Below are 72,089 nucleotides of genomic sequence, written 5' to 3'. Positions count from 1 at the left end.
CTGGAAAAGCCATAGCTTTGACTATATGGACCATTATTGGCAAAGTAATTTCTCTGCTTTTTAATATGCTGTCTAGGTTGGTCATAGCTTTTCTTCCAAGGAGCAAGTGTATTTTAATTTCATGGCTGCAGTCAACATCTTCAGTGATTTTGGATCCCAAGAAAATTAAGTCTCTCACTGTTTCCATCGTTTCCCCGTCTACTTGCCACAAAGTGGTGGGACCAAATGCCATGATCTTAGTTTTCGGAATGTTGAGCTTTAAGCCAACTTTTTCACTCTCCTCTTTCACCTTCATCAAGAGGCTCTTTGGTTCTTCTTTGCTTTCTGCCATAAGGGTGATGTCATCTGCATATCTGAGGCTATTGATATTTCTGCGAGCAATCTTGATTCCAGCTTGTGCTTCATCCAGCCCAGCATTTCATGAGATGTAGAATACTTTGGCCACCTGATGTGAAGAACTGACTCATTTGAAAAGACCTTGATGTCGGAAAGATTGAAGACAGGAGGAGAAGGGGATGGCAGAAGTTGAGATGGTTGGAGAGCATCACTGACTCAATGGACATGAGTTTGTGTAAACTCTGAAAACTGGTGATGGACAGGGAGGCCTGGCAGTGCTGCAGTCCATGGGATAACAAAGAGTCGGACATGACTGAATGACTGAGCTGAACTGAACTCTGCATATAAGTTAAATAAGCAAGGTGACAATATACAGCTTTGATGTACTCCTTTCCTAATTTGGAACCAGTCTGTTGTTCCATGTTCAGTTCCTACTGTTGCTTCTTGACCTGCATACAGATTTCTCAGGAGGCAGGTCAGGTGGTCTGGTATTCCCATCTCTTGAAGAATTTTCCAGTTTGTTGTGATCCACACAGTCAAAGTCTTTGGCATAGTCAATAAAGCAAAGTAGATGTTTTTCTGAAACTCTCTTGCTTTTTTGATGATCCAGTGGATGTTGGCAATTTGATCTCTGGTTCCTCTGCTTTTTCTAAATCCAGCTTGAACATCTGGAAGTTCACGGTTCACATATTGTTGAAACCAGGCTTGGAGAATTTTGAGCATTACTTTGCTAGTGTGTGGGATGAGTGCAATTGTGCAATAGTTTGAGGATTCTTTGGCATTGCCTTTCTTTGGGATGGGAATGAAAACTGAGCTTTTCCAGTCCTGTGTCCACTGCTGAGATTTCCAGATTTGCTGGCATATAGAGTGCAGCACTTTCACAGGATCATCTTTTAGGATTTGAAATAGCTCAACTGAAATTCCAACACCTCCACTAGCTTTGTTCGTAGTGATGTTTCCTAAGGCCCACTTGACTTCGCATTCCAGGATGTCTGGCTCTAGGTGAGTTATCACACCATCGTGGTTATCTGGGTCATGAAGATCTTTTTTGTACAGTTCTTCTGTGTATTCTTGCCACCTCTTCTTAATATCTTCTGCTTCTGTTTGGTCCATTCCATTTCTGTCCTTTATTGTGCTCATCTTTGTGAGATATGTGCCCTTGGTATCTCTAATTTTCTTGAAGAAATCTCCAGTCTTTCCTATTCTATTTTTTCCTCTATTTGTTTGCTTTGATCGCTGAGGAAGGCTTATCTTCTTATCTCTCTGCTACTCTTCAGAACTCTGCATTTAAGTGGTTATAACTTTCATTTTCTCCTTTGCCTTTTGCTTCTCTTCTTTTCTCAGCTGTTTGTAAAGCCTGATCAGACAACCATTTTGCTTTTTTGCATTTCTTTTTCTTGGGGATGGTCTTGATCACTGCTTTCTCTACAATGTCATGAACCTCATTAGCTATCAAGGCATTATTCTCCAAAATATACAAACAGGTCATGTAGTCCAGTATAAAAAAAAAAATTCAATCAAGAAATGGGCAGATCTAAATAGACATTGTTCCAAAGAAGACATACAAATGGCCAAGAAACACATGAAAAGATGCTCAACATCACTAATTATCAGAGAAATGCACATCAGAACTACAATGAGGTATTACTTCACACCAGTCCGAAGAGCCATCATCAAAAATTATACAAACAATGATTTCTGGAGAGGGTTTGGAGGAAAAGGGACCGTCTTTCACTGTCAGTGGACATGTAAATTGGTACAGCCACTATGGTGAACAGTATGGCAGCTCCTTAAAAACTATAAATAAAATTACCATATGACCCAGCAATTCCACTCCTGGGCACATTCCTGGAGAAAAACCTGAATTCCAAAAGATTCATGCACTCCAATGTTCATTGCAGCATTATGTACTGTAGACAAGACATGCAGCATTTTTTAATAAAAGCAGAAATGGCAAAAAAAAATAAATAAATAAAAAATAAAACACCTTGAAGCCAACAATCTCTAAACAGGGGATCAAATTACTAGGTATTTGTAACAGTAAAGGCTTAAAGATAAGCAAACAAAGCAAGAATCAACTATCAAAACCAAGTTCTATGTTAGCATACAAATAGCTGAAATGATGATTTTATACTAAAAGAAGTAGCACACCATCATCGCCCCGAGCCAGGAACTCAGAATTCTGAGCCAATGGTAAAGTGAAATCATGGGTGATTTTTTTGTTTCTTTTTATTTTTTGGCAACTTTATCTCTTCTGTTATGAGTATATATCATTTAATAAAGCAATACAGTATCTTTTCCAACATGTGAAGAATACATCTGGATTTTATAAATTGCATTCATAAGCTTTCTTCTACTTCTCCACCAGAGGGCAGCAAAAGCACAGTAAATATTTATTCATACACACATATATACGAGAGTATACATCTGAATTTTATAAATTACATTCATAAGCACAACAAATACTTATTCATATCCACATATACTCTGGAGAGTCCCAAGGAGATCAAACCAGTCAATCCTGAATGAAATCGGTCCTGAATATTCATTGGAAGGAATGATGCTGAAGCTGAAACTGCAATACTTTGGCCACCTGATGTGAAGAACTGACTCATTGGAAAAGACCCTGATGCTGGCAAAGACTGAAGGCAGGAGGAGAAGTGGACAACAGAGGATGAGGTGGTTGGATGGCATCACCCACTCAATGGACCTGAGTTTGAGCAGGCTCCGGTAGTTGGTAATGGACATGGAAACCTGGCATGCTACAGTCCATGGGGTCGCAAAGAGTCAGACACGACTGAGCGACTGAACATATACATATAAAATGCCAATACAGCCTCAAAATGGATGTACTATGCCCAGAGTGGTGTACTACAGATGTTTTCATAATATATACATGAAAATAACTGCAGATGAATACCTGTATGTATGATTAAAAGGATACAAGAGTCTGTACAGCTACAACAGTAAGGCCATTTGAGGCAACATGCATGGACCGAGAGATGATCATACTAAGTGAAGTGAGTCAGAGAAAGACAACTACCAAATGATATTACTAAAATGTGAAATCTAAAATATGACACAAATGAACACATGCGTGAAACAGAAACACACGGACATAGAGAACAGACTTGTATCTTCCAAGGCAGAGAGAACTGGGGGAGGGATGGAGTAAGAGACTGGGGTTAAGAGCTATAAACTCGAGTACATGGAATGGGTAGACAAGTTCCTACTGTAGAGCACAGAGAACTATATCCAGTATCCTATGATAAATCATAATGGAAAAGAATATATAATGGGACTTCCCTGGCAGTGCAGTGGTTAAGACTCCACACCTCCACACACTTCCAGCTTCAATCCCCGGTCAGGGAACTAATCCCACATGCTGCACAGTGTAGCCAAGAAAGAAAGATTAAATATAAGAATGCACACACACACAATGCATATATACACATATATGTGTATAACTGAAACAATAATTCCTATAGAGGTTGTGGAGAAAAGGGAACCCTCTTGCACTGTCAGTGGGCATGTAGATTGGTACTGCCACTGTGGTGAACAGTATGGCAGTTCCTTAAAGAACGTAAACTAGTATTACCATATGACACAGTCATGCTACTCCTGGCCATATTCCTGGGGAAAACCTTAATTCCAAAAGATACATGCACCCCAATGTTCATTGCAGCACTATTTACCATAGTCAAGACATGAAATTTTTAAAAATCTTACCAAAAGCAGAAGAAAAAAAAAAAAAAGAAAGAAAACAACTTGAAGCAAACAGCCTCTAAACAGGGGCTCAAATTCCTAGGTATTTTAAAAAGTAGAGGCTTAATGATAAGTAAACAAAGCAAGAGTCAAGTATCAAATCCAAGTTCTATGTTAGCATTCTAACAGCAGAAAAGGTGATTTTATTTTAAAAGAACTAACGCACCCTCGTCTTTTTATCTCCCTGTCCCAGGAACTCAGAATTCTGAGCCAACAGTAAAGTGATTTAATGGTTTTTTTTTTTTCTTTCTTTGTATTATTCTGTCAATTTTACATTTTCTCTTATGAGCATGTATTAATTTCTAAAAAGTTACGCAGTATCTTTTTCAACATGTAAAGAATGCATCTGGATTTTATAAATTACATTCATAATCATTCTTCTATTTCTCCACAAGAGGGCAATAAATGCACAGTGAATATTGATTCATACACACATATACATATAAGAGAATACATCTGAGTTTTATATATTACATTCATAAGTATTCTATTTCTCCACAAGAGTGAAGCATATGCACAAAAAATATTTATTCATACCCACATTTACTCTGGAGAGTCCCTTGGACTGCAATGAGATCAAACCCATCAATCCTAAAGGAAATCAGTCCAGAATATTTCACAGTACCCCACGCCCAGGGACAGAGAAGCCCCAGCAAGACAGCAGGATGGGCAAACTGCATTTAGAATCAAACTCCATATCTGCCAGAGACACTCAGGGGGCTCAAACAAACCTTGTGTGCACTGGAACCCAGACACCCCACAGAGACTGAGACAGAAGTGTGTTTGAGTGTCTTCTGTGGAGGTATGGGTCAGCAGTGGACTACTGCGGGTGCAGGGGCTCTGCTGCAACAGAGTTGCATATGGCATAAGCCCTCTTGGAGGAGGTCACCATTAACCCCACCATAGAGCTGCCAGAACTTACACAGGACTGGGAAACAGACTCTTGGAGGGCACAAACAGAACCTTGTGCACACTAGGACCCAGGAGAAAGGAGCAGTGACCCCACAAGAGTCTGACTCAGACTTGTCTGTGAGTGTCCAGGAGTCTCTGGCAGAGGTGTGGGTCGGCGGTGGCCTGCTGTAGGGTTGGGGACGCTGAGTGTACCACTGTGTGCATGGGACCTTTGAATGAGATTGCCATTATCTTCATTACCTCCACCATAGTTTGGCCTCAGGTCAAATGACAGGGAGGGAACACAGCCCCATCCATAAACAGAAAGGTGGATTAAAGATTTACTGAGCATGGCCCTGGCCATCCGAACAACACCCAGTTTCCCCCCCTCAGTCAGTCTCTCCCATTAGGAAGCTTCCATAAGCCTGTTATCATTCTCCATCAGCTGGCAGACAGATGGAAAACCACAATCACAGAAAACTAACCAATCTGATCACAAGGACCACAGTCTTGTCTAACTCAATGAAACTATGAGCCATGCCCTGCAGGGCCTCCCAAGATGGAGTGGTCATGGTGGAGAGTTCTGACAAAGCGTGTTCCACTTGAGAAGGGAATAGCAAATCCCTTTGGTATTCTTGCTTTGAGAACCCCAGGAACAGTATGAAAAGGCATAAAGATAGGACACGGAGAGATGAACTCCCCAGGTCTGTAGGTGCCCAATATGCTACTGGAGATCAGTGGAGAAATAACTCCATAAAGAATGAAGAGATGGAGCCAAAGCAAAAACAGCACTCAGTTGTGGATGTTACTGGTGATAGAAGTAAATCTGATGCTGTAAAGAGCAATAACGCATAGGAACATTTGATGTTAGGTCCATAATCAAGGCAAATTGGAAGTGGTCAAACAGGAGATGGCAAGAGTGAACATTGATATTTTAGGAATCAGGGAACTAAAATGGACTGGAATGAGTGAATTTAACTCAGATAAACATTATATCTACTACTGTGGGCAAGAATCCCTTAGAAGAAATGGAGTAACCATCATAGTTAACAAAAGAGTCTGAAATGCAGTACTTGGATGCAATCTCAGAAATGACAGAATGATCTCTGTACGTTTCCAAGGCAAACGGTTTAATATCACAGTAATCCAAGTCTATGCCCCGACCAGTAATGCTGAAGAAGCTCAAGCTGAATGGTTTTATGAAGACCTACAAGACATTGTAGAACTAACACCCAAAAAAGATATCCTTTTCATTATAGGGGGCTGGAATGCAAAAGTAGAAAGACAAGAAACACCTGGAGTAACAGGCAAATTTGACCTTGCAGTACACAATGAAGCAGGGCAAAGACTAATAGAGTTTTGCCAAGAGAACACACTGGTCACAGCAAACACCCTCTTCCAACAACACGAGAAGACTCTACAAATGGACATCACCAGGTAGTCAATACTGAAATCAGATTGATTATACTCTTTGCAGCCAAAGACAGAATCTCCATACAGTCAACAAAAAGAAGACCAGGAGCTGACTGTGGATCAGATCATGAACTCCCTGTTGCCAAACTGAGACATAAATTGAAGTAGGGAAAACTCCTAGACAATTCAGGTATGACCTAAATCAAATCCCTTATGATTATACCGTGGAAGTGAGAAATAGATTCAAGGGCTTAGATCTGATAGACAGAATGTCTGAAGAACTGTGGACAGAGGTTTATGACATTGTACAGGAGGCAGTGATCAAGACCATCCCCAAGAAAAAGAAATGCAAAAAGGCAAAATGGTTGTCTGAGGAGGCCTTATCAATAGCCGTAAAATGAAGAGAAGTGAAAGGCAAAGGAGAAAAGAAAAGATATACACATTTGAATGCAGAGTTTCAAAGAATAGCAAGGAGAGATAAGAAAGACTTCCTCAGTGATCAATGCATAGAAATAGAGGAAAACAATATAATAAGAAAGACTAGAGATCTCTTCAAGAAAATAGCGATACTAAGGGACATTTCATGCAAAGATGGGCATAATAAAAGACATAAATTGTATGGACTTAACAGAATCAGAAGATATCAATAGTGGCCTTTTTGATTTCTCAGTAGTGATATCCCCTTGCAGTTTAATTTTTCATATCACTGACAAAAAAAAAACAAATGAGGCACATTTCCAGACGCATCTTTCTTCATTGAATTGCCGTTACCTGTTGATGTTTCCTTCCTGATCGTGTGGTTTGTTCTCGTTTTTATTTCGGTGTGCAAACCCTGGCCATTTTGTAAGGGTAGGTGTCATTTATTGCCCGGCCACCTCGTGAATAGGCAGTGTCCATCAGCCCAAGGTTTAAGGTTGCCATTCCCGAATACGGCCACAAGGTAGCAGCATTTCTTTGGATTCTCCTCTTGTTACCATGGGAATTGCATCTTTAGAGGTATTCGCCATTTCTGATTGTAAATGAGAGTAGAATGAGTTAGAGGAAGCCCCCAAAAGCTTGTGTCTCCTTCCTTCTCAGTTTTATTGTAGTTGATATTTCTTGTTTGACAAAGCTGATGTACAGAATTGCCTTTGTTGTAGCTATACCTATTCTTGCTCCCTTACATGGATGAACAGAGGCATTCAGGAGCAGTTTATTTCCTCTGACCTGCTCTCAGAAAGTGTGTAGTACATCATTCTTGCTAAGTCGATCCCTGTGGATTATGTATTTGACAGGTATTTCTGGGAATCCATGATTTTCAGACTTCCAATGTAAGCCTTCTTCTCACCCATCCCCTTTGTTAAACATCAGTGTGTTCCCAGCACTGGGTGTCCATTTCACTTTGGATAGAGAAAAATTCAGAGATCATCACACTGAGTGAAGGAGGGTCGATTCAAGTTACATCATGGGATGTAATGGAGAGGTGGGATACAAAAATCCACAGCAGTGAGCACCCAGACAAAGGTTAAATGGATATCCAACCTGACAAGAAACTTATGGGAAGCAGAGGACCCTGGTGGATGGAGGGGGTATATATGGAGCCTGGAGTTAATTTCTTCCCAAAGATACATATAAAATATGGAATCCACGTTAAACCTACTTCAACAAGAGGAGCAGTTGAAATACTTTCTAATCTCATGCAGGTGAAAACAAGCACAGCTGAATAGATCTGGTACTCTCAGTGCCATGGAACAAGAATCTGTACACATAAGACAAAAGCATCCTTGCCAGTCAACTTAAATAGAATAGAAACTTTAAGTTAAAATAAAATCCAAGAGTGAGGAGACACCAGGTTTGGTGGCATTCTCTGGCTCATTCTATTCTAATGTATAACAAGGCTTGACAAAAGCTCCAAGGTGGCAGAGGCCAACCTAAAAGAGGACGGAATAAGGAAACTGCAACATGGAGGCTGTTCTCTGTAACCACAGCCTGAAACTTATCACTGATGGACATCTGATATTCACAAGGATGCTGGACTGGACATGACACCTATCCTTGAACATGTCAGGAGTCACACATCCAAAAGTGAATAAGTAAATAAAAACAAACAAACAAAAAAAAACAAACAAAAACAAAACCCAAAATCTCTCAGAAGAAAACATCAACAGGTAAATACAACTCAAAATGCTTTCCAAAAGCCAAAAGCCCATCAACAGTGCTCCATAGGATTTCTTATCAGAGATACAAAAGCTAAACGGCCATGAGCCATCAACTCTTAGCACTGGAAAAGGCCACCATGGACAACACTCCAGACCAGAAATGGTAGGTTGACATTGGTCAGGGGGATCATTTTATAGTAGTGGGGGGAATATCAGTGGGAGGAGCCAGTATAAGAATCACTGTCCAAGTGCCTTTATAGATAAAAAGAGACAGAAAGTATGACATGGCCTCTCCATTCCAAAGACATCTCAGAAATACACAGATTTTTAAAACCACACGCCCCAGAACATGCACTGCAGGGGCATTCCCATTGATAAGAGATTAAAGTAAAGAAAATACACAGGGACAGAGAGATCAGTGGATCAAGAAATGGGACACAGGTTCACGATGGAATATGACTCAGGTATTGAAACAAGGAAATAATGTCATTGTCAGAGGTACAGACAAGTGTAGTGATAATCAGAGTCAGTGAAGAAGGGCAGATTAGAGCTATGTCATAGGATTTACCGTTCAAATGGGAAAGACAATACTGCTGGCAGTGAGTACCCTGACAGAGGTGAGATGGACACCCAGTGCTGGGAACGCCCTGATGCTTAGCAAAGGGGATGGGTGAGAGGAAGGCTTACATTGGAAGGCTGAAATTCACGGATTCCCACAAATGCCTGTCAAATACATAATCCACAGGGACTGACATAGCAAGAATGATGTACTACACACTTTCTGAGAGCAGGTCGGAGGAAATAAACACTGCTGAATGCCTCTGTGTATCCATGTAAGGGAGCAAGAATCGGTAGAGCTACAACAAAGGCAACTCTGTACATCAGCTTCGTCAAACAAGAAATATGAACTACAATAAAACTGAGAAGGAAGGAGACTCAAGCTTCCATGGGCTTCCCCTAGCTCATTCTACTCTCATTTTCAAGCGGAAATGTCACATGCCTCTAAAGATGCAGTTACCATGGTAACAGGAGGAGAGCCTAAAGAAGTGCTGCCACCTGTTGGTCGCTCTCGGGAACAGCAACATTAAACCTTGTGCTGATGGACACTGAAGATTCACAAGGCGGGCAGGCTCTAAATGACACCTACCTTTATAAAATGGCCAGGGGTCATACACTGAAATAAAAACGAGAACAAACTACACGATCAGGAAGGAAACTTCCACAGGTAAATGCAATTTAATGCTCAGAAAGAAAGCTCTGGAAATGTGACTCATTTACTTTCTTATCAGTGATATGAAATTTTAAACAGCAAGGCGATATCAATACTGAAACCAAAAAGGCCACTATCCAAAACTATACAGACCAAGTTTTAAGGAGTAGGGCAGTATTAGTAAATGGGACCCTTATATTCTACTGGTGGGAGGTAAGCAGTCCGAGTCTTTATGAGCATGACTGTCAAAGGGCCTGGGAATCAAAAATGAGACAGATGATGTCATATGTCAATTCTATTCCTAGATTATTTGAGAAATCAACAGATCATGGAAAACACAGGCCACCCCCACAAACATGCACTGCAGCAGCATTCACATCGCCTAAGAGATGAAAGGAAAGAGAATTGTTGAGTGCAGACAAAAAGAGAAAGAAATGAGACAGAGATACCCAATGAAATATGACTCCAACCTTATGAAAATGCAAAAAACTTCCATTTTTTCCTAAATGAAATTTAGAGCGAAGCCCAGTAAGCAAAGAAGTGTGGATTAAAGAGATATCACATCATGTACATTCCAGGGGGGATTAAAAAAAAAAACAAAACATTGATGGCGATGAATACCTAAACAAAAGTGAAATGTACTTACACTCCTGGTAGGAAAATTACGGTTAGCAAAGGGAGTCCATGGGTGAGAGGCCTAGAGGTGAAAGCTGGAATAAAGGTATACCCACAGATACCTGTGCCACAAATTCATAATCCAGAGGACCTCCTGTATCAAGAGGCATGTGCTTAACAGATTCTGGAACCATTGCTGTGACGGTAACAACAGCTGAATACCTCCAGTTATGTGTGGAACGGAAGGAGAAACTGTCTCCCTGCAAAAACTACAACAGTGTAAATAGTCTTAAATAAAAAACAAAATATCATTTGTAGACTTAAGGAAGCAACCTAGATGTCCATTGGCAGACAACTGGATAAGAAAGCTGTGGTACATGCACACAGTGGAATATTACTCAGCTATTAAAAAGAGTGCATGTGAAGCAGTTCTAATGAGGTGGATGAAACTGGAGCCTATTATACAGAGCAAATTAAGTCAGAAAGAAAAATACCAATACAGTATCTTAACGCATATATATGGAATTTAGAAAGATGGTAACGATGACCCTATGTGCGAGACCGCAAAAGAGACACAGATGTACAGAACAGTCTTTTGGACTCTGTAGGAGAAGGCGAGGGTGGGATCATCTGAGAGAATAGCATTGAAACATGTATATTATCATATGTGAAACAGATCACCAGTCCAGGTTACATGCATGAGACAGGGTGCTCAGGGCTGGTGCAGTGGGATGACCCTGAGGGATGGGATGGGGAGGGAGATGGGAGGGAGGGTCAGGATGGGGACACATGTACACCCATGGCTGATTCATGTCAATGGATGGCAAAACCACTACAATATTGTAAAGTAATTTGCCTCCAATTAAAATAAATTTTAAAAAATAAAAGAATATATATCACTTAAAGAAAAGTCTCAAAGAATACAGAGACAAAAGTTTTTGGTGACTTCTTGTGTATCATTTTACTCTCATTTACAACCAGGCCCTGGATAATCACCCAGGTTGCTTTTACCATAGCCACAAGAGGAGGGAATGAAGAAATGCTGCCGCCCTGTGGACATTTTCTCTAACAGCAACCTTAAAATGCCTGCTGATGGACACACTATTCACAGAGGTGCTGTGAATAGTGTGAACCCTTAACGAATTGCCAGGGCTCATATAGGGGGAAAAAACACAAGTAAACACAGGGGAAGCTAACAGGAAGAGGATATGAACAGGTAAACACAATTACGTGTTTCTTTAAAAAAAACACATGACAATTTACACATAGGGTGAATTTGAAGATACAAACATGCAAGCTGCAAGGACATTATCACCTCTGCCTGAGCATGAAAAAGGCCACTGTTGAAAGCTGGACCTGGCATCAATGGTAGAGTAACGTTAGTACAGTGGACGCATTAGGGTACTGATGGGATGGACCTGGTAAGAGCCACTATGAGCATGACTAGAAAAGTGCACTCCCATGAGAGATAAATAAATAAATAATTGAAGAGGTAGAGACAGTATGATAAATCAGGTCCTCTCCTGGAATATTTCAGAAATGAACAGATTTCAAACACCACACACCCCAAACCGGGTCCCACAGCAAAGTTCAGAACATCGAAGAGATGAAAGTAAAGACAGCGTACCTAGACAGAGGAATGGATAGAGAAATGTGATACAGGTCTAGAATGAATTATGAATCAAGGGTTGAAATATGAAAGTGGCAGTCTTCAGAGATAGAGATAAATGTACTGGTCATCATACTGAGTGAAGGAGGGTCAACTCAAGAAGTATCATGGGATGAAACCAAGAGGTGGGATACAAAAACCCACAGCAGTGAGCACCCACACAAAGGTGAAGTGGACATCCAACCTGGCAAGAAACTTATGGGTAGAAGAAGACCCTGATGGATGGGATGGAAGTATTGTAAAATAGTTACAGTAGAATCTAGGTGGGAAGTCTTTGTGTATTAGGTAGAAAACATGTTCAACCTCGTTGTATGTTTGGAAAATTTTATAATAAAGTGTTGCGGAATGTACAGAGCAGAGAACAATGAAAACCAAAATGCACATGAAGCATAATTTCATATTTAAAAATATGAGCTGAAAAAAGATGCCGAGGAGATAGGGTAAAATATTGTGTGCTCAGTCACTCAGTCATGTCTGATTTTTTTGCAACCCCATAGACTGTAGTCCACCAGGTTCCTATGTCCATGGGATACTCCAGGCAAGAATACTGGAGTGGGTTACCAATCCCTTCTCCAGGGGATCTTTCTGACCCAGGTTTCTAATTCCTGACTCCTGCATTGGCAGGCGGGTTCTTTACCAGTGAGCCACCAAGGAAGCCCCAAAATATGAACCGTAGTGAGAGTAAACATGGTTTTTATTTACTTTTTCACACTCCATGCCCTGACCAAGTTCTTTTCCCAATATCCACAGACTACATTTTCAATAATAAAAGTAGCATCACTTTGCCTCTGGCCCAATGGTGACAGGCCTCCTGGGCAGCATCATCGCTCTGCTTGTGCTCCCCTCCTGGTGATCTTGGCTTTGAGCACCTGTTGGGGATCACAGGGTCCTCCAATCACAGCTCTAGAGACGTGTCCCCACTGGCTTCACAGGTCTGACCAAACCTATGGCTGACTCCTATGTTTGGGACACCAAGGTGCGGCCCCACCCGTCCTGGCTTCATCTTGGCCCATCATGGCGCTACCCACCTTCACTTCATTTTTTCTCTTTATATATGTATGTGTGTGTGTGTGTGTGTGTGTGTGTGTGTTTCACGGTAAAGCAAATAGTGCATTGAAAAGTACATATGGAAAGGCATACAGATAAACCCAGAGAGAGTTGCCCCACCTCCCTGCAATCTTTCAACATACACCTTCTAGTTCCCTGGAGTTTTTCTCAGTTATTTAAATTTCTTAATTCAACTGATCTTTGTCCAATAGCTAAAAAGGGAAAATTAACACTTTGCAGAAAAATTCCTGCATGGGTAAATAATTAATAAACAAGGAATTATAAAATGGCAATTGAGAAATATTTGGAAGAGAGCTGACAAAGGGCACATTTACCTAATTTATGCAGAGTTCAAAAGTTAAAATAAGAAAAGAAGATGAAAAACCCAATAGAAGACAAACACGAAGTAAACAAAGGGAAGAAAGAAATGCAAATTACTCAGAAGAAAAATAAAGATTACCAGAAAACAGGAGAAAATGTTGAACCTAATTGGTAAAAAGAAATGCAAACCAAAACAATAATGGAATATGACTTCTCACCATGAAAACTGACAAAAGTTCAATGAAAGCATTGAGTAATACCAAATGTTTCCTCTAAATTGAGGATGAGAGGTTGGAATATCAGTGCTCATGTGTTGTTGTGAAAGCATAAAGTGATGCAACTTTCTGAAGGACAATTTGACAGTATCTAGTAAATTTATCCGGAGAAGGCAATGGCACCCCACTCCAGTACTTTTGCCTAGAAAATCCCACAGACGGTAGGCTGCAGTTCATGGGGTCGCTAGAGTCAGACACGACTGAGCGACTTCACTTTCACTTTTCACTTGCATGCATTGGAGAAGGAAATGGCAACCCACTCCAGTGTTCTTGCCTGGAGAATCCCAGGGACAGGGAAGCCTGGTTGGCTGCCATCTATGGGGTCGCACAGTCGGACACGATTGAAGCGACTAAGCAGCAGCAGCAGCAGCAGCAATACTTTTATCAACCCATGGAGCCAACTAGCAATACCTTGTTTGGAATTTACATTGCAGAAGTATTTATGCAATTTCACGAAGATTACATATATGATGTTCACTGCAATATTTTTTCCCACCATTCCAGAAAAACTCTTGGGCCCCTTCCCCACACTCCCCTTCCCTGATGCAACCCCTGTTCTCAGTTCTATCAGTAAACATGAGCTTTGCCTCGTCTAGAACTTTCTATAAATGGGGCCTACAGTATGTACACATGTAGTTGCTTTACAGTGTTGTGTTACTTACTGCTGTACAGCAAAGTAAATCAGTTGCATGTATGTGTGTGTTTGTATATATATGTATGCACCGTTCTTTTTTCAGTTTCCTTCCCATTTAGGTCACCACATAGCACTGAGGACAGTTACCTGTGCTATACAGAGAGTTCTCATTAGTTATCATGGCATTACTCTCCAAAATATACAAACAGCACATGTAGCCCAGGATTAAAAAAAAAAAAAAAACACTCAATAAATGGGCAGATCTAAATAGACATTTTTCCAAAGAAGACATACAGATGGCCAACAAACACTTGAAAAGATGCTCAACATCACTAGTTATCAGAGAAATGCAAATCAAAACTACAATGAGGTATTACTTCACACTAGTCCAAATAGCCCTCATCAAAAACTCTACAAACAATAATTTGGAGAGGGCGTTGAGAACAGGGAACCCTCTTGCATTGTCAGAGGGCATGTAAATTGGTACCACCGATATAGTGAACTCTATGGCAGCTCCTTAGAAAACAAAAAATACGGTGACCATATGGCCTACTCCGGGGCATTTTCCTGGAGAAAACCTTAATTCAAAAAGATGCAATGCGGAGGAGGAGCCAAGATGGCGGAGGAGTAGGACGGGGAACACTTTCTCCCCCACAAATTCATCAAAGAGCATTTAAACGTCGAGTAAATTCCACAAAACAACTTCTGAATGCCGGCAGAGGACATCAGGCACCCAGAAAAGCAACCCAACTCTTCGAAAGGAGGTAGGAAAAAATGTAAAAGACAAAAAAAGAGACAAAAGAGGGAGGGACGGAGTTCCTTCCTGGGAAGGGTGTCTTAAAAAGAGAGAAGTTTCCAAACACCAGGAAACCTTCTCACTGCCGAATCTGTGCCGAGCTTTGGAAGCACAGAGGGCAACATAACAGGGAGAAAAAAATAAATAAACAATTAAAAATCACAGATTGCGAGCCCTACGGTAACTCCCCCAGTGGAGAAGCAGCACAGACGCCTGCACACGCCATTAGCAAGCAGGGGCTGGGCAGGGAAGCACGGCGCGGGCTGCATCACTTAGAGTAAGAATCTGGCCCGAATGTCCTGAGCGCTATCTGAGCGAAATAATTTGGGCTAGCAAACCAGACTGTGGGATATCTACCACGTGAAAAGCCAGCCCTAACCTAAGACACCGCCAAGCCTGCGCACGGAACAAAGGACTGAACAGAGATAGCCGGCTGCAGAACTTCCCCCTCCGGTGACAGGCAGCCAGAGCCAGAAGGGGGCAATCGCAGCCCCAGAGAGACACTATCTATAAAACTGTAAGCAGGCTTCTTTGCTAACTAAAACTTCTTGGGGGTCTGGACGGTCAACATCTGCCTGAGAAGGTGCGCCGGTTTTACACCCAGATAACCGAGTGGCGGGGAGGCGATAAGTCGCAGCATTGGCGCTCGCCAAACACCTCATCACCTGAGCTGCTTGGACCTGGGAAGAGCACAAAACGCAGGCCCAACCGAGTCTGCGCCTCTGAGGACTACCTGAGTGCCTGAACCTGAGCAGCTTGGACCTGGGAGGTCAGCCCAGGGCCGGCCTCTGATTGTTCCCGGTGGAACAACCTAGAGCCCGAGCAGTGTGGGCAGGGAGGCTACACGTGCCGTGAGCGGGGGCAGACCCAGTGTGGCTGAGGCACTGCGAGCGCACGCCAGTGTTATTTGTTTGCAGCATCACTTCCTCCCTCCCCACAGTGCGACTGAACAAGTGAGCCTAAAAAAAAAAAAAAAAAAAAAAAGTGTCCTCCACCGTCCCCTTTGTGTCAGGGTGGAAATCAGACACTGAAGAGACCAGCAAACAGAAGAAGCTATAACAGAGGGAAACACCTTGGAAGCTACAGGCCATAGATTAAAACCCTGTGGTTACTATGGACTACATAGGAAGGGGCCTATAGATCTTGAGAAATATAAGTCGGACCAAGGAACTAGCCAAAAATGACCTGAACCCACAATACTCACAACAAAACCAGAGAAAGACCTAGATATATTTTTACTATTTTTACGATCAATCTTTCTTTTTTTTTAATTAAAAAAAAATTTAAGTCCTCTATTGTCCTTTAATTTTCACTTTTATAACCTATTACTTTGCAAAAAAAAAGACCCTATTTTTTTCTTCTTCAGCAAACTTCATATATATATTTTATAATTTTTTGACCGTGTTTTTTTTTTTTCTTTTTCTTCTTTTCTTTAACATTGTATTTTTGAAATTACAAACTCTACTCTAGATTTTTAATTTTAGCCTTTTGGTATACATTATCAATTTTGTACCTATAGTTTTTTTTTTTATAATTTCTGTGACTTTTTTTTTCCCTCTGTTTCTTTCTCTTCTTCTTTTATATAACATCGTATATCTGCAATTCCAAACTCTACTCAAGATTTTTAATTTATGCTTTTTGGTATTTGATATCAATTTTGTACCTGTATTTTCTTTATAATTTTTGCGACATTGTTTTGGTTGGTTTGTTTGTTTTCGCTCTTTATTTTTCTTCTTCTTTTTTTTTAACATTGTATTTTTGAAATTCTAAACTCTACTCTAGATTTTTAATTTTTGCTTTTTGGTATTAGTTATCAATTTTGTACCTGTAGTTTCTTTATAATTTTTGCGACCTTGTTTGTTTTTCTTTGTTCGTTTTTTCTCTCTTTCTTTTCCTTCTTCTTTTCTTTAACATCGTATTTTTGAAATTCCAAACTCTACTCTAGATTTTTAATTTTTGCTTTTATGTATTCGTTACCAATTTTGTACCTTTAAGAACCCAATCTTCAGGACCCATTTTTCACTAGGGAGCGAGATTACTGGCTTGACTGCTCTCTCCCTTTGGACTCTCCGTTTTCTCCACCAGGTCGCCTGTATCTCCTCCCTAACTCCTCTCTACTCTACCCAACTCTGTGAATTTCTGTGTGTTCCAGACGGTGGAGAACACTTAGGGAACTGATTACTGGCTGGATCTGTCTCCCTCCTTTTCATTTCCCCCTTTTATCCTTCTGGCCACCTCTGCCTCCTTCCTCTTTCTTCTCTTCTCTGTATAACTCCATGAACATCTCTGAGTGGTCCAGTTGTGGAGTGCACATAAGGAAGTGACTACTGGCTAGCCCACTCTCTCCACTATTGATTCCACCTCATCTCATTTGGGTCACCTCTAACTCCCTCCTCCCTCTTCTCTTCTCCATGTAATGCTGTGAACCTCTCTGAGTGACCCTCACAGTAGAGAAACTTCTCATCTTTAACGTAGATGTTTTATCAATGGTGCTGTATAGAAGGAGAAGTTTTGGAACTACTGTAAAAATAAAACCGATAACTGGAAGTAGGAGGCTTAAGTCCAAACCCTGACTCCAGGGAACTCCTGACTCCAAGGAACATTAATTGACAGGAGCTCATCAAACGCCTCCATACCGACACTGAAACCAAGCACCACACAAGGGCCAACAAGTTCCAGGGCAAGACCTACCAAGCAAATTCTCCAGCAACAAAGGAACACAGCCCTGAGCTTCAAGATAGAGGCTGCCCAAAGTCAACCAAAAACCATAGACATCTCATAACTCATTACTGGACATTTCATTACACTCCAGAGAGAAGAAATACAGCTCCATCCACCAGAACATCGACACAAGCTTCCCTAACCAGGAAACCTTGACAAGCCACCTGTACAAACCCACACACAGCGAGGAAAAGCCACAATAAAGAGAACTCCACAAACTGCCAGAATACAGAAAGGACACCCCAAACTCAGCAATTTAAACAAGATGAAGAGACAGAGGAATACCCGGCAGATAAAGGAACAGGATAAATGCCCACCAAACCAAACAAAAGAGGAAGAGATAGGGAATCTACCTGATAAAGAATTCCGAATAATGATAGTGAAATTGATCCAAAATCTTGAAATTAAAATGGAATCACAGATAAATAGCCTGGAGGCAAGGATTGAGAAGATGCAAGAAAGGCTTAACAAGGACTTAGAAGAAATAAAAAAGAGTCAATATATAATGAATAATGCAATAAGTGAAATTAAAAACACTCTGGAGGCAACAAATAGTAGAATAACAGAGGCAGAAGATAGGATTAGTGAATTAGAAGATAGAATGGTAGAAATAAATGAATCAGAGAGGATAAAAGAAAAACGAATTAAAAGAAATGAGGACAATCTCAGAGACCTCCAGGACAATATTAAACGCTACAACATTCGAATCATAGGGGTCCCAGAAGAAGAAGACAAAAAGAAAGACCATGAGAAAATACTTGAGGAGATAATAGTTGAAAACTTCCCTAAAATGGGGAAGGGAATAATCACCCAAGTCCAAGAAACCCAGAGAGTCCCAAACAGGATAAACCCAAGGCGAAACACCCCAAGACACATATTAATCAAATTAACAAAGATCAAACACAAAGAACAAATATTAAAAGCAGCAAGGGAAAAACAACAAATAACACACAAGGGAATACCCATAAGTATAACAGCTGATCTTTCAATAGAACCTCTTCAAGCCAGGAGGGAATGGCAAGACATACTTAAAATGATGAAAGAAAATAACCTACAGCCCAGATTATTGTACCCAGCAAGGATCTCACTCAAGTATGAAGGAGAAATCAAAAGCTTTTCAGACAAGCAAAAGCTGAGAGAATTCTGCACCACCAAACCAGCTCTCCAACAAATACTAAAGGATATTCTCTAAACAGGAAACACAAAAACGGTGTGTAAATTCAAACCCAAAACAATAAAGTAAATGGCAACGGGATCATACTTATCAGTAATTACCTTAAACGTAAATGGGCTGAATGCCCCAACCAAAAGACAAAGACTGGCTGAATGGATACAAAAACAAGACCCCTACATATGTTGTCTACAAGAGACCCACCTCAAAACAGGGGACACATACAGACTGAAAGTGAAGGGCTGGAAAAAGATTTTCCATGCAAATAGGGACCAAAAGAAAGCAGGAGTAGCAATACTCATATCAGATAAAATAGACTTTAAAACAAAGGCTGTGAAAAGAGACAAAGAAGGTCACTACATAATGCTCAAAGGATCAATCCAAGAAGAAGATATAACAATTATAAATATATATGCACCCAACACGGGAGCACCGCAGTATGTAAGACAAATGCTAACAAGTATGAAAGGAGAAATTAACAATAACACAATAATAGTGGGAGACTTTAATACCCCACTCACACCTATGGATAGATCAACTAAACAGAAAATTAACAAGGAAACACAAACTTTAAACGATACAATAGACCAGTTAGACCTAATTGATATCTATAGGTCATTTCATCCCAAAACAATGAATTTCACCTTCTTCTCAAGCGCACATGGAACCTTCTCCAGGATAGATCACATCCTGGGCCATAAAGCTAGCCTTGGTAAATTCAAAAAAATAGAAATCATTTCAAGCATCTTTTCTGACCACAATGCAGGAAGATTAGATCTCAATTACAGGAGAAAAACTATTAAAAATTCCAACATATGGAGGCTGAACAACACGCTGCTGAATAACCAACAAATCACAGAAGAAATCAAAAAAGAAATCAAAATGTGCATAGAAACGAATGAAAATGAAAACACAACAACCCAAAACCTGTGGGACACGGTAAAAGCAGTCCTAAGGGGAAAGTTCATAGCAATACAGGCACACCTCAAGAAACAAGAAAAAAGTCAAATAAATAACCTAACTCTACACCCAAAGCAACTAGAAAAGGAAGAAATGAAGAACCCCAGGGTTAGTAGAAGGAAAGAAATCTTAAAACTTAGAGCAGAAATAAATGCAAAAGAAACAAAAGAGATCATAGCAAAAATCAACAAAACCAAAAGCTGGTTTTTTGAAAGGATAAATAAAATTGACAAACCATTAGCCAGACTCATCAAGAAACAAAGGGAGAAAAATCAAATCAATAAAATTAGAAATGAAAATGGAGAGATCACAACAGACAACACAGAAATACAAAGGATCATAAGAGAGTACTATCAACAATTATATGCCAATAAAATGGACAACGTGGAAGAAATGGACAAATTCTTAGAAAAGTACAACTTTCCAAAACTCGACCAGGAAGAAATAGAAAATCTTAACAGACCCATCACAAGCACGGAAATTGAAACTGTAATCAAAAATCTTCCAGCAAACAAAAGCCCAGGTCCAGACGGCTTCACAGCTGAATTCTACCAAAAATTTAGAGAAGAGCTAACACCTATCCTGCTCAAACTCTTCCAGAAAATTGCAGAGGATGGTAAACTTCCAAACTCATTCTATGAGGCCACCATCACCCTAATACCAAAACCTGACAAAGATCCCACAAAAAAAGAAAACTACAGGCCAATATCACTGATGAACATAGATGCAAAAATCCTTAACAAAATTCTAGCAATCAGAATCCAACAACACATTAAAAAGATCATACACCATGACCAAGTGGGCTTTATCCCAGGGATGCAAGGATTCTTCAATATCCGCAAATCAATCAATGTAATACACCACATTAACAAATTGAAAAATAAAAACCATATGATTATCTCAATAGATGCAGAGAAAGCCTTTGACAAAATTCAACATCCATTTATGATAAAAACTCTCCAGAAAGCAGGAATAGAAGGAACATACCTCAACATAATCAAAGCTATATATGACAAACCCACAGCAAACATTATCCTCAATGGTGAAAAATTGAAAGCATTTCCTCTAAAGTCAGGAACAAGACAAGGGTGCCCACTTTCACCATTACTATTCAACATAGTTTTGGAAGTTTTGGCCACAGCAATCAGAGCAGAAAAAGAAATAAAAGGAATCCAAATTGGAAAAGAAGAAGTAAAGCTCTCACTGTTTGCAGATGACATGATCCTCTACATAGAAAACCCTAAAGACTCCACCAGAAAATTACTAGAACTAATCAATGACTATAGTAAAGTTGCAGGATATAAAATCAACACCCAGAAATCCCTTGCATTCCTATACACTAATAATGAGAAAACAGAAAGAGAAATTAAGGAAACAATTCCATTCACCATTGCAATGGAAAGAATAAAATACTTAGGAATATATCTACCTAAAGAAACTAAAGACCTATATATAGAAAACTATAAAACACTGGTGAAAGAAATCAAAGAGGACACTAACAGATGGAGAAATATACCATGTTCATGGATTGGAAGAATCAACATAGTGAAAATGAGTATACTACCCAAAGCAATTTATAGATTCAATGCAATCCCTATCAAGCTACCAACAGTATTCTTCACAGAGCTAGAACAAATAATTTCACAATTTGTATGGAAATACAAAAAACCTCGAATAGCCAAAGCAATCTTGAGAAAGAAGAATGGAACTGGAGGAATCAACCTACCTGACTTCAGGCTCTACTACAAAGCCACAGTTATCAAGACAGTATGGTACTGGCACAAAGACAGAAATATAGATCAATGGAACAAAATAGAAAGCCCAGAGATAAATCCACGCACATATGGACACCTTATCTTTGACAAAGGAGGCAAGAATATACAATGGATTAAAGACAATGTCTTTAACAAGTGGTGCTGGGAAATCTGGTCAACCACTTGTAAAAGAATGAAACTAGAACACTTTCTAACACCATACACAAAAATAAACTCAAAATGGATTAAAGATCTAAACGTAAGACCAGAAACTATAAAACTCCTAGAGGAGAACATAGGCAAAACACTCTGACATACATCACAGCAGGATCCTCTATGACCCACCTCCCAGAATATTGGAAATAAAAGCAAAAATAAACAAATGGGACCTAATTAACCTTAAAAGCTTCTGCACATCAAAGGAAAACTATTAGCAAGGTGAAAAGACAGCCTTCAGAATGGGAGAAGATAATAGCAAATGAAGCAACTGACAAACAACTAATCTCAAAAATATACAAGCCACTCCTACAGCTCAACTCCAGAAAAATAAATAACCCAATCAAAAAATGGGCCAAAGAACTAAATTGACATTTCTCCAAAGAAGACATACAGATGGCTAACAAACACATGAAAAGATGCTCAACATCAATCATTATCAGAGAAATGCAAATCAAAACCACTGTGAGGTATCATTTCACACCAGTCAGAATGGCTGCGATCCAAAAGTCTACAAGTAATAAATGCTGGAGAGGGTGTGGAGAAAAGGGAACCCTCTTATACTGTTGGTGGGAATGCAAACTAGTACAGCCACTATGGAGAACAGTGTGGAGATTCCTTAAAAAACTGGAAATAGAACTGCCTTATGATCCAGCAATCCCACTGCTGGGCATATACACTGAGGAAACCAGAAGGGAAAGAGACACGTGTACCCCAATGTTCATTGCACCACTGTTTATAATAGCCAGGACATGAAAGCAACCTAGATGTCCATCAGCAGATGAATGGATAAGAAAGCAGTGGTACATATACACAATGGAGTATTACTCAGCCATTAAAAAGAATACATTTGAATCAGTTCTAATGAGGTGGATGAAACTGGAGCCTATTATACAGAGTGAAGTAAGCCAGAAAGAAAACACCAATACAGTATACTAACGCATATATATATATATATATATATATATGGAATTTAGAAAGATGGTAACAATAACCCTGTGTACGAGACAGCAAAAGAGACACTGATGTATAGAACAGTCTTATGGACTCTGTGGGAGAGGGAGAGGGTGGGAAGATTTGGGAGAATGGCATTGAAACATGTAAAATATCATGTATGAAACGAGTTGCCAGTCCAGGTTCGATGCACGATACTGGATGCTTGGGGCTGGTGCACTGGGACGACCCAGAGGGATGGTATGGGGAGGGAGGAGGGAGGAGGGTTCAGGATGGGGAACACATGTATACCTGTGGCGGATTCATTTTGATATTTGGCAAAACTAATACAATTATGTAAAATTAAAAAAAAAAAGATGCATGCACCCCAATGTTCACTGCATCACTATTTACCATAGCCATGACATGCAACATTTTTTTAATTATAGCAAAAATGGGAAAAACAAAACAACCTTGAAGCAAACAGTCTCTAAACAGGGAGTCAAATTACTAGGTCTTTGTAAAAGCAGAGACTTAAAGATAATAAACAAAGCAAGAATCACGTATCAAAACCAAGTTCTATGTTAACATTCTAATAGCAGAAAAGATGATTTTATAATAAAAGAACTAGCACACCCTCATCTTTTTATCTCCTTGTCCCAGGAACTCAGAATTCTGAGCCAATGTTAAATGAGATCATGGGTGATTTTGTTCTTTCTTTGTACTTTTCTACCAACTTTATATTTTCTGTTATGAGCATATATTAATTTTTAACAAAGTTATACAGTATCATTTTCAACATGTAAAGAAGACATATGGATTTTATACATTCACAATCATTCTTCTATTTCTCCACTAGATGGCAGCATAATCACAATAAATATTTATTCATACACACAGAGAAGACAATGGCAACTCATTCCAGTACTCTTGCCTGGAAAATCCCATGGACGGAGGAGCCTGGTAGGCTGCAGTCCATGGGGTCACGAAGAGTCGGACATGGCTGAGCAACTTCACTTTCATGCATTGGAGAAGGAAATGGCAACCCACTCCAGTGTTCTTGCCTGGAGAATTCCAGGGATGGGGGAGCCTGGTGGGCTGCCGTCTATGGAGTCACACAGAGTCGGAGACGACTGAAGTGACACAGCAGCAGCAGCAGCATACATACATACACATATGAGTGACTACATTTGGATTTTATAAATTACATTCATTAGCATATATCTGTTTCTCCTCAAGAGGTCATCATATGCACAATAAATATTTATTTATACCCACATATACATCAGAGAAGGCGATGGCACCCCACTCCAGTGCTCTTGCCTGGAAAACCCAAGGACGGAGGAGCCTGGTGGGCTACAGTCCATGGGGTCGTGAAGAGTCGGACACGACTGAGCGACTTCACTTTCATTTTTCACTTTCCTGCATTGGAGAAGGAAATGGCAACCAACTCCAGTGTTCTTGCCTGGAAAATCCCAGGGACGGGGGAGCCTGGTGGGCTGCCATCTATGGGGTCGCACAGAGTCAGACATGACTGAAGTGACTTAGCAGCAGCATACATATGACCTATTTCAAATCCTGAAAGATGATGCCGTGAAAGTGCTGCAGTCAATATGCCTGCAAATTTGGAAAACTCAGCAGTGGCCACAGGACTGGAAAAGGTCAGTTTTCATTCCAATCCCAAAGAAAGGCAATGCTAAAGAATGCTCAGACTACCACACAATTGCACTCATCTCACATGCTAGTAAAGTTATGCTCAAACTTCTCCAAGCCAGATTTCAGCAATACATGAACCATGAACTTCCTGATGTTCAAGCTGGATTTAGAAAAGGCAGAGGAATCAAAGATCAAATTGCTAACATCCACTGGATCATGGGAAAAACAAAAGAGTTCCAGAAAAACATCTATTTCTGCTTTATTGACTATGCCAAAGCCTTTGACTGTGTGGATCACAATAAACTGTGGAACATTCTGAGAGATGGGAATACCAGACCACCTGATCTGCCTCTTGAGAAATCTGTATGCAGGTCAGGAAGCAACAGTTAGAACTGGACATGGAACAACAGACTGGTTCCAAATAGCAAAAGGAGTACGTCAAGGCTGTATACCATCACCCTGCTTATTTAACTTCTATGCAGAGTACATCATGAGAAACGCTGGACTGGAAGAAGCACAAGCTGGAATCAAGATTGCCGGGAGAAATATCAATAACCTCAGATATGCAGATGACACAACCCTTATGGCAGAAAGTGAAGAGGAACTAAAAAGCCTCTTGATGAAAGTGAAAGTGGAGAGTGAAAAAGTTGGCTTAAAGCTCAACATTCAGAAAACAAAGATCATGCCATCCAGGCCCATCACTTCATGGGAAATAGATGGGGAAACAGTGGAAACAGTGTCAGACTTTATTTTTTTGGGCTCCAAAATCACTGCAGATGGTGACTGCAGCCATGAATTTAAAAGACACTTACTCCTTGGAAGGAAAGTTGTGACCAACCTAGATAGCATATTCAAAAGCAGAGACATTACGTTGCCAACAAAGGTCCGTCTAGTCAAGGCTGTGGTTTTTCCTGTGGTCATATATGGATGTGAGAGTTGGACTGTGAAGAAGGCTGAGCGCCGAAGAATTGATGCTTTTGAACTGTGGTGTTGGAGAAGACTCTTGAGAGTCCCTTGGACTGCAAGGAGATCCAACCAGCCCATTCTGAAGGAGATCAGCCCTGGGATTTCTTTGGAAGGAATGATGCTAAAGCTGAAATTCCAGTACTTTTGCCACCTCATGCAAAGAGTTGACTCATTGGAAAAGACTCTGATGCTGGGAGGGATTGGGGGCAGGAGGAGAAGGGGACGACAGAGGATGAGATGGCTGGATGGCATCACTGACTCTATGGACGTGAGTCTGAGTGAACTCTGGGAGTTGGTGATGGACAGGGAGGCCTGGCGTGCTGCAATTCATGGGGTCGCAGAGTCAAACACGACTAAGCGACTGAACTGAACTGATACATAGGGGAGAATACATTCAGATTTTATGAAGTAAATTCATAAGCATCCTTCTATTTCTCAATGAGAGGGCAGCTAAAGTACAGTAAATATTTATTCATACCCACACACTTTCGCCACCTGATGTGAAGAACTGACTCATTGGAAAAGTCCCTGATGCTGGGAAAGATTGAACACCGGAGGAGAAGGGGATGACAGATGATGAGGTGGTTGGATGCCATCATGGACTCGATGGACATGAGTTTGACTAAGCTCTGGGAGTTGGTGATGGACAGGGAAGCCTGGTGTGCTGCAGTCCATGGGGTCACAAAGAGACAGACACGACTGAGCAACTAACATATACATATGAACTGACATACACATATGAGAGAACACATCTGGATTTTATAAATTACATTCATAAGCATTCTTCACGAAAGGGCAGCATAAACACCGTAAATATTTATTCTTACACACATATACATATGAGAGAATACATCTGGATTTTATAAGTTACATTCATTAGCATTCTTCTATTTCTCCATGAGAGGGCAGCATAAGCACAACAAATATTGATTCATACACATATATACTCTGCAGAGTCCCTAGATCTGCAAGGAAATCAAACCAGTCAATCCTAAGGGAAATCAGTCCTGAATATACATGGAAGGATTGATGCTGAAGCTGAAAATCCAATGCTTTGGCCACCTGATGCAAAGAACTGACTAGTTCTTTGACTGAATGCAAACTAGTACAGCCACTCCAGAGAACAGTGTGGAGATTCCTAAAAAAAAACTGGAAATAGAATTGCCATATGACATAAACACCGAGGAAACTAGAATTGAAACAGACATGTGCACCTCATTGTTAATCGAAGCACTGTTTACAATAGTCAGGACATGGAAGCAACCTAGATGTCCTTTGGCAGACAAATGGATAAGAAAGCTGAGGTAAATATACACAATAAAATATTACTCAGCAAATAAAAAGAATGCATTTGAATTAGTTCTAATGAGGTGGATGAAACTGGAGCCTATTTTACAGAGTGAAGTAAGTCAGAAAGAAAAACACCAATAGAGTATATTAACGCATATATATGGGGAAAATGGCAACGATGACCATATATGCGAGACAGCAAAACAGACACATAGAAACAGACTTTTGGACTCTGTGGGAGAAGGCCAGGGTGAGATGACTTGAGAGACTAGCACTGAAACATGCATATTACAATATGTGAAATAGATCACCCATCCAACTTTGATACATGACATAGGGCACACAAAGCTGGTGCACTGGGAAAACCCTGAGGGATCAGATGGGGAGAGAAGTGGTCGGGGTTCCAGGATGGGGAAGATATGAACACCCATGGCTGATTCAACTCAATATATGGCAAAACCCACCACAATGCTGCAAAGTAAGTAGCCTCCAATTAAAATAAATACATTAATTTAAAAGAAAAAGACCCATGTACATGCTGTCTACAAGAAACCCACTTCAGACCTAAAGACACATATAGACTGAAAGTGACAGGATGGAAAAATATATGCCATGCAAATGGGAATCAAAAGATAGATGGAATAGCAATCCTCATATCATACCTTAAACTAAAGAAGATTACAATAGTTAAAGGACACTACATCGTGATGAAGGGATCAATACAAGATGAAGACATAGCAATTGTAAACATCTATGCCCCCAACACAGGAGCACCTCAATACATAAGACAAAAACTAACAGACATTAAAAGAGAAACTGACAGTAAAACAATCATAGTCGACTTTAACACCCCATTCATACCAATGGACAGGTCATCGAAACAGAAAATTAATACAGAAACACATCTCTTAAATGACACATGAGATGAGATGAATCTCATTGATATCTTGAGGACATGCCATCCAAATGGAGAAGAATACACCTTCTTCTCAAGTGCACATGGAACATTCTCCAGGATAGACCACATCTTGGGTCCCAAATCAAACCTCAGTAAAATTAACAAAATTGAACTTGTATCAAGCATCTTCTCTGACCACAACACTATGAGACTAGATATCAAGTAGAAGAAAAAAACTGTAAGACACACAAACACGTGGAGATTAAACAACTTGTTTCTAAATAACCAACAGGTTACTGAAGAAATAAAAATGGAAATGGAAAACTTTCTAGGAAAAAATGACAATGAAAACACGACCACTCAAAACCTATGGGATGCAGGAAAAGCAGTTCTAAGAGGGAAGTTTGTAGCAATATGACCCCAACTCAAGAAACAAGAAAAGCATCGAATAGACAACCTCAATTGACTCCTAAAACAACCGATAAAGAAGAAGAACAACAACAAAATAGCCAAAATTAGTACATGGAAAGAAATCATAAAGATATGAACAGAAATAAATGAAAAATAAATGAAAGAAACAACAGCAAAGATTAATAAACTGAAAGCTGGTTCTTTGAGAAGATAAACAAAATTGATAAACCTTTAGCCAGACTCATCAAGAACAATAGAGAGATGAACCAAATCAACAAACTTAGGAATGAAAAAGGAGAGGTTACAACAGAAAATGCAGAAATACAAAGGATTATAAGAGACTATTATGAACAACTCTATGGCAATAAAATGGATAACCTGGAAGAAATGGACAGATGTTTAGAAAAGCTCAATCTTCCAAGACTGAACCAGGAAGAAATAGAAATTGTGAACAACCCAATTACAAGCTCCAAATCGAAGCTGTGATCGAAAAGTTCCCCAAAGCCAAAAGCCTAGGACCAGGTGGCTTCACAGGTGAATTCTATCAAACATTCAGAGAGGAGCAAATGCCTATCCTTCTAAAACTCTTCCAAAAAACTGCAGAGGAAGGAACACTTCCAAACTCATTCTGCAAGGCTACCATCACCCTGATATGAAAACCAAGGACAAGACTAAATAAGAAAACTACAGACCAATATCACTGATGAACATGGATGCAAAAACATCCTCAGCAAAATTTTAGCAAACAGAATTCAACAACACATCAAAAACCACGATCAAGTTGGGTTTATTCCAGGGATGCAAGGATTCTTCAATATTTGCAAATCAATCAATGTGACAGACCATATTAACCAAAGGAAAGCTAAAAATCATATGATAACCTAAATAGATGCAGAAAAAGCCATTAAATTTAATTTTAAATTATTAAAAATAAAGTTTAAAAAGAAATAAACTAAAAAAAGTTTAAAAAGTGTAAATAACTCAAATGTCCATCAACTGGTGATCGAATAAATAAAACATGCAATGCAAAATTATTTGGCCATCAAATGAATGGAGTTCTTATACAAGCTATTACATGCTAGCGCTCTGAAATGATTATGTTAATTAAAAGAAGCCAGGAACAAAAGGCTGTGTATTGCATTATACTGTTCATGTGAATGCGTATGTCCCTGATTAGGTAATGCTCTAAAGACCGAAAACAAAGGAGTGAATGAAAGCGCCCAGATGAAGGGGCAAATGGAAAATGTCTGCCAACTGGAGAGTGTTTCCCATTGGAGGGATGAAAATATTCTAGAATGAGGCTGTGGTTATGGTTATTCAACCTATGAATAAGTTACAAATCAATGAATTATACAGCTTAACTAGTAAATCCATGGTACAGGTACAACATGTCAATAAATAAAATGCTTTAAAAAAAAAAAACTACTGAAATTAACTTCTACTTCCAGGAATATTATCCTTCAAAAACAAAGGAGAAGGAGATACTCTCATATCAACAAAAAATTGGGGAATTCATTCTCAGCAGATACCTTGTCTGTAAGAAATGTTAAAAGAAGTTATTTACACAGGATAAGAAGATATTGAAGAGAAACTATGAGTTAAGAAAGACTGTTATGTTGAAGTTTGACAGAAAACACCAATATTCTGGAAAGCAATCATCCTTCAATGAAAAGTTAATTGAAAAAATAAAGGAAGACAAATTGAAATGAAGGGTTGTTTTCTTATTATTAATTGGTAAAAGATGAATGCTTGTTTGGGCTTCTCCATCTTTGCTTTTCGCCAATTATGAGTCTTCATAATTAAGGTGGGTTTCATGTATACATGATCTCTTTTCACTCAGTGGTAAAGAATCCGCCTGCAATGCAGGAGCCGTAGCAGGTGCGAATTCCATCTCTGGGTCAGGAAGATCCCCTGAAGGAGAGCATGGCAACCCACTCCAGTATTCTTGACTGGAGAATCCCTGTGAACAGAAGAGACTGGTGGGCTTACAGTCCATGGGGTGGCAAAGAGTTGGGACATGACTGTGCAAGGAAACAACAGCAGACGTATGCCTAACAGAGACTCTGAAGATACTAAAAATAGATGAGAAAATTCTCAGCCTAAACAAAGCAAGACAAACAAACAAAAAAACCTAGATTGTAGAGCTGAATTATGAAAGGTTTTAGGCAGTAAAATGTCTCCCAACAGTAGGGTAAGCAGTGTGTTCCACACAGGAGAGAGGAGTAATTTTTAATACTCACTTAATAGAAAAACATTCCAGTTACATTCATAAATTAAAGGAAATGAAAATGTTCAGAAAACAAACATAGTATAAAATCTACTGATCATTTTATGTCTAATTAAGACTGCAAAACTGTAAGGGAATCTTTAAGAAAAAATATCTGTGAAAGTTTACGCAGCCCCCAATGAAAAGAGTTGGACACGACTGAGCGACTGAACTGAACTGAAGCAGCCCCAATGAACGTAATTTTATTTTCTTTTTTCCCATAGTCTCAAAATAGCTGACAAAGAATTTCACTTTAAAACGTATTTTTCAATTTCAGCAGGATATTTCATATTCAAACATAGGATTTTTCATGATAAAAAGCTTGTACTTTGCAGTGAATATTTTGTTTCACTGATTTAGACATAAATAAAATCACATTGTGTGTCTTTGCCTTGACCATCTTTATGGCATCACTGTGCATTTAGTATCAACGGTTTGAATGTGTGGACTGTGAAGTTCTCGGGTCATATACTCTTGAAGCCTAGCTTGAAGGATTTTGAGCATTACCTTCCTAGCATGTGAAATGAGTGCAGTTGTGTGGTAGTTTGAACATTGTCTGGCATTGCCCTTCTTTGGGATTGAAATGAAAACTGAACTTTTCCAGTCCTGTGGCCACAGCCAAGTTTTCCAAACTGGCTGGTGTATTGAGTGCAGCACTTTAACAGTACCACCGTTTAGGATTTGAAAGCATTCAGGTACAATTTAATCACCTCCACTAGCTTTGCTTGTACTGCTGCTTCCTAAGGCCCACGTGTCTGCACTACAGGATGTCTGGCTCTAGGTGAGTGATCACATCATCATGGTAATCCAGGTTATTAAGATTTTTTTTAACAGTTCTTCTGTGTATTCTTGCTACTTCTTCTTAATCTCTTCTGCTTTAGCTAGGCCCATAACGTTTCTGTCTTTTATTGTGCCTGTCTTTGCATGAAATGTTCCCCTGGCATTTCTCATTTTCTTGAAGAGATCTCTACTCTTTCTCACTCTATTGTTTTCCTCTGTTTCTTTGCTTTTTTCAAATCCCTTGTGAGTATACACTGGAAGTGACAAATAGATTCAAGGGTTAGATCTGGCACACAGAGTACCAGAAGACCTATGGATGGAGGTTCCTAACATTGTACAGGAGGTGGTGATCAAAACCATCCACGAGAAAAAGAAATGCAAAAAGGCAAAGTGGGTGTCTGAGGAGGCCCTACAAATAGATGAGAAGAGAAGAGAAAGGCAAAGGAGACACAGAAAGATACAGCCACCTGAATGCAGAGTCCCAAAGACTAGCAAGGAGAGATAAGAAGGCCTTCTTAAGTGAGCCACCAGGGAAGCCCCTTATCTCATAAAAGGGATTTCTCAGTGAGATCACTATGCGCTCAGTCTCCTCCTATGGACACTATGTCATAGTGCCTCCTCCCCTCCCCAGCTGGGGGTCACCGTCTGCTAGTCTCAGTGCCTGGGGAGAGGGGGCACCCCAGCCTCTCCCATGGGGAAGCCACAGACCCGAGAACCAGGTGTGTCTCCCTGAGGATGTGATTGTACAAATCATGCACTCACCTTTAATCATCACCTCACACCCTGCAGTCGCCGAGAGACACACGGAGGACCGAGGAGACCATGGACACTGCCACCTGGCCCCACCTCGGCAGTCACCCACATTCAGTGGACGCGCGGACGGATGACAAGCCCCACAAGACAGGGCTGAGAATAGCCTCTGCAAAGCCCAGCTCCTCAACGTGCCCACCAGCAGCCCCAAGGTGGCTTCCGGTTCAGGCCGGTGACATCACAGTACGTGACTTAAACGCAGCCTCCGTGATACCCAGCTTCACCCATGCGTCATCCCTCAGCCCCGAAGCAGCTTCTGGTTCAGCCCAGTGATGTCACAGGATGCGAACGAGGAGCGGCCTCCGCAACGCCCAGCTCCTCAGTGCGCCGTGCCTCAGCCCCGAGGTGGCTTCTGGTTCAGGCCGGTAACGTCGCAGGACGTGACTGAGACGCAGCCTCTGTGATGCCCAGCTCCACACACGCACCATCTGTCAGCCCCAAAGCAGCTTCCAGTTCAACCCGATGACGTCACCAACAAACCACTCGGCCCAGATGAAGTTGCCTGCGAAGGTGTTGGTACGGCCCCACACCCATGCGCAAAGGTAGGGGAGCCCCCACTGGGTCAGCTTCTCCAGGGACCAGGCCGGGTGGACGCGGACAAACTCCAGGTTCTCTGTGAGGTTGATGCTGGCCACCCACAGCCTGCCTGGGACAAGAGAGGGGCTGCTGTTCATGGTGCAGGCTGTTGGGTCAGCTGCCCAGGCATGCGGCCACTAACCCATGGAGTCATGTGGCCAACCAAACCGTGTGGGCACTGACTCACGTGGTCACCCACCCATGGGGTCACTACCCCATGCATTGATCCCTCCACTGGCCACCAACCCCTGTGGGCACCCACCCATGGGGTCACTAACCTGTGAGGGCATGCGCTCACCTGTCCACATGACGACCCACTCACACCGTCACCCGCCCATGCGGTCACCCACTCACCAGGTCAGCAACTCACATGGTAACCCACCCTGCACTCAGCAACTCAAACTGGTCACCCACCCACGCAGTCTCCAACCAACACGGTCTCCGGCCTATGTGACCAGTAATCCATGGGGTCACCCACCCACGCAGTCACCCACCCATGAGACCCCTAACCCATGGGGTCACCTGCCCACGCAGTCACCAAGCTGTGCCATCACTCACCCAGACTCTGGCCTCCGCAGAGGTCAGAGATTCAGATGTCCAACAGAGACCAAAGTTCAGACAGCAGGGGCTCACAGGGGTGTTGACTCATGAATTTCTCCTGTTACAAAGGGCAGGTGGGCTGGACAGTGACACCAAAGATGTCCATGTCCTGGCCCCGTGTGGTGGACACAATAATGTTCACATGGATGTCCACATCCTGTCTACATCCTAACCCCTGTGGTGGACACAGTAACATCCCCAAGGATGTCCACGCCCTGGTCCCCATGTGCTGAACAGAATAACGTCCCCTAATACGTCCTGTTCCATTTCTCCACTTGAACACAAAGCCAGACCCATGCACGAGGACATGTGTGCGACCAGGTGTCCCGGTTTGAAGGCAGCACTCCCCTGGGTGGCTGCAGCTCTTCATGAGCTCCAGGTAGTGGACGAGGTCTCAGGGCTTCACCTGGTTCCCCCACCAGTAGGGGATACCGGGCCACAGTTCTGCATGCTGACTCATGGATGCCTCGTCCTTGTACGACAGGATGACCTGCTGGCCCTGGGACCACAGCTGGTGCAGAGTCAGCACCTCCTAGGGGGAGAATCATCTGGGTGCCCATGAGACATGTGCACAGGGGTTATTGGGGTGCCTTGTGACATAATGTGTCAGTTATCGGGGGTGTCCGAGAAGCTACAGTGATGTGTGGATTATTAGGGTGTCTATGAGCAGTGATGGGCTGGTTATTGGGTTCTCTGTGAGAAGAGACAGTCATGGGTGGGTTATTGGCATGTCTGAGTAGAGACACTAGTGGGTCGATTACTGGGGTGTCTGAGTGGAGATGGTGATGGTGGGTTATTGGGGTGTCTTGAGCAGTGATTGGTAGATTTTGGGGGTGTTTGAGTGGAGACAGTGGTGGGTAGATTACTTGGGTGTCTTGAGCAGTGATGGGTCGATTATTGGGGTGCCTGAGTGGAAACAGAGGTGGATGGATTATTGGGGTTTTTGATAGAAAACAGCAGGTGGATTACTGGGGCATCGTGAGGCATGATTGATGGATTTTGGGGATGTCTGAATAGAGACCAGGCAGGGTGGATTATTGGGGGTGCCTGTGACCAGTGATGGGCTGGTCATTGGGGTGTTTGAGTGGAGACAGTGGTGGGTGGATTACTGGGGTTCCATGAGCAGCATCACCTGGTGCCTGAATCAGCCTCATGCAGCAAGCGGATAGTTTGATTACAGTGAGGCCTAGTACTCCCACCACCCCCGCTGCCAGGAGCATGGGGAGCCTGTGGCCCCTGCTCACACCCCACGGGGACACAGCATGTCCCCAAAGATGTTCTTGATGCAGCCCATCAGGTACTCATGCAGGTCCTCCATCACGCCCTCGAAGTTCCTGCATGCCAGGCTAACCACTTCCTGTGGGTGGTTCTCCAGCCACTCTGAGATCTCCATGAGCATGTCCTGGGTGGGGGTGGGGTGAAGGGCCTTGTAGTGAGAGACAGAGGGTCATGGGTGGGGAATTCCCCCAGCACAGCCACTCTACAGACGGGTTGTGGTGTCCTGACACACAAAGACATAAAGCATGGCGCCTGGTCCCAAGGGACCCAGCCTCTCTTGAGTGGCAGTGGGGAACCGTGGCATTGCTCTGGTGTGCTGGTGTGTGTGTGTGTGTGTGTGTACACACTCCAGTAGGTACAAGTGCACACACAGGTGTGCATGTGTTCAGGGTCTGTGTGTGCATGGATATGCATGTGTGTGTGCATGCACAGCAGCAGAGAGCATTGCTTATAACATTGTGTGAAGTCTGTACTCCAGGGAGCATGCAAGGCCAGCAGGGTACATGCACACTGAGGCCCAGGACAGAACCTCCAGACCCCAAGGGTCTTTAGGTTCTGTGGTGGGGGCACTGGGGGCCGAGGCCAGTGTGAGACTTTAAGTGACTTGGCCAGCAGCCGAGAGAATGGACTGGACACCCCAAAACTGGACACAGGAAAAGATGTGTCAGGGACCTGGTATAGCCAAATTCTGGGAGACACCCCAGAGGCCAGGGGTGCAGGTGTGAGTTCAGAAACGCGTGTTGGTTGGGAATTCTGAGTGACTGATGCCAGAGGTTCTCCCTCTCATGCCTGGAGTGGACGTGTGTCCGTCCCATTAGAGGTCAGTGTCCTCTAATGGGAGTGGACCTGTGTTGTCCCCTTAGAGGTCAGCCTCTCCTGTCTGGAGTGACTGTGTGTCCATCTGAGTGGACGTGTGCCCATCCCCTCAGAGGCCCTCCCCCTCCTGCCTGGACCAGACGTGGTGTCCCTGGCTGGCGGACCCCCCCGTCCGTAACCCTGCCCCCACCCCCACCTCCATGAGGGCCGTCATGTACACCATGTGGCCAGAGTGCAGGTTCCTCTCAGTGCCCTCCTCCATGTGCGCCAACTGCAGGTCCTCACACCAGCATCCAGGTGCTTCGTGATGCTCAGAACCTGCACACAGAGGTCAGTCATCTGTGCTGGGCACAGAGGGCAGCCCCACTCAGGGGCTGGGCATGCACTGAGGATGCCCAACTGAGGGCCACATTGGCCACTGTGAAATCAACCGTGTTGGTGCTGCTGGGGTTGAGGCACTGCTTCTGGGAACAGGGTCCCCAGGGTCAGTGGTCATGTGGAGCACAGAGCCCGGGTCAAGATTGTGGTCTTGGGGGGGTGTTCCTGCAGAGTCCAGCCTCACACTCCTTCAGGCAGTCCCTGGGTGGAAGCTCCCTGTGGGCTCAACGCCAAGGCTCCATGACACCCAAGCTGGACCCTTGGACATGAGGACACACTAGACCCACAGAGGTCTGTGCCCACCCCCACAAACAGCACTAGGAAAGGCAAGAAGGAATCAAGGGAAGAGAACAAAAGGACAAAACATCTGTCCACGACACAAATAAGACAGGAAAAAGCAAAAAATAACTTTAACGTACATTGAAAAGTGAAAGTTGCTTAGTTGTTTCTAACTCATTTTGATCCGGTGGACTGTAGCCCACCAGACCCCTCTGTCCATGGAATTATCCAGGCAAGATTACCAGAGTGGGTTGCCTTTCCCTTCTCCAGATCTTCCCAACCCAGGATCGAACCCACATCACCCTCATTGCAAGCAGATTCTTTACCAACTAGCCACCAGGGAAGCCCTAATATAAATTTGTAGCAGAAAATGTACTGTGTTCTCTACAAGGAGTCATAATGGAAAAAGAAAAAAACACAAGGATAAAAAAGTGGGGAAGAAAATAATAGATTCTCTCTATCCAAAATAAAAGAAAAAGCAAAAACTAATATTAACATAAACTAGTCGCAGAAAATGGTACTGTGTTCTCTACACAGAGTCACAATGGAAAAAGAAAAAGATATAAGGATAAAAAATGGGAAAGGGTGTCACAGCCCCACCCCCCAATCCAAATTAAAAGAAAAAACAAAGACTCATATGAATATTGTCAGCTATAGTCAGGCACTTGCCATCCACCTCTACAAGGATTAAATGCAGTGCTGCTGCAGCCGCTGATCTTAAACACCCCCTGAAAGACCACCACCTGTGCCCCCCACCCCACACACACCCAGGTCTCTTTGGGAGCCATACCACTTGAGACCATGGCACCAAGGTCCCCCAGTATGGAGGGGACCCTGCCCTGGAGGGACGCAGAAGAAAGGGACCCAGCACCAAGGGACCCTCTGAGCAGAGGGACCCCAGTCCTGCAGGACTCCCGGGCTCTGGTGGACCTCCTGCTGCTCGCTCCCTCCTCTGGGTGTGAGCTCTTAAGGCCAGCCTGTAGGCAGCTGATGCAAGCAAGAATGTAGTTTGTCCACATTCCAGCCCTGGCTCTCTGCCAATCAGATCCCCTGAGGAGGATTCCAGCAACCGGGGACCTCCCAGGAGGAAGCAATCACACAGGTAAGAGCTGTGCTTGACAGCCTCTTGTCCTCTTGGGAGGACCAGCCCAGGAGCAGAAAAACCAGGAATATGAGTGCCCCTCAAGTGCGGGTACAGGAAGGCAGGGGCCATCTGTCCTGCCCAGGAGGGCCCCTGTTCCTGAGGGCACCTGGGCCCAGGTGGGTTTCTACCCCATCCTGCATCCACCCCCTGGGTAACGTGTGTGCCAGTGACAGGACCACTGTCAATTGGGTGCCCCCTCCCCACAGACAGGGCCCCCAACATTGACTCCTCTTCATCCTCCACAATGACTGCCTCCCATCCCGGCTTCTCTGCACCCCATAAAACCCCCGATCCACCCTGGAGAAGCACTACAGGGGAGGGGTGTGAGTGCGTGCGTGTGTTCTCAGTCGCTTCAGTCGTCTTGACTCTCTGTGACCCCATGGACTCTAGCCTGCTGGGCTCCTCTGTCCATGGGACTTCCCATGTGAGAATACTACAGTGAGGTGCCATTTTCTCCCCCATGGGATCTTCCCGATCCAGGGATCTAGCCCGGGTCCCACGCATTGCAGGCTGATTCTTTCCCATCTGCGCCACCAAGAAAGTCTCCCTGGAGGGGGTGCTGGGGTGCAAACATAAACCCACCTCAGAGAACATGGGAACTCAGCTATTGCTTATCTGGGACCAGGAAGGAGCTCTGGTGTCAGCTCAGCTGCACAAAGGGCAGAACCCAGCCTTCCCCTTCCCTTCCCAGGTCCCCCAGCCTCTGTAACTTCAGAGGGTGATGCTGTTAGTCCATGGGTCCCCGTTCTGGCTTCAGGCTGGTTCCACAGTAAAGCTGTGTCCTTTCCTACCTTTCTGGGAGGCTCTCTGGGTGGGGAAGATCTCCTGGAGGAGGGCATGGCAACCCACTCCAGTATTCTTGCCTGTAGAATCCCATGGACAGAGAAGCCTGGCAGACTACAGTCCATGGGGTCAGACATGACTGAGCAACTAAACAGCAATTCTGCTTTACAGCAGGTTTATTCTCAATCTCGTTTCCCCAAGAGGGATAAAGACACCGCCCCCTGTGGGTGACACTAGCGGCTGGAGCTGGGTCCAGGGCCCAGGCGTGCCCGCAGACCCTCACCTGGGTGGTGGACCTCTTGAGCACCATGGGCAGGGTGATACATGGCAGCACTTTGCCCAGAAGCTGCAGCAGCCTTGACTCCTTGTGAGAGATGGGTGACTTCTTGTTCAGGCAGTAGGTCATCATGCTGTGGCTCCCTGCAGGCAAACCAGGCGGGGGACACATCACCCCCTGAGCCTGTCCTCTGTGCCCCCAAGCTGCCCTAAGGATGCACAGCTATAGCACCGCGGGGTATGGGGGAGTCCCGAAAGTCATATCCACTGAGTCCTGGGGACTGAATCTTGTCTCCAAATGGGGTCTCTGCAGATGTGAGAAAGTGAAAGTCAATTTATTTAAGGAATCCCGTTTTTGGACAGGAAAGGCTTAAGGTGGCTTTTGATTTTATGGTTTGTTGTTTCCCAGGTGGTGCTCGTGGCAAAGAGCCTGCTTGCCAAAGCAGGAGGCATAAAGGATGCAGTGGTGATCCCTGGGTTGGGAAGATCCCCTGGGAAGGGAATGATAACCTACTCCATTATTCTTGCCTGGAGAGTCCATGGACAGAGGGGCCTGGTGGGTACAGTCCATGGGGCTGCAAAGAGTCAGACACAACTGAGCACAGAGAGACCTTCTCTAGTTACAAGTACTTTGAAGTTATTCATAGTATTTTCAGGCTTTTTATGACGCCAATGTTGTGGTCATTTATGTGTGGTTTTACTTATTCTTTTCCCTTTTAAATCTGTGTGATCTGTTTCAGAGACAGTGTGGAGAGGTTCACACTTTAGCAGTCACCTGGGGACAATCCAGAAATCTTCCCTTCTGTCTCTGAACATAGGTTTGGACTAGCTTTATTTCTTTCTCTTTTTTCTTTTCTTATTTATTCTCAGGGTCAAGGGATAGGAAGGAGGATTTACAAGTTCATAATATAATTTGATTTGATGATGTTATGGAAGAGTGGATGGATGGGTGGATAGATAAGTAGATGGATGGATGGATGAATGGATGGTGAGTGGGTGGATGGATCAATCAGTGGATGGGTGGATGATGGATTGGTTTGTGGATGGATGGATGGATGGATGGATGCTGGATGGGTGGATTTATGGATGGATGAGTGGGTGGTTGGATGGATGAGTGGATGGATAGGTGAGTGGGTGGATGGACAGATAGATGAGTGGATGGGTGGGTGTGTGGGTGGATGGATGGATGGGTGGGTCAGCAGCATGTGGCCCATGCACACAGTGGTGTATGAGTCACCATGAAAAGGAGTGAAGTTCTGACACAGGCTACATCATGGATGGACCTTGAACACACGATGGTCAGTGAGAGAAGCAGACACAGAAGGACACATTTTACCTGTCCATTTATAAAAGATGTCCAGAACAGGCAAATTTACAAAGACAGAAGCAGATGAGTGGTGCCCGGGCTTGGGGGAGAGGCATCGAGTTATTTTGTAAGGGGTATGGGAAGGAGAGCGGCCAAGGGCCACTCTGTGGTCCTGAAGACTCGGAAGCCTCCTCCATGTGGGGTCCCCACAGCTTTCCCCACGGGGAAGCACCCGGAAGGGCCGAGAGACTGGGTCCACGGTTTCCTGTCTGCTCCACACTCTCAAGGGAAGAGCCGTGTGGGGGCCCCTCCTCCCAGGCAGGGTGGGATGGCCGGCATAGAACCCCACAGCTGTCGAGAGGGTGAGAAAAAGTCTAAAGCTGCCTTCCATAGAAAACAGCACTTCCTGTTTGTCCAACTGTCCATGTGCGCTCCCAGCGGGCAGTGTCCAGTGTCACAGAGCCAGGGCAGGGCCCAGTGTCTGCACGGCCAGAGGAGTGCTGGTGGAGAATGGGGCACGTTTACACCTTGAGGAGGTGAGCAGGGTGCTGTCTGGCAGGGACCCTCCCCTCCCAGGCCACGGTGTCTGGTGGCCACCCCTCAGATGGCCTGAGCACAGCAGTGTCACCCTGGAAGTGCCTGCCTGCCTGGTCACCACTGGCCATCCCCAAATCCAGATGCCCGCCCATAGCTGAGCTTTGCAGCACTTTTTGCAACCAAACTGGCTGGAGTCAGAGGTTCCTCATTTTAATTAGATAGTTCTGGTATCACTTATCGAGTTGTTTTGGGGGCGGGTGGCCCCCTTAAACTTTGGGCCCTCCAGGCTCAAGTGCAGAAAGTGCTGCACAAGCTCTGATGGAAAACGTGGGTGGAAAGCTGAGGGGTCCCCAGGAGTAGGACAGAGTGGCTGAGAAAAACACAACCCTGCCCCCCAGGGAGGCCAGCATGTGTCCTGAAGGTAGGCTCTCGGGGGTTCATATACCTTCTGGGTTGAATGGGATAAAGTGGACAGACAAGGGAAGGTGCTGGTGTGTGTATGTGTGTGTGTGCAGTATGTGTGCGTGTGTGTGCATGTGTGTTTGGTGTGTGTGTGTGCATGCGTGTGTGTGTTCAGTGTGAATGTGTGTGCCTGCATGTGTGCATGTTTGGCTCTGAGGCTTCCCACACTTGGACCCATCTTGCAGCCGCATCTCCGCTGAGTCGAGCCTATGGGGCCTCACCTGGTATGGAGAGGTGGTGCAGGGGCATGTCCCAGAGCCAAGAACTCAGTGCCGACATCCAGTTGGAGTTCACTTTGGTGGCACAGGAAGGAGCCGGGCAAGCTCACCTGCCAGCCCATAAGAGGCCGAGCCTGGGCAATCTGGGGGAGGAAATGGGGTGTTGCATAATTAAAACAGGACATACAGAAGACCCGGTGCTGGCGGCATGGAGGCGTGGCTCTGAGAAACTTGTACCTGTGGACTTCTCTCCAAGAGAAAGGAGGATGGGGTGGTGAAGAGGGGAGAAGTGCTCTAGAGACGGAGAAACTGAGACACAGAAAGAAATGGACAGAGACATGAAAAGAGACAAACAGAAGTAGGGCGAGGGAGCAGAGAGACACAGGAGGTTAAGTGGGGGTTTGAGGAGGAGCAAGGGAGCGGGGAGACGGGGACCAACAGACAGACCCCAGCAGCTCAAGTCTGTTCTCCCTGAGGCTAGAGCTGGCGACCCCATCCAGAGGGTCCCCCTTCCTCGCACTGTGCACCAGCCCCCTCCTTTTGGGGCTGAGAGGGGCCCAGTTGAGCCTGTGGGCTCCAGGTATGGGGGCTTCCACCCTAGGGGCAATGGAGTCCAGGCCCAAGGTCACATGCCCGTCACTCCCCGGAGGCGGTCTCTCGATCTGATGAGTGTTGCTGCAGTAAAAGTGACTGGACAGGCTCCCAGGATGAAGCACCCACCTGAGCAGCTAAGAAGCTGGGAATGCCTCCAGTCAGGGTCTGAGTGTCCCCTCTCTCCTGTTATGGGTGGGTGTCCTGGTGGTCTGCATGCCATCAGGACTCCTTTCATGGCAAACACATGCCTGGACCTTTATATTTGTGTTTACTGCTCTCCATGGACAGGGGTTGTCTCTATTCTTAAGGTCCCCTCTCTATAGTAATAGTTCCCTTCTGTTGTCATAGTCCCCCCTCTACAGTAATAGTCCCCTTCTGTTGTCATGGTCCCCCCTCTACAGTAATACTCCCCTTCTATTGTCATACTCTCCCCTGTACAGTGATAGTTCCCCTTCTATAGTAACAGCCCCCTCTAATATCATAGTTGGAGAAAGGCATGGCAACCCACTCCAGTATTCTTAGCTGGAGAATCCCATGGACAGAGGAGCTTGGTGGGCTCCATGCGGTCAGTCCATGGAGTCACAAAGAGTCGGACATGACTGAACGACCAACACTAATGTCAGGTTTTAGAGTAATAGCCCTCTATTCTCAAAACTTCACTTCTACAGTAACTGTGTGTTTTGAGTTCAAGTTTATAAACCTTTTCTGTTTCCTGTGTAGAGAAGATCCTTTAGCATTTGCTCAAGAGCTGGTTTGGTAGTGCTGAATTCTCTCAGCTTTTGCTTGTCTGTAAAGCTTTTGATTTCTCCTTCATATTTGAATGAGATCCTTGCTGGGTATAGTAATCTGGGTTGTATGTTTTTCTCTTTCATGACTTTAAGTATGTCCTGCCATTCCCTTCTGGCATGAAGTTTCCATTGAAAGATCAGCTGTTATCCTTTTGGGAATCCCCTTGTGTGTTACTTGTTGCTTTCCCTTGCTGCTTTTAGTGTTTGTTCTTTGAGTTTGATCTTCATTAATTTGATTAATATGTGCCTTGGGGTGTTTTTCTTTGGGTTTATCCTGTTTGGGGCCCTCTGGGTTTCTTGGAATTGGGTGGTTATTTCCTTCCCCATTTTAAGGAAGTTTTCAACTATTATCTCCTCAAGTATTTTCTCATGGCCTTTCTTTTTGTCTTCTTCTGGGACTCCTATGATTCGAATGTTGGGGCATTTAACATTGTCCCAAAAGTCTCTGAGGTTGTCCTCATTTCTTTTCATTCGTTTTCCTTTTTTCCTGTCTGCTTCATATATTTCCACCATTCTACCTTGCACCTCACTTATCCTATTTTCTGCCTCAGTTACTCTACTATTGGTTCGCTCCAGAGTGCTTTTGATCTCAGTTATTGCATTATTCATTATTGATTGACACTTTTTTATTTCTTCTAGGTCCTTGTTAAACATTTCTTGCATCTCCTCAATCCTTGCCTTCAGTCTCTTTATCTTTAACTCCATTTTGTTTTCAAGATTTTGGATCATCTTTCCTATCATTATTCTGAATTCTTTCTCAGGTAGACTTCCTATCTCCTCCTCTTTTGTTTGGTTTGGTGGGCGTTTACCATGTTCCTTTACCTGCTGAATATTTCTCTGCCTTTTCATTTTGTTTAGATTGCTGTGTTTGGGGTGGCCTTTCTGTATGCTAGAAGTTTTTGGTTCCTCTTTATTGTGGATGTTCCTCCCTGTGGGTGGGGTTGGACTAGTGGCTTGTCAAGATTTCCTGGTTAGGGAAGCTTTTGTCAGTGTTCTGGTGGGTGGAGCTGGATCTCTTCTCTCTGGAGTGCAATGAAGTGTCCAGTAGTGAGTTTTGAGGTGTCTATGGGTTTGGTGTGACTTTGGGCAGCCTGTATTTTAATGCTCAGGGCTATATTCCTGCATTGCTGGAGAATTAGCATGGTGTGTCTTGCTCTGGAACTTGTTGGCTCTTGGGTGGAGCTTTGTTTCAGTGCAGGTATGGAGTCAGGAGTTCTCTGGTTTTCTCAAGTTTTGTATTTAAGCCTCCTGCCCTTGGCTTTCAGTCTTATTCTTACAGTAGCCTCAAGACTTCTCCATCCATACAGCAATGATGATAAAACATCTAGCTTAATGGTGAAAAGATTCTCCACAGTGAGGGACACCCAGAGAGGTTCACAGAGTTATATGGAGAAGAGAAGAGGGAGGAGGGAGACAGAGGTGACCAGGAAGAGAAGAGGGTCAGTCAAAAGGGGAGAGAGCAATCTAGCCAGTAATCAGTTCCCTAAGTGTTCTCCACAGCTGAGAATACACTTCACAGAGTTAAGTAGAGAAGAGAAGGGGGAGGGAGGTGATAGAGGTGACATGGGGGAGAAAAGGGAGAGTCAAAAGGGGAGAAAGAAATCAAGCCAGTATTCACACCCCTAAGTAAAAATGGGTACTGAAGATTAGATTCTTAAGGGTACAAAATTGGTAACAAATACCAAAAAGCAAAGATTAAAAACCTAGAGTAGAGGTTGGATTCTCAAAAACACAATATTAAAGAAAAAAATCACAAAAATTATAATATATATATATATATGGTTTGCTTTAAAAAATAGGTTTTTTGCAAAGTAATAGTAGGTTTTAAAAATGAAAATTAAAGGAGTAATAAAGAACTTAAAATAATTTAAAAATTATAATTGTAAAAATATATCTAGGAATTTCTCTGGAGCTGCTGCCGGCAGGGTGGGGTCAGTTCAGTTTCGGATAGTTCCCTGTTCCAGCTTATACTTCTTCTCAAGGTCTATAGGCCCCTTCCAATGCATAGTCAATGCTAGCTACAGGGTTTTAATTTGCTGCACCTGTCACTTCCAGAGCGGCTCCCTCTTCTTTATTTATTTTACCTTCCTCTGTTTGCAAGTCCTTTCAGTGTCTAATTTCCACCGTGACACAAGGGACTGAAGGGGTCACTTATTTCGGCTCACTTGTTCAGTTGTGTTGTGGAGAGGGAGGAGCACTGCAAACAAATATCATTGGCATGTGAGGGGAGTACTCATGGTGTATGGACCACATGGGGCTTGCCCCAGCTCATGATGGCCTGTGCTTTCCCAGTCTACACTGCTCAGGCTCCAGGTTGCTCTGCAGGGGAACTGTCCAAAGTTGGCCCTGCATTTCATGCACTTCCCTGGTCTGAGCTGCTCAGGTTCAGGTTCTCGGGTACTCCACAAAGGCACAGACTCAGTCGGACCTGCGTTTTGTGCCCTTCCCAGGTCCAAGCAGCTCAGGCGACCAGGTGCTTGGCAAGCACACTGCCCCAGGTGGGCCATGTGTCTTAATCACCTCCCTGGTCCCGGCTGCTCGGTGTCCCATGTGTGCCAAAAGAGTGCTGTCTCAGGTGTGCTGTATGTCTCTTCTGGGGGGCTGATCTCAGGTTGCGACCCTCCTGGCAGATGCCAATCGTCCAGGATCCCAGGAACATGTGGTTAGCAAGTAGGAGCCTGCTCACAGTTTGGTGCAGGATGCCATCTCTGGGGCAGAGATTGCCCCTCGTCTTCCACCTCTGGCTGTCGCCCACCTGCCTCTCTGCCTCCGGCAGGGTGAGGGGCCAGTCCACAGCTAGCTAGCTCTCCTTTGGTGTTCACTCAGTCCTTTGTTCTGTGAAGTGGCCAGACTGTGCCTTAGGTTAGAGCTTTCACAGGAAAATTCTCTCTCTCTCTGGCTATCCCACAGTTTGGGTTGCTATCTCACCTTAGCTCCCTCAGATTGTCCTCAGGGCATTCAGGCCCAGTCCTTACCCTAAGCATGCAACCCACGCCTCTCCTGCTTGCTGTGGCAGATGTGAGTGTCTAGGCTATTTCTCCGCTGGGAGTTGTGGTTAAGGCACATATTCTGTGGAATTTTTTTCCCCTCCCACTTATGTTTCCCTCTGCAATTCCAAAACTCCCCACAGGCCTGGTAAGAGGGTTTCCTGGTGATTGGAAACTTCTCCTCCTTCACGACTCCCTCCCCAGGACGGGTCTCCTTCCCTAACTCTTCTGTCTCTCTTTTTGTCTGTTACATTTTGTCCTACCTCCTTTTGAAGAGAATGGGCTGCCTTTCTGGGTGCCTGGTGTCCTCCGCCAGCGTTCAGAAGTTGTTTTGTGGAAGTTGCTCAGCATTCAAATGATATTTTGATGAATTTGTGGGGAAGAAAGTGGTCTCCTCTTTCTATTCCTCCACCATCTTAGGACCGCCCCACCTCTTACTTTTAAATATTTATTTAATCAGCTGCGCTGGGTCTTAGTTGTGGTACACAGGGTATTCAGTTGAGGCATGTGGGATCTAGTGCCCTGACCAGGGATTGAACCCGGCCCCCCTGTGTTGGGAGCTCAGAGTCTTAGCCTCTGGACCAGCAGGGAATGCTGCAGCATCCTACTTTAAAAAAAATGTTATTTATTTTTGGCTGTGCTGGGTCTTTGTTGCTATGCGGGCTTTTCCCTGGTTGTAGGGAGTGGGGGCTACTCTCTAGTTCTTGTGCTTGAACTTCTCACTGTGGTGGCTTCTCTTGTTGGGAAGCATGGGCACTAGGCATTTGGGCTGCAGTAGTTGTGCACAGGATTAGTTGCTCCACAGCATGTGGGATCTTCCCAGATCGGGGATGAACCCATGTCTCCTGCATTGGCAGGCAGATTTTTAACCACTGCACCACCAAGGAAGTCATTCCCCTCCCTCTTCCTGCCAACCTCCTACTTAAAAAAAAAAAAAAAGACTAAAAACAACCTGTTTAGTAAATTTTCAGGAGTCTGAGCTCTGAGGTCAGCGTCTGTGGTGTCATTCTCCCAAAGGCATCTTGGCTTCAGATACTGGTTGGGCTCATGGGTCTGGCGACCAGGGCAGGTCTGGCAGCTGAAAACAGGCTTGGCCTCTGGTGCTCTGCCCTCACTTACTCACCCAGGGTCCCCGAGCCCTGGCAGCCAAGCAGAGCAGTGCCAGGTGGGTCAGGTACAGCTATGGGGCTTCTGAGGTCCGAGTGGAGCGTGCAGTGGAGGCAGCTGGCTGTCCTGTCACTGTGACTGCTGCTGTCTTGTTTGCCCGTGCAGCGCAGTCATAGTGTCAGGTGAGGCCTGGCCACTGTCATGGGGACAGGATGGGACCTCAGACAGCTCACATCAACAGCCCTCTTCCTCACCTCTGCTTCACTTCGTGGCTTGTGGCTGCTGGCATCTCTCTGGGCTGGGAGGGTGTGTAAAGCACCAGCCCCCTTGCTCAAGGTCAGCTGAGACCCCAAGCTCTGGGGTCACACACCATCGCTGCCGCCATGCAGGTCTTCCCACTTCTGTGAGGGAGGGCCTGTGAAGGCCTGTGGGTGATGGGGGTTTTGGGGGTGTTGTGGGCTGGCCCAGGATCCAGCTTTTTGAGGGGAGGAGAGGGGAGGGGAGGGGAAGGGATGGAGAAGCTTTGACCTGCTCAGGCTTCCAGGGGATTCCAGGCCCTGCTCTGGTGGGAGGTGCAGGTGAGAAGCCCCTGCAAGCTTCTGGGTCTCCACTGTATTTCAGTTGAAACCCCTCTGCCTGCATCACCCCTAACTCTCTCTCACTCCTGTGGCCCCAGCCACAAGCCATGGAAGATGGAGAGTTTACGTGGCTTCCCTTCCAATAGGGAAACCAAGCAGACAAACGTGTTCCTTTAGGAAAGCATGAAAGAAACGAGAAAATAACAGTGGGTGGTTATTACTGACACGGTTCATGTAGCGACACTTCACAAGCCTGGAACAGGGAGGGAACTGAGGGCCATTTGCCCCAGTCCTGGAGTTACCACCTCCCACCCCTCCCTGCCCCATAGCCCACTCACCCCTTGGTGTCCTCTGGTGACCGATTGGACTTCAGGCTCCTGAACCCATTCTGGAAGGATCAGGACAGAGCAGAGTTCATTCAGAGAGGGATCAGATCAGATCAGTCTCTCAGTCGTGTCCGACTCTTTACAACCCCATGAATCACAGCACGCCAGGCCTCCCTGTCCATTACCAACTTCCAGAATTTACCCAGCCTCACGTCCATCGAGTCAGTGATGCCATCCAGCCATCTCATCCTCTGTCGTCCCCTTCTTCTCCTGCCCCCAATCTCTCCCAGCATCAGAGTCTTTTCCAATGAGTCAACTCTTCGCATGAGGTGGCCAAAGTACTGGAGTTTCAGCTTTAGCATCATTCCTTCCAAAGAAATCCCAGGGCTGATCTTCAGAATGGACTGGTTGGATCTCCTTGCAGGCCAAGGGACTCTCAAGAGTCTTCTCCAACACCACAGTTCAAAAGCATCAATTCTTCGGTGCTCAGCCTTCTTCACAGTGCAACTCTCACATCCATGCATGACCACAGGAAAAACCATAGCCTTGACTAGACGAACCTTTGTTGGCAAAGTAATGTCTCTGCTTTTGAATATGCTGTCTAGGTTGGTCATAAATTTTCTTCCTAGGAGTAAGCGTCTTTTAATTTCATGGCTGCAGTCACCATCTGTAGTGATTTTGGAGCCCAGAAAAATAAAATCTGACACTGTTTCCACTGTTTCCCCATCTATTTCCAATGAAGTGGTGGGACCGGATGCCATGATCTTTGTTTTCTGAATGTTGAGCTTTAAGCCAACTTTTTCACTCTCCACTTTCACTTTCATCAAGAGGCTTTTGAGTTCCTCTTCACTTTCTGCCATAAGGGTGGTGTCATCTGCCTATCTGAGGTTATTGATATTTCTCCCGGCAATCTTGATTCCAGCTTGTGTTTCTTCCAGTCCAGCGTTTCTCATGATGTACTCTGCATATAAGTTAAATAAACAGGGTGACAATATACAGCCTTGACGAACTCCTTTTCCTATTTGGAACCAGTCTGTTCCATGTCCAGTTCTAACTGTTGCTTCCTGACCTGCATACAAATTTCTGAAGAGGCAGGTCAGATGGTCTGGTATTCCCATCTCTTGAAGAATTTCCCACAGTTTATTGTGATCCACAGAGTCAAAGGCTTTGGCATAGTCAATAAAGCAGAAATAGATGTTTTTCTGGAACTCTCTTGCTTTTTCCATGATCCAGCGGATGTTGGCAATTTGATCTCTGGTTCCTCTGCCTTTTCGAAAACCAGCTTGAACATCAGGAAGTTCATGGTTCACATATTGCTGAAGCCTGGCTTGGAGAATTTTGAGCATTACTTTACTAGCGTGTGAGATGACTGCAATTGTGCAGTAGTTTGAGCATTCTTTGGCATTGCCTTTCTTTGGGATTGGAATGAAAACTGACCTTTTCCAGTCCTGTGGCCACTGCTGAGTTTTCCAAATTTGCTGACATATTGAGTGCAGCACTTTCACAGCATCATCTTTCAGGAGTTGAAATAGCTCAACTGCAATTTCATCACCTCCACTAGCTTTGTTTGTAGTGATGCTTTCTAAGGTCCACTTGACTTCACATTCCAGGATGTCTGGCTCTAGGTCAGTGATCACACCATCGTGATTATCTGGGTCGTGAAGATCTTTTTTGTACAGTTCTTCTGTGTATTCTTGCCATCTCTTCTTAATATCTTCTGCTTCTGCTACGTCCATACCATTTCTGTCCTTTATCGAGCCCATCTTTTCATGAAATGTTCCCTTGGTATCTCTGATTTTCTTGAAGAGATCCCTAGTCTTTCCCATTCTGTTGTTTTCCTCTATTTCTTTGCATTGATCGCTGAAGAAGGCTTTCTTATTTCTTCTTGCTATTCTTTGAAACTGTGCATTCAGATGTTTATATATCTTTCCTTTTCTCCTTTGCTTTTCGCTTCTCTTCTTTTCACAGCTATTTGTAAGGCCTCCCCAGACAGCCATTTTGCTTTTTTGCATTTCTTTTCTATGGGAATAGTCTTGATCCCTGTCTCCTGTACAATGTCACGAACCTCATTCCATAGTTCATCAGGCACTCTATCTATCAGATCTAGGCCCTTAAATCTATTTCTCACTTCCACTGTATAATCATAAGGGATCTGATTTAGGTCATACCTGAATGCTCTAGTGGTTTTCCCTACTTTCTTCAATTTAAGTCTGAATTTGGCAATAAGGAGTTCATGGTCTGAGCCACAGTCATCTCCTGGTCTTATTTTTGCTGACTGTATAGAGCTTCTCCATCTTTGGCTGCAAAGAATATAATCAATCTGATTTCTATGTTGACCATCTGGTGATGTCCATGTATAGAGTCTTCTCTTGTGTTGTTGGAAGAGGGTGTTTGTTATGACCAGTGCATTTTCTTGGCAAAACTCTATTAGTCTTTGCCCTGCTTTATTCCGTATTCCAAGGCCAAATTTGCCTGTTACTCCAAGAGTTTCTTGACTTCCTACTTTTGCATTCAAGTCCCCTATAATGAAAAGGACATCTTTTTTGGGTGTTAGTTCTAAAAGGACTTGTAGGTCTTCATAGAACCGTTCAACTTCAGCTTCTTCAGCGTTACTGGTTGGGGCATAGACTTGGATTACTGTGATATTGAATGATTTGCCTTGGAAACGAACAGAGATCATTCTGTCGTTTTTGAGATTGCATCCAAGTACTGCATTTCGAACTCTTTTGTTGACCATGATGGCCACTCCATTTCTTCTGAGGGATTCCTGCCCGCAGTAGTAGATATAATGGTCATCTGAGTTAAATTCACCCATTGCAGTCCATTTCAGTTCGCTGATTCCTAGAATGTTGTCATTCACTCTTGCCATCTCTTGTTTGACCACTTCCAATTTGCCTTGATTCATGGACCTGACATTCCAGGTTCCTATGCAATATTGCTCTTTACAGCATCGGACCTTCTATCACCAGTAACATCCACAGCTGGGTATTGTTTTTGCTTTGGTTCCATCCCTTCATTCTTTCTGGAGTTATTTCTCCACTCATCTCCAGTAGCATATTGGGCATATGTCTCTGCACATATCAGCCTGAAGGCACCCGATCTCAGCTGATCTCCAAAGCTAAGCAGGGTCAGGCCTGGTTAGGACTTGGATGGGAGACCACCTGGGAATACTGGGTGCTGTAGGCTTTTTGCCTAGATTTTTTTTTCTTTTTTTCTTTTTTTTTTCATAGAGGGAAGGGTGTGGTCAACTGCTAAGAACACCATTGCCTCCACTCTGTGTTGGAACTCAGTTCTGGGTCTAAGCAAGCGTGGCTTCCTGGTGCAGTCACCACCTTCACTCACCTGCGGGGGTGGACTTTTTGTCCACCTTGTCACCACGTGCAGCCTGGTCACCCCTGGGGGCTGTGCTGTGTGCATCTGCTCTGCTCACAGTGCACCCTATGGTCCATCAGACTTCACTCATAAAAGGGAAGTGTAAGGATGAACTATTTCATAGTTAAGAATTTCAAGGTTGCAACAGCATTGACCAAAGCACGTGGGCACAGGTACAAGACCCGTGCATTAGAGAAGCCACAGTGTGGGCTTCAAGGACCCTCCAGGTGGGGGGTGGGATGGGGTCTGGACAAGAGTTTCCTGCACACGTGGCTCCAGGCTCTGTTGTCCGCAGGGTGGACGACTGTCAGCACTGCCTGTCTGTGTGGAGGGGCTCTGGGGCTGCCCAGCTCAGTAAGAACGGCAATGGTGGGAAGGGAGGTTGTGCTCCCTTAGCATCCCTGACCTCACATGTCCTCATCAGGGCAGCTAAGTGCCTAAACAGCCCCTTCCTCGTCTAGCTCTGAAGACCTGGAAGATGTGGGGGCTGAAGGACATGCAGAAAACACAATTCTGTAAAGCAACTATCCTTCGATTAAAAATTTTAAAAAGATTAAAGAAAAAAACCACAAATAACAGCAACGGCGGGGCTTGCATTCTCAGCCAGCCTCTGCCAGATTCTGCCTGTGCTTATGCAACAGACCAAAACGCTGGTGCTCCCACCCTGTATCACAGATGAGAATAGAGACACAGAGAGGTTGAGCATCTTGTCCCATGTCACACAGATGCTGAGGGCAGAGCTGAGAACTGGACCCCTGTGGTCGTGTCTGGAGTCCAGATGCTGTGATGACCCTGCTGAAGTGGCAAAGACAGAGTGAGGGAGACCAGATGGCCCAGGCTGAGCGAGGCACATGCACATGCACACATACACATGCACGTGGCCTTCACTTTTGGGGCTACAGAAGTCAGAGGAAGACAGAGGGCAACCAGGAGAGGCCAAAGTAGAGTCTAGGTCTATAGGGAGGAGAGGCCACACCTCCCAGGAAGCCAGAGTTTTCTCTTCCCTGATGAGTCTGTCTCAAATCCTAGATTCCTCTCCCTGGACCCTGGAAGTGACTGTCCAGTGACCTAACTGAGTTGGCTCCAGAACAATGCCTTCCCAGGGGTTCACTATCACTGGACCCCACTGCTGTCAGTAATAAGGGGGGGGGGTGAGTACGTAGTCTGGGCTTCAGATTTGTTTGGAGACAAAATTTATTAGAAGAAGTACAAAAAACCGTGAAGGCAATTGGCATGAATATCTACAGAACACTTAAGAAACCATCTGCTGTTTATCTACCTCCTCTCCTGTCATGAAAGTGGAAGGTGTGTTTAATCAATTAATTCTGTGTTCATCACACTGCTTCTGTAAAATATTTGCTTATGTGTTTATTTACATGGCTGCACTGTGTCTTAGTTGCTGCATGTGGGAGGTAGTTCCCAAATCAGGTATTGAACATGGCTCTACGCATTGGAGTAGTAGCCACTGGACCATCTGGGAAGTCTCTCCTCATACTCTTGGTGACAGTAACGGATCATAAACCTGCTCTGAGGCCCCCTTAGAGCTGAGGCATGGGGTGGCTGCAGTAATCCTCCTGTGGCTAGGATGTGGTTTATTGGTCATGACTCACTCACACTCCACGCAAACATAGGGCTTCTCCCCTGTGTGTGTCCTTTGGTGTCTGACGAGATTGGACATCACACTGAAGCTTCGCCCACACTCCCTGCAAACATAGGGCTTCTCCCCTGTGTGTGTCCTTTGGTGTCTGATGAGACTGGACATCACACTGAAGCTTCGCCCACACTCCCTGCAAACATAAGGCTTCTCCCCTGTGTGTGTCCTCTGGTGTGTGATGAGAACTGACTTCAAACTGAAGCTTTGCCCACAATCACCACAAACATAGGGCTTCTCCCCTGTGTGTGTCCTCTTATGTCTGGTGAGACGTGACTTCTCACTGAAGCTTCGCCCACACTCCCTGCAAACATAGGGCTTCTCCCCTGTGTGTGTCCTCTGGTGTGTAATGAGATTTTTCTTCAAACTGAAGCTTCGCCCACACTCCCCACAAACATAGGGCTTCTCCCCTGTGTGTGTCCTCTGGTGTGTAATGAGATTTTTCTTCAAACTGAAGCTTCGCCCACACTCCCCACAAACATAGGGCTTCTCCCCTGTGTGTGTCCTCTTATGTTTGGTGAGATTTGACTTCTCACTGAAGCCTCGCCCACACTCCCCACAAACATAAGGCTTCTCCCCTGTGTGTGTCCTCTTATGTTTGGTGAGATCTGACCTCCAAATGAAGCTTTTCCCACACTCCTTGCAAACATAGGGCTTCTCCCCTGTGTGTATCTTCTCAGGTGTGATTAGACTTGACCTATCCTTGGAGCCTTGCTCATGCTCTCCGTACTTGAGTCTTATAATCCCTGAGACCCCTGCCTCCATGAATAATTTGCCTGTGTCCTCTGGATTCAGCTTCTGGCTTGTGCTGGGCTCTTCGGCCATTCTCTCATGCACCTCAGAAGCCCCCATTTGTCCTTTGGGTGTGTAGGAAGAGGCTGTTGAAATCCTCTTCAGCCTTATGCAAAGTTTGGGGCCTTTCAGCAAAGGATGGGGCCTTTCCTTGGGCTCTCGACCCTCTGGTTTGCCACTCGGTCTGTGTGGATCAGAATATTGCTGCTGCTGATTTTGACTGCCTGGGCAGGGATCCTCTGGTTGGAGGTGGTCTCCTATAGATGGCCTCAGGATGATCTGAGAGGGGTGATTGCGTTGGACATGTTGGCTGAGGAATTTCTGACTGGAGAAGGACAGAGAGCAGGAGGCACATGGGTGGATCTTGGGCTTTGGTTCTGCTGAAAGAGGAAGTTTTAGTCAGGTAGCTGGTTTGCCATGGTAAAGCCTGCCCCAGTAATCATCTTAGTGTTGACGGTGCACGATTTGTCTCCCATCAAGTGTGTCTTTACAGTCCACTTTTCCATTCCATTCTTATTCTCTACATCTACAGAAATCCAGGAAGCTTGCATCAAGGGCCTTTTCTACATACCACCCAGCCTAGGGACCTTTCAGTAGCATCAGAGGCAGCGTCTCTCCTGATACAGGTGGATCTGCAGGGACCTTTCCCTGCATGTAAGTATCTGAAAAGTCGTGTCACAGTGGCCACAGGTATTTTACCCTACTGAGAGATAAGACTCTTGATGACTTAGGTGGAATCTTCCTGAATGGCTCTGTGTGAGGGGAAAGGGTCTATTAAGTTAGGGGCACCTGGCCTAGAGCTCTCTGCATATGTGAGGCAGCACAGGGGGTGGTTAGAGCAGGTGTGAGTCAAGCTGTATTTGAGGCTTCTTGTTCAAAGAGCAGCCTTTCAAAGAAACCACTCTACAGGAAGTGGGTTTGAGACTGGACGAGACCAAGAGGCCCAGGTCCTACTGACTACAGGTCTCTGGCTCCTGCTGCCCCGGTTGGTTCATAAATTGCTCCTCTCTGTTTTCTATACATCATACAATAAAGACATGTCCTTTCTCAAGCCTCACCAATATTCATACCTCTAATTTCACACAGTCTTAGTCCATTTAACATGCACTAGGAAGTCTTGCTTAAAAATACATCTCCAGCCAGACTCTTCACACCCTCACTCCCAAGCATCTTTACCCAGGCCACTTTCCCCTCATGTCTGGCAATGAACTGACCTCTGAGGGGACTCCCCACTGCTGTCTCTTCCCAAAAATGAAGTGGAACATCATCTTAGAACAGAGAACATGCCGCTTGGAGCTAATAGCCACATGGTTGTTCTGTGTCACCCAGGAAGACCCTAAGGCCTGCACATGGACATTGACGCTGAGGCTTCTGTGTTCCATCCAGCCTCCTTCCTCTCCCTCTGTGCTTCCTCCTGCAACCACTGACATGGCCTCTCTTCCAGGCCCTGAGGCTGCAGCACTGGCTGCTCCCTTGCCTGGAATCCTGGAAGCCATAGGTGTTATCTCTGCAGAGACCCTGCCCCACCATCCTCCGCCACACCCCACTCTGTTCATGCGGATCCGAGGCACTTTTCATGCACTGGTTTTCCTCAGAGCACCAGCCCCTGTCTGGTATGAAGCCCATGCTGCCCCAAGGCAGTGGTTCTGTCTGTTTCAGTGTGTGTAGCCCTGTCTGGCACAAAGTATGAATTCACATGACAACAAACTGAAACAGTAACTGAATGCAAATCACTGTATGCATGTCACTTAGAAATGTGGAGGAAATGAGGAAGAAACTGGTAAAGGTGAGAGAGCTGGTAGGTGCTAAAAAACTTGCTTTTTGCTTCTAAGCCTTTCAGCAGAAGGTGATGTTACATATTTTTTGCATGAAATATTGAAAATTAGAACTAATATTTTTAATATAAATATTTTTCCTAACAGTCTTATGAAATGAATCAAATTCTGAGGCATTTTAATTGCAACTTGACTGACTTTAGACTGGATTGGACTCTGCTTCAGAATCGGACCAAGGAAGCTCCCCAGGATGGGGTGGAGCGCTGGAAGAGGGGTGACGCTCACCTCTCCGGGCCGAGAGCTTGCTCTTCCCCCTGTTGTCCATCTTGATGCCGAGTTCCTTGCCATACTCGTCCCCATACCAGACCAGCAGCTCACAGCCCGGCCTGACCACCTGGCGGGTTCGGTAGAAGATCTGCCCGTGATACTGCAAGGCCACCAGGTTCTGCTCCTCATCATCCCGGGCACAGTTCACATACCTGGGATCAAGGCCAGGAAAGGGAAAGAAACCACAGGTGAGGAGACCCTTCCACTATTGGACCACGCCCAGCTCCTTGCCTTCAGGCTCTGAGGCCGCCATGGTTCCCACCGCCCCTCATGGGGACCTTCTGTACACACCTTAGACCTGGCTGTGTGAATTTCTATTTCCAGATCCTGTTTCCAGTCCTCTTCCTGGCTGGAATGCTTTTCTCTCCTTACCTAATTAGCCATTGTCCAGAGCCCAGTTCCAGACTTGTCTCCACCTGGACTGTCCATAAGACTGGTGACCTCCAGCTCCTCTAAACTCTAAATTAAGTTCTCTTTCATTCCGCAGGACTTGGTACTCCTAGGCTAGCATGCACCCCTCAGCACTCACCCCAGCCTTCCTTCTCTCCAGAGGCTTTTCTCCAATCTCCCGACATGTATCCAGGGTCCTATTCACTTGCCCACCCTCTCCCATGGAAACATGGAGAGTGCTCTGACATAGCTTGAGACAGAGAACAGTAATAGTTTATTCACTTTCTGCCTGCCCTGATGAAAGTAGAGGCCCTCAGAGAATGGCCATGCTCACGGCCATCCTGCTCCCCATTCCTTCTCAGGCCTCAGGGCCCACTTCTCACTGGAACCGAGCCTGGGGAGGTTGTTGCCCACACGGACTCAAGGTCTCCCATGTTAGGTTATCCTGGTGCTGTGCAATTATTCAAAAATAGAAAAAGTAAGGTTACTATTCCTAAAATCAATTGGTTAATGTCTGTCTTCAGTATGTTCTCCAAAAGGACATGGGTTGTGTGATCTGCTTCAGTAATGAAGTTCACTGTCTAAACTGGGACACAGAGTGTTTGGTAAGTGTCAATTAAGTGAGGTAAAGTGTCCCTGGTGAATCTAGACTCCTCAAGTTGTGTTCAAGTGCCTCAGTTTTGTTGAGCATATAGACATATTTTGAGGGCACATGCTATATTTTTCTTTCTTTCTTTCTAATGTCTTTTGAAATGAAAGAGCATGATATGGAGGGAAAAGAGGCAAGAAGATGTGAAAGCTACCGAGGGAGATGGGCTGAGAAGGAAAGGGGTGTGGGTTTGAGGGAGGAGCGACATCTACAAACTGCAGGCTCACTGCACCCACCTCATCCAGTTGGCCAAAGACGTGTCTTTTCCATCCACATACTCGTAGCTGTTTCTCCCTTTGGTGACCTGAGTGTCAGAAAAGAGATACAAGCTCTCTTCTCTCTTTTACTTTATTTTATTTTATTTTTTTGGTAGTAAGTAATAGAAGAACTTTCCCCCTGCTGGCATTGGTGCTCTTCAGCCTGCATGGATTCAACTGCCAGTCGGACCACACAGTAAGCTCCTTAGTAATCATTTCAAGTCTGAGTCTATTGGCACATTGAAGGCAAGGGCTCCACAAGTGAAGGGTCATTTCTGTATGCCTGTACCACTGTCTCCCAGCTCTCCTCTGATCTTTAGATAGAAGTCTTGTGTGCCTGTACCACTGCCTCCCACCTTCCTCTGACCTTTGGATAGAAATCCTGTGTTCATGCCCAGTGCACACAGTACACAGGGCTGACTGTGTCATTGCCGACCATGTCATCACCATCCGTGTCCTTGCATGTAGACATGAAGTACACCCCCACAACACACAAACGATTAGAGCCAGAGGACAGGGAAAGAGGGCTATTTCTCACCATCCAGCAGTATCCACTGTGGGAGTCCTCTTCATTGTATATGATCTGACCCTCGTAGGGGCCAAAATGCAGGCCCAGTGGCAGATCGGATGCCTCGTTCCACACTCCAAGCCCAGCCTTAGGGATGCCCGATGGCCTGATACTTAACCCAGGGGGCAGAGTGAGGGCTGAGCGGTTGGCATGCCCCTTTTCCACTGCAGAGTCCTTTACAAAGGTTGGGGGCCCATGGGCAGCACAGCTGTCGATGAAGAAGTTCTGACATTCCTCACAATCTGGAGGTGAGAGCAACAGGGATGAGGGGAGGTATAGTGATGTTGCTGGTTGTAAAGACCTTCAGAAAGAGCTGGGGCACTCACGGCCTTTGGCCTTGATCCTGTACCCCAAGTCCTAGAGGAAGGGGATGATTGGGGGACCAAATGGTGAGGTGAGGTTATTGTACCAAGGTCTCATAACCCCTTCTCCATGAGTGGGCCAGCAGGGTCACTCACACAGGTAGTTGTCATCCTGGGGCTCGCTGACCTCGTGGTACACATGGCCCTTTCTTTCTCGTATGCTGTACCTCTTCACTTTGGTCTTCTTTCTTCTGAGTTCTAACATGGAGAACAGAAGCTAAGCAAGGCTGGTGGGGTCTGGAGAATTAGTCCCTGTTTTACCAGAAAGGGTGAGATCTCCTACTTGTCCATCTATACAGTTTGTTAAAACTTTTTCACATTTATTTTTCAAACTTTTACTTTTGTACTTTTATGTTTTAATGATACATTATTTATTGGCCATGCTGTATGGTTTGTGAGATCTTAGTTCCCTGACCAGGAATGGAACCCACACCTCCTGCAGTGGAAGTGTGGAGTCATAACCACTTAACCACCAGGAAGTCCCTTCTCTATACTTTGTTTCTTCTCCCTTTAACTACTGGTTCAGGAGACTGAGGCTCCACACTGACCACAGATGCCCAGTTCAGTGTTAGCTTCCCGCACTTCCTGTTAGTAGGTTTAACTTCCCAACCTTCTTACTTAGGAAATAGTTCACTGACACATCTACTCAGAAAATATATGTGAAGGGCATGACATGTAAAGCATTGAGCAGAGGTCTGTGTATAAATACTAACAAAGTGTGGTCCCTATCATCACAGCTGGATTTATTGAACTTCTTGTAGGTGTCAGCACTTGTGCATTTCATGTAATCCTTCCAAACACCGTATGCTCAGCTTCACTTTACAGATGAGCAATCAGGACCTCAGAAAATGTATAAGATTTTCCCAAGGCCCCAGTGCTAACTTTATGCCTCAGATCAGTCCAGCTTAAACCCACGCCTACCCAAAGTCCACACCCCACACCTAGGCCATACTTATTAGCTTTTCTACAGGGATTAGAGGAACTAATTAGAGGAACTCCACAAACTTTATCTTACCAACTTTGTGTCTGGGGTGCTTTCCAGGGGTCCTCGCTTCTCTGGAAGGGGGCACTGGTTTCTGAGCCTGTTTGGAGCCACTTTTCTTCAGAAATTTTGCTGCTCCCGGCAATTTCTTCAAACTAGATACCTTATTTAATGGTCCCCTGGACAACCTCTTCCATGTGAGTAAAAGACAACATGTATTTCTTTAGTTCTTTAGGACTGTATGAAGTGTTTTTACATGCATGACTTTAGTTAATACTTTGACAATTCTTGGAAATACCTGGTGGAGGGGGGCTCTGAACACTGGAGTGTAAAAAAAGGACCTAAGTGGGTAGTGAATCAAAACTAGAATTCATATCTTAAGATTCTTTCTCTTCAACTTTCTGCATAAAAGTGAGAGCAACGCAGGGAGAATAGCTTGAGGTCAGGGAAAGAAGAGGGTAAGGGCTCATAGAGAAATCCGTGAGGTTTTCTACTAATTAGTGGACCTTTGATGGAGGAGGAAGTATGGAAAATTACAGAGGGGACAAAAGGCATCTGGAAAATAAAGTGACAAAGTAGTGAGATTGAGAAGAGAAAAGATGATCTGCAGAAACACATTCAGACAATAAAGAAAATGAGCTGAAAGTTTCAGGTTGCCATGTCCTAGAGACAATGTTTGGAATTAAAGTAGCTGGCCTCATCAATTCTCCTTGAAGAAGGCTGTACGACTAGTGGGTTCTCCTCAGTTTCCTGATCTATAAATTGGTATACATGCTGATTCTTAATGTTATAGTGGACATGAAGTTTAATAACATTCAACAAATCATTGTGTGAGCTCTTTAATACAGTATGAATGTGAGTGTACATCCCTGCCATCAATATATCCCCTTGACTGCTTCTATATTTGAAGTCTAGCTCACAAGTACCACCCTCAGTATTCCTTGACCTTCTTATTCCTAGATGAATGTTTAAATGTGGAGTCACTCATTCACAAAACATTCAGAGGGCCCTTAGGGGCTTTGAGCTGGGCCTGGACATCTGAGAATTAACGAGTATGGGCTACGCTCTCAAAGCTCACAAAACAGGGGCAGGCTAAACAAATGATTCCAAACAGGAGAGTTGTCTAATCAGAGCTCAGAGGAAGGACTTGTTACTTCCTCCTACAAGAATGAGCATTTGAAATCATGTCCAGATGATGAGTTTCTACTCAAAAGCTGGTAACCTATGTGAAGCCCTTCAGTTATTTTCTTATTTGTTGTTTTTGAGTCATAAACCTGAAGCTTGTCAGAGCTGCAAGTTACTTCCTCTTATTGGAGTAGGAGTCTCTGAGGTAGGGATCATGTCACCTTCTTCATCCTGGACCGTCCACTCTACAAACTACCCAACATGTCCTTAAGCTTCCCTTAGTCAGATATCCCTCACTAGCACAGCACAAAAGAACTGAGTTTGAAAATATCTCTCAGATGAATGATATAAAGATGTATGAAGAAACTTTATAGAACTATGGAAGTTCTAACGACTTTGTAAGGGGATTAGAGAGGGGGCTTTGCATTAGATTGTACCACCAGTGATACTGTGATCCCACGAATATAATCAAACATTTTTTTTTTACCTCAGTTTCTTGATCTATAATGGTGATAGCTATATACCTACTTATAGGTACTGTAGGATTGTTTTAAGGTTTAAGTAAGTTTATTCACATAAAAGGCTTAAAGTCTGAAATATTGTGAAAATAATGTAACAATAGAACAGCCTACTATATTTGCTGTTCTTACTAACTATAAAGACGGTAATGATATCAGACATTGTGCTAAAGATTCAGGACAGGAAGGCAGCAGTCTCCAGGATCTCTGTGTTTCCTCCTATTCTCACCTGTGACTGGATCCGTGAGGAGGATTCTTTTGTCAACAGGATTTGGGAGACACTCACCTTCTGGTGTTTACTGGGCTCCCTTCTGAAGGCCATCCCAGAAGGTTTACCTAAAAAATGATGAGAATCAGTGTTTTGGTTGGTAAATGTTTCCAAACTCTGGGCATTCTAATTAAGGACACAAAATTCTGAGCCAGAGAGTGACAAGGACAAGGATTACCAAAGGAGGAATGGAAAGTGAGTTCTGTATCATCAACTCCTATGCTTCCACTGGGAGCATAATATAATTTTATTAAAATTTAAAAAATATGAAACTTCATCTGTGCTGCATCTGATGCCCGTAAAGTATCTAATAAATTTACTAGACTTTCATGACAAAAATACTTAACAAAGTAAAAATAGAAGGAAGTGACTGCAATATAATAAAGGTCATATATGAAAAGTCTATCTCTAACATCATAGTCATCAATGAAAAGCTGAAAACTTCTACGATCAAGAGAAAAAGGCAAGGATGCCCATTCTCAATACTTCTATTAAATATAATATTAGAAGTCCTAGGCAGGGCATTAGATTAGAAAAGGAAACAAAAGGCTTCCAGTTGAAAAGAAAGAAGTAAAATTATGTCTGCTCACAGAGGACATGATTTTACGTGCAGAAAAAAAATTTTTTTCAATTTTATTTTATTTTTAAACCTGAAACACTGTATTAGTTTTGCCAAACATCAAAACGAATCCGCCACAGGTATACATGTGCTCCCCATCCTGAACCCTCTTCCCTCCTCCCTCCCCACACCATCCCTCTGGGTCATCCCAGTGCACCAGCCCCAAGCATCCAGTATCGTGCATTGAACCTGGACTGGCAACTCGTTTCATACATGATATTACACGTTTCAATGCCATTCTCCCAAATCTTCCTACCCTCTCCCTCTCCAACAGAGTCCATAAGACTGTTCTATACATCAGTGTCTCTTTTGCTGTCTTGAAAATTTTTTAAATTACACACACACACACACACACACACACACACACAAAACCTGCACAGAAAGTTACATGGTAGAAAATCAACATTCAAATATCTTTCCATGCATGAACAACAACCATTCCAAAAAGGAAAATAAGAAAACAATCCTATTTGTGTTTTGTTTTTTAAACCTATAGTCAAGAGCTAAGTGAATTTATAGTCTAGGGTATGTTTAATTGCCTTTCATTAAGGATGTTTCGCAAAAATAATTCTTTTTACAAAGAATGATAAATTTTAAACATAAAACACTGGAAAACCTATACCTTCACCTTCATTCAGGCTCATGTCAATACTCAGCCACAACCACTTTAGAATGCTGAAAATTATGTTTTCTTTGCTAATGGCTGAGATGCAGTTGAGACCTAAGCCCAGGCTGGTTTCTTGAAGACACCTCTAAATCCTTCTGGCCCCTCACCTTGTTGCCTTGGTGTCCATTCTTCATCAGAATCCTCAGTGTCATCTACCTGGGGTTTGAGGACCTGCCTGCGGTGATGCATGAAACCTGGTTGAGTGGCTCTGAAAACCTGGAAAGAAGCAAACTATATGTTCTAAGAAGGAGGCACAAAGCACAGAAGCGATGGAAAGTGTCACATAGTCAGGGAAATCAGTAGGATGGGCTGGAAGAATGTAGAACAAGGCAAGATGTGAGCTCTGCACTGACAGGGTCAACCCCACTTTGGTACAAAACAATAAAAATTCCCTTCAGGTTAGTCTCCACACAAAAGGGACTGTGAGCAGAAGAAGCCACCTAAGAGAGGGCCAAGTAAACACTAAGGGTGAAGACCTGTTTCATGTTTCCCAGGCTCACAGGCACCCAGCACTTCGTGTTACCTATAGCAATCAGCGCTTCGTAGTTCCTTTTCACATTCCTATATCGGATTTTTTCCCATTCTCCCATCTCTGCCCATTCTTCCTTGGTGAAGTATATGGAAATGTCTTTGAAAGCATCTTTGGCTTAAGGAAAATAGTAGATTCCATCAGTGACTTACTAATATATGTCAGACCTTAGAGCTGACTTCTCCTCCACCTTTTGTGCAGGGAGTAGCCTGAAGCTACTGGATGGTCTCTGTGAGACAGGGATGAAGACTTTCCTTCCTGCCTGTGTCCTGCTTAACTGAACAAACACTGAGCATTTTCCTAACTCTCCCTGGACACAGAGCAGTTGGTGATGCTAGTGTCCTGTTTTGTCCCACTCCTCCCCACCATCTCAGAGAGGACCAGGCATTCCCATCCTGTGTACATTCACAGAGAAGTTCACTCAGCTGCCCAGGCAAGCAGTTTGTGATCCTTCAGGGACCAGCGCCATGTCCTTCCTATAGAGCTGGCTTAGAGCCCAGCTTTGCCACCTCCGCCTCTCACCATGGGCTTCCATTCTGTTCTCCCAGCATCTCCCTCAGTGCTGTTCTCTGGAGACCTGTTTGGGCTCATGGCCATGGGACTGCCTCAATGCCAAGGTGCCTGTGGGAGAAGAAGATGCTGAGATGGCCCAGACCACTGTCCAGAGCCTGGTCTGTCTCCCTTGGGTGGAGTGTCCAGGGCACGAAGGTGTGGGGAAAGTCGGAGTGAGGGTGTTGGTGAGAGGGGCGGATCCTGACCAGCTATGACAGGCCAGCCTAATGTGAACTAGATTTGGTTTCTATGGTTCCCTACAATTCAGGCCCTCTGAGGAAAGGCACTGGGAGGGACGTGTCTGTGGATGACAGAGGGAGTCCTGAGGAGACTTAGAAGCCCATAACTGCTGGACTGGGGTCAGGCTGAAATCAGGGCTCTGTTCCAGTGCACGAGAGGGAATATTTCTCCAAGAAGTGTTTTGAAGATCTCCGCCTGGGAACTCGGAAAAATCTGGGCATAACATGGGTTCTACGTTTCAGAGACAAGTCGCTCTGCTTGAGGAGATCTGCGACACAGGGGCTGAAGGAACTGGGATCCTCAGACAGAGGAGACTGGGGATGTTTTGGCTGATGTAGAATGTGCAGGGTGAGAGAACTTGGGATCTTTGAGGCTGAGGAAATTGGAGGTTTCTTATTAAGGGGCTTTAGGTCTCTGACAGGCAGGACAGTGGGAGTCTTGAGGATGAAGAGTTTTAAGAGCTCCCAGGCTGAGGTATTCAGGGTCTCCGAAGTCAAGGAAATTTAGTCCCTCTGCGGGTACTATTTTGAGGGTGCCTCATCCTGAGGGGAGGAGACGGCAATGGCACCCCACTCCAGTACTCTTGCCTGGAAAATCCCATGGACAGAGGAGCCTGGTGGGCTGCAGTCCATGGGGTCGCTAAGAGTCGGACACAACTGAGCGACTTCACTTTGACTTTTCATTTTCATGCATTGGAGAAGGAAATGGCAACCCACTACAGTGTTCTTGCCTAGAGAGTCCTAGTGACGGGGGAGCCTGGTGGGCTGCCGTCTCTGGGGTCACAAAGAGTCGGACACAACTGAGGTGACGCAGCAGCAGCCTGAGGGGAACTGGGGTTACTCTAGGTATTTGAGGGTCACAGCACTAGGGGATTTGGTGTTTCTGGGGGTGAAGGGACTTGTAGTCCCTGAAGCTGACGAGATGCGAGCTCCCTTCAAGTTAGGACCCAGGTTCTTCAAAGCTGATGGGATTTGGAGCCTCTCACCCTGGAATTTGAAGCCGTCAGGGTAAGGGTTTGTGAGGGTTGTGCAGGGTGTGTTCCGGTAAGTCTCCCAGCTGTCCTGCAGCGCTGCCAACCCCGGTCCTAGGCTCGTTCAGAGCTCGATGGCATGGAGTCCTCCCTCGTTGAGGCGAAATGAAGGGCGAGCAGCCGGCCTGTACCCTGTCAGGCACAAGCAACCAATGGGCCTTGTGATGGAGGCAGTCCTGCCAATAGGTGCTGGAAGGGTGTGGAGAGAGAAGGAGGCCCCACCCAACCGCTCAGGGATTGGCTCCTCAGGGGGCGTTTCTGTCAAGAAGCCTCCAGCGCACAGGCGCATTTTGGCCATTTTCTTTGCTTGTTTTCAGGCATTGCCTCTTAGGCCTGTATCCTCAAGTGGGCAGGATGTCCTCAGGCTGGATGTTTCCTTTCAGTGCCCTCAAGTAGAATCTCAGCTCCACCAGATGGCAGTCGTGCTCCCGGACTTTCTCCTAGGCCCACCTGTGCCCTACCTTGTCAAATCCAGTTTTGACAAGATCTCCTATGGGGTGAGTACCGCATTATTCAGGGGAAAACGGTGTAATTAACTAAATTCTGATGAGACACAAGATAAACAACGTATGGTCAAAGATTTAAATGAAACGCATGGAATAGGTAAGTTAGAAAAAACTTGGAGGATTTTTAACCTCAAAGTAGAAGTGGCACTGATGAGTAATCTGTGTATTTAATGTAGGTATCAAAAGCGTTCAGAAATGAGATATAAATAAAACCTCAAAGTCTTGCAAGTGTTTTCTGTAAAACGAGGCATCGAACTGGAGGACAATGGATCCACAGAGCCGAGTTTGCTTGACACCTACTAGCTTCACGAGATAAAATAGGGACACTGTTTCTGGCCATTAGGTAGATTTGCTCACAGAAAAATAAGGTGATTTCCATGTATTGGAAGCAAGACGACTGACTGTAGAATTAGTATCTAGTGGTGGTTGGGACTCTGGATGGAGAAATGTTACCAGAAAAGTGAGTTTACATCTTGGTGGGTGTTGAGCCAGAAGATACAACCCAGCCAAAGCTCATGGGAAGGAAAAGTGTATTACTTGCAGAACTATGGAGAACACCATGCAGCTTTCCAGAGCAGTGTCTCTCTAAACCGCAAAGGCGGGGAAGCTTTAATGTATGGGAACAGGCATGTTCAAGCTTCCATGGTAGCTCAGACGGTAAGCAATCTGCCCACAGCAGAAGACCTGGGTTCAATCCCTAGGTGGGGAAGATCCCCAGAGGAGGGCATGGCAACGCACTCCAGTATTCTTGCCTGGAGAATCCCATAGACAGAGGAGCCTGGTGGTCCATGAGGTTGCAAAGAGTCAGACATGAGTGAGTGACTAACACTGTAAATTTACAGACATGTTCATTAAGGGTCTTGGGCTGTGGCAGACTCCAAGCTTCAGCTGATTGAAGTCTTGAGGGTCAGAACCAGCCTCCATCAGCATCCTTTACATTTCAGCTGGTCTGGTACAGATATAGATATCTATTCTTCTTCATATTCTTTCCCCTTATCAGTTCAGCTCAGTCGCTCAGTTGTGTGTGACTCTTTGTGATGCCATGTACCACAGTATGGCAGGCTTCCCTGTCCATTAATAACCGCTAGAGTTTGCTCAACTCATGTCCATTGAGTCGGTGATGCCATCCAACCATCTCATGCTCTGTCATCCCTTCTCCTCCCACCTTCAATCTTTCCCAGCATCAGGATCTTTTCCAGTGAGTCAGTTCTTCACATCAGGTGGCCAAAGTATCGGAGCTTCAGCTTCAGCATCAGTCCTTCCAATGAATCTTCAGGACTGATTTCCTTTAGAATGGATTGGTTGGATCTCCTTGCTGTCCAAGGGACTCGCAAGAGTCTTCTCCAAGACCACAGTTCAAAGGTATCAATTCTTCGGCAGCTGGCTTTCTTTATAGTCCAACTCTCACATCCATACATGACTACTGGGAAAACCCATAGCTTTGACTAGATGGACCTTTGTTGACAAAGTAATGATTCTGCTCTTTAATATGCTGTCTAGGTTGGTCAGAGCTTTTCTTCCAAGGAGCAAGCATCTTTGAATTTCATGGCTTCAGTCACCATCTGCAGTGATTTTGGAGCCCAAGAAATTAAAATCTGTTAGTTTCCATTGTTTCCCCATCTATTTCCCATGAAGTGATGGGACCAGATGCCATGATCTTCGTTTTCTGAATGTTGAGCTTTAAGCCAACTTTTTCACTCTCCACTTTCACTTTCATCAAGAGGCTTTTGAGTTCCTCTTCACTTTCTGCCATAAGGGTGGTGTCATCTGCATATCTGAGGTTATTGATATATCTATAGAGGAAGTCAAACCATAAAAATAAAACCTGTTTTTCTTCCATCACTTCTATCAGAGTCTTTTCCCTTGCTGGGTGTCACAGTCCACCTCATCTCTCTAGGATGCCCTCCAAAACTGTGCTGATCTCTGGACTTGATTTGGGGGCAGCTCAGACTCTAATCTGGTCCGACTCCTATGTCTTCTTGCCTCCAGTGTTCACAGCTATCAGAACCAGTGCATTTTCTTTTTTGGGAGCTTTCAATGTCCTTTTATATATTCCATAGACACAGAGTCTGCCTACTTGATGGTGTAGACTTAATCTGCGGGTTTTACAGGGTCTTCTTCCTTAGCAACACTGCCCCTGGGTTTCAATTATGGTTTTATTTCCACCTCTGCATGTGGATTATCCCCTGGGTTTTTTCTCCTGAGGCTACCCTGCAGGACTTGGATTTGCCCCTGTGAGGCCAGATGTGGAGGTGCAGTTGCTTGGGTCACAGGGGTTCTGGCAGCACAAGATACTCAGGGGAGTTGGCAGCTAGGGCAGCAGGAAATATAGTGCTCTAGAAGGGTATGTCAACCAGTATTGGCCAATATGCACCAGTATTCTTGCCTGTAGAAGCCCCTTCCCTGACAGAGAAGCCAGGCAGGCCACAGTCTACAGGGTCGCAAAGTGTCGGGCACTACTGAAGTGACCCTGCCCACATAGACGCAAGACTTTTTTGCCTGTGGCAGCTCTGCCCTAATGAGAGTTGAGCATGAAGGTGGCACAGCTTCTTGGCTTGTGGGTACCCTGGAGGCGCCAACTGTGCAGGGACACGGACTGCCTCTGCTGCAGGAGTTATGACCCTATCAGAGTCTTTTTCCCAGCGTCTTGTAGCTGGTGTTCAGGAGGACTCTTTGGCCAGACTTTCTCCATAGTTCTGCTCTTTCAGGCATTTAGAGGGCTCCCTTGCCTGGGGTCATTCTCTGTTATTAGGGCACCAGGCACATAGAGGGGCCACCTGGCTGGGGTCCTACTCTGTAGTCCTGTGAGTCAGGTGCTTGATGGGCCAGCCTCTCTACTGTTTAGCTGCCAATGCTGACATGTAGGGAGAAAGAGGCTATGATGATGGCTGCACCCCCTAGACCAACTCAGCAGTATCGCCTTGCTTCCATTCTGCCTGGTAATCCTCCACAGGAATTTCCCACCCTGATCTCTTCCCTCACATCCCATTAATCTGTCTCTCCACAGTCAACAGCAGCCCTCGCCCTGGGATTGTTCCACCTTCCCCAAACACCAGCTCCAAGCTGCTGTGCCTTCTAGGGGACCTGTGTCCCTGTGTCTGTGGTGTGTTTGGCTGTGGTGAGGACTGTCTTATTCTCATTCACTTTAAGCTGCCACAGATCAGCTGGTTCACTCTCAGCCTTAAATGTTTCTCCTCTGATCCAGACAGTTGCTCCCATGTCGGGATCGGACATCTACTTCAGTTCTCCCACCCACCGAGGGCAGGTCCAGTCCTACTAACACTCCTGTTTTTCCCCCTAGTTCCTTCATCCTACTGAGATTTGTGGTTTGATATATTCTTTTCCACTGATCAGGTACTCCTGTCCACACTCAACTGGTGTTCTGCAAACACTTCTGTGTCTGAAGGTGTATTCCTGATGTATGTGGAACAAGATGTATTCCACATCCACCTACCCCTCTGCCATCTGGTTCATCTCGACTTTTTGACTATTAGAAATAAGATTGTTATGAACATTCATGTACAAGTCCTTGTTTTTTCATTCTTGTTGGTATAAATGTAGGAGTGGGATTGCTGGGTCATATGGTAACCCAATGTTTAACTTTTTAAGCAACTTTGAAAGTGTTTTCCACCAGGGCTGTCCCATTTTGTATTCCCAGAAGCAGTACATGAAAGTTCAATTTTTTTCACATCCTTATCACACTTGTTATCTGTTCTCTCATTAGAACCATCCTTTTGGTGTGCCCTGCATGCTTAATTGCCATCTGTATATCGTTTAGTGAATTTCATGTTCAAATTTTTTGTCCATTATTTGGCCTTGTGCCTTTCATATATTTTGTCAGTTTCTTAAGTTTCTCATACTCCAATGTTACTGTTATTTTTTAAATTTAATTTTCAATTATCCATCCTGCCATATAAAAAAGCAATTAATTAAATTTTATATATCATCTGTATATCTTGCAAGATTGCCTAAATTAATTCTTAGTTTTATTTATTCTGTTGTTGCTGTAGATTTCATTGGGTATTCTACATAAATGTCACTGACAAATAAAAACAATTTAATTCTTCTTTTCCAAACTGAATAACTTCATTATCATTGTCTTATAGGACTTCACGGACAGAAATTCAATATAATGAGAGGGGACAACTTTTGCTGATTCTGATCTTAGAAGTAAAACACTCAGTGTTCTAACATAAAGGGTGATGTTAGTTATACAGTTTATTACCTTCATCAGGATAAGGAAGTTTTCTAATTTTAGTTTGCTAAGAGTTTTTTCATAGTATGTGCTCAGTCGCTCAGTTGTGTCCAGCTCTTTGCAACCCCGTGTAGTGTAAGCCAAACAGGCTCCTCTGGCCTTAGGGATTCTCCAGGCAAGAATACTGTAGTGGGTTGCAATGCCTTCTTCCAGGGGATCTTCCCAACCCAGGGATGGAACCCAGGTGTCCTGCCTGCCAGGCAGATCCTTTACCAGCTGAGACACCAGGGAAGCCCAAGAATACTGGAGTGGGTAGCCTATTTCTTCCCCAGGGGATTTCCCAACCCAGGAATAGATGTTTGATTTTATCAAATTGTTTTTCAGCATCTATCGAGATGACCCTACTGTGTTTCATTTTTAGTTCTTTAGTAAGTTGAATTACACTGATTGATTTTCAAATGTTTAACCAATGCTGGACTCATAGGGGGACAAAAATCAATAGATTATGCTGTGTCATACTTTGTATGTATTAGTGTAGTCTGTGCTTCATTCTGGACACTTTCTATTGCTACCTCTTCAAGTGCACAATTTTCTCCAGCTGCCCTGTCTAATCAGTCATTTATTCTATCCACTGTGTTTGTCATCTGACTCTATAGATTTCATGTCTATAAGATGAAAATGCATCTATTTTATTATTTCCATATCTCTACTTAATTTTATAATATACAAAACACAACTATTCCAAGTATTTTAATGTCTCTGTCTGCAGTCTCTAAAATCTATGCCAATTCTGGGTTAGTTTGGTTTGTCATGGGAATTTTAATATGATTGTTCTTACTGTAGTGAGATTAAATATATTTTTAATGTGGTTAGGTCTAGTCCCATATTTTTCTTGTCAATTGGCTGCTCATGTCTTTTAAACATCTCTTAATAAAGTGAATGGCCAGTGCTACATCTTTCTTAAAAATGTTTGCTCGTGTCTGTTTCACATTCTCCTATCATGTTTTAGGTTCTTCTAAAAAATTTTTAAGAGCTCTTTTGGGTTTGTTCTACCTCATAAAATTTTAAGCAGTGTGATGCATCCCAGGTGAATAAGCAACCCGTGGACACCATAAAGTAAGCACTTCACAGGAAAGACAGGAAGCCCCACGAAGCCAAAAACTGTGTCCCCAGGGGCACACCTTAGGCTGGATGACCCTGCTTGTCAATTCATAACACAAGGACTGAGGTGAAGCACACAACTCCTTCCTCTTTCCTCCAGTACCAACCACCTCAATGAGAGACCGTGGGAACTGGACGGACAGGACGTGATTACTCAGTGTTTCCTCCAAGAAGCTGGAAACTTGTGGTAGCTCTTCATGGAAATGAATTCCATAGTGGTCTCGACTGTGAGGTTAGCTCCAATGGAGATGCCAGCAGGAAAATAAGATGAGAAAAGAGATGTGTGAGGGCACACGTTGATAAGACCTTTGCACACCAGGCTCACACACCTCTGGGCAAGCTCCACCCCTTTCCCGGGAATACTAGTCAGTCGCAGGTGGTCATTTCCATCTTGGGATCATCCAGCCCAACCTGAAGCATGCATTTATCTGCTTCATCCCCATCATCCTCTTAAAACCAAAGCCTGGGTAGCTACACCTAGTGAGATGACCATGATCCTAGTCTTAAACAAGGCAGCTCCAAGTGGAGGAAGGGCAAGAGTATTCAGTGCAGTCTCACGGCCTGAAGACTGGGGTTTCAGACTGGAAACGAGAAAACTGAGGAGAGCTATGTGAACACTGAGAAAAGGAGGTGGGATGGAAAGGTTTCTGGAAGATGGCCCAGAATTAAATGGTCTTCAAGGTGCTTTAAGACCACCTTGTAGGAGGAAAGTGGAATGATTCTGATTTCTGCAAACACTTCAATACAGCCTAATTATCATGGAGGGATTTTAAGCAAGATATTAAAACTAGATAATGGTGAAAGGTGAGAGAGAACAGAATGAAAGCCTGAGTACTGTGGCTGTGAGGCAAGGTTTGGAGGGGATGCATGCTCCCTGTCATGTAACCCATGAGAGTTGTCTGAGAGATGAGGATGAGGTGAGTTTGAAGGGCTCTTAAGGGCATTAAAAATCCTCATTTCTCTCACAAAATCATCTGAATTGCTTCGCATCCTTCCTAATGTTGTCAGGATGGGGCTTTGTGATGTCAAGTTTCACCCAGGGCCACCATTGCCTGGGGTGACATGCTGACCTCATAAAGCATAAGGATATGCCCCCCTGGGTAGGGTATATATAAGGGTGCTTGGGGGCTCTGGAGCAGACCACTGGTGTTTTCAAAATGACTAAGGTGACTGGGAAGCCACAAGGCTCTACAGCAGTTATGGAACAGTGGACTCCGGATACCTAGGAGGAGAAGATGAAAACCCCCTATCAGCTAAGGTCCAAAAGATGTGTCAAGGTGACCTGAACCCACCCAAGCTCCTCTTCGCCCATTGACACCTCCCCATAAGAACCCCTCCCCTGTCTTTGCCTGGCATATACCTCTTCTCTCTGCCCACACCCCTTCTCCTGAGCCATCATTCCCATCCTCTCTTCACCCTCTTCCTCAAACCAATGCCATTCTGTACTCACTCTCTTGTTTTCCTCCAGGTGGCCTGGGTAACCGTGAGGGTAAATAAGCACATTCAACCAAAGCTGACCAAGGAATCTTCTCAGAAACACCCACCTAAAGAAACTGAAGAAAATCAAAGGCTCAAAAATCTGTAGCCATGTTCCAAGGTGAATGAGAGCTGAATCAGAATAACCGAGGAGGTCCCAGGGATCGTGGGGACCCCTGCCATTCCAGCTAGACCAGTGGGCAGCCAGTGACTTCAGAGCATGCTAGAGGCCTCAGAAATCTTCAAGGGTCTCGCCGCTGAGAAATGGCCCCAGTACAGACGTTGAATCTTATACCAACAGCATACATTAATAATGAACTTTAAATAAATCAACCTAATGTGGAATTATCTGTCTCTGACTCTCTGAGAAGCAGTGGAGGGGGGGTGCGTGGGGCAGAGAGGACAGGGAAGGGATAAATGTGTGAAGAGGGAGGGAGATGTGTCCTGTGGAGTTGGAGATGGGACCAAAAGGTCCAGTTGCCAGAAAATAGGAGGAAGAACTGGGTCCAGACTGAGCCCGAAAGATACACTTCCCATGGGAGAAGAGGAAGAGGACTTTGTGTTTCTGTGTGTGACTGCAGAGTTGGGAGCTTAGCTGGGGAGCTGTGCCATGTGAGGGGTGGCAGTGCTATTTGATAAAAGGCATACAAAGTAGTTGCCCCTTTGGCACCTACCTCACAGTAGTGTTTTATTACACCTCAAGGTATGATGTCAGCAACTAGCAGCCTCAAAAACTCAAACTTGCTTGCTAAAAGGTAGTTCTTAAGAGTAAAATATTTGTGGTTTTCAGTACGGAGATTGTTGGGGGCCAGCATGAGGCACTCCACCCGTGGCAAAGGTCATGAGGAAGGAGGCTCGACATACGCAAAGGCGGGATCGAGCCTGAGGAGTCCCCCTGGAAATCCTCGAGCATCTACCCCCATAACCAGAGCCTGCCTACTTTACTACTTTGTGCTCTCACCTACACCTCTGACTTTACGGGGGGGCTGTCCCCCACCACCTCTTTCGGAGAAGGAGTTAACTTAGAGCTCCAGTTAATAAAAATTCCTGGGCGTGATAGGAGTGTTTCAACCTACAAACTCCTCTGAAGGTTCTCTAGCCTG

The 72,089-nt window shown here is 44.6% G+C and overlaps 1 protein-coding gene and 1 pseudogene across 1 annotated transcript; both read right to left on the bottom strand.

The window, feature by feature from the left end:
- Positions 1–31,678: 31,678 nt before the first annotated feature.
- Positions 31,679–40,717, bottom strand: LOC102414431 (annotated as a pseudogene).
- A 10,396-nt stretch (positions 40,718–51,113) lies between these two features.
- On the bottom strand, positions 51,114–62,417 carry LOC112582838 (histone-lysine N-methyltransferase PRDM9-like). Its single transcript, XM_045164390.1, has 10 exons — positions 62,342–62,417; positions 61,811–61,937; positions 61,405–61,505; positions 60,030–60,079; positions 58,134–58,290; positions 57,215–57,316; positions 56,727–56,998; positions 56,168–56,235; positions 54,851–55,044; positions 51,114–53,167 (listed from the first exon to the last, which is right to left on the bottom strand). Exons 1-10 carry the CDS (start codon positions 62,415–62,417, stop codon positions 51,954–51,956), a joined length of 2,361 nt encoding a protein of 786 aa, XP_045020325.1. The 3' UTR covers positions 51,114–51,953.
- Positions 62,418–72,089: the final 9,672 nt, after the last annotated feature.

This window comes from Bubalus bubalis, chromosome X (genome assembly GCF_019923935.1).
Source record: "Bubalus bubalis isolate 160015118507 breed Murrah chromosome X, NDDB_SH_1, whole genome shotgun sequence".
Taxonomy (NCBI): domain Eukaryota; kingdom Metazoa; phylum Chordata; class Mammalia; order Artiodactyla; family Bovidae; genus Bubalus; species Bubalus bubalis.
Note: the sequence above shows the minus strand (reverse complement) of the source record. Positions and strands in the feature narration are given on the sequence as shown.

Excerpts from the sequence above, each read along its gene's own strand:
- LOC112582838 (XM_045164390.1), bottom strand. The coding sequence starts at position 62,417 with ATGAGCCCAAACAGGTCTCCAGAGAACAGCACTGAGGGAGATGCTGGG. Across the intron at positions 61,938-62,341 it reads ATGGAAGCCCATGGTGAGAG|ATGCTTTCAAAGACATTTCC; the intron begins GCGGAGGTGGCA and ends CTTAAGCCAAAG. Across the intron at positions 57,317-58,133 it reads GCACCCCAGACACAAAGTTG|AACTCAGAAGAAAGAAGACC; the intron begins GTAAGATAAAGT and ends TCTCCATGTTAG.